Source organism: Colius striatus, chromosome 4, assembly GCF_028858725.1.
Source record: "Colius striatus isolate bColStr4 chromosome 4, bColStr4.1.hap1, whole genome shotgun sequence".
Lineage (NCBI taxonomy): Eukaryota > Metazoa > Chordata > Aves > Coliiformes > Coliidae > Colius > Colius striatus.
In genome coordinates this window covers 96,280,656-96,350,134 of record NC_084762.1, presented here as the reverse complement: position 1 = coordinate 96,350,134, position 69,479 = coordinate 96,280,656, and the positions used below count along the sequence as shown (strand labels likewise).

The 69,479-nt window shown below is 54.9% G+C and overlaps 1 protein-coding gene across 3 annotated transcripts; it reads right to left on the bottom strand.

The window, feature by feature from the left end:
* Window positions 1-24,604: 24,604 nt before the first annotated feature.
* RHPN1 (rhophilin Rho GTPase binding protein 1) lies at window positions 24,605-61,140 on the bottom strand. Of its 3 annotated transcripts, none has more exons than XM_061995241.1 (15): window positions 60,644-61,140; window positions 49,587-49,705; window positions 44,595-44,723; window positions 41,014-41,089; window positions 39,840-39,917; window positions 38,783-38,907; window positions 37,395-37,561; window positions 36,183-36,370; window positions 35,076-35,232; window positions 32,169-32,288; window positions 29,517-29,711; window positions 29,176-29,252; window positions 27,861-28,007; window positions 26,475-26,633; window positions 24,605-25,717 (listed from the first exon to the last, which is right to left on the bottom strand). In XM_061995241.1, the coding sequence occupies exons 1-15, from the start codon at window positions 60,743-60,745 to the stop codon at window positions 25,523-25,525; spliced, it is 2,034 nt and encodes a 677-aa protein (XP_061851225.1). In that variant the 5' UTR covers window positions 60,746-61,140; the 3' UTR covers window positions 24,605-25,522. The 3 variants fall into 3 exon arrangements, with proteins under 3 accessions (XP_061851225.1, XP_061851226.1, XP_061851227.1); XM_061995242.1 differs by having other exon boundaries at window positions 49,587-49,702; XM_061995243.1 differs by lacking the exon at window positions 60,644-61,140 and adding an exon at window positions 51,525-51,584 and having other exon boundaries at window positions 49,587-49,702.
* Window positions 61,141-69,479: the final 8,339 nt, after the last annotated feature.

Here is a 69,479-nt window from a genome sequence, read left to right as displayed (position 1 = left end):
TCTGTGAGGGGGGAGTTGGGACTCCAGGAGCTTAAAGACCTTTTGCAATCAAACTTATTTTGTGATGCTGTCACAGCCTTCAACACCTGCAGGGCAGATCTCTCTCCCCTTCCCCTTCCCCTTCCCCTTCATTTTGCACCTCAAACAGATGCAGCACCTTCTTTACCTTACAGTCTTTCCCTTCTCTGTCCCATCCTATATAAGCCAAGGATTCCCTGATTGCAAGCTGGTTTTGGGCAGAGGTTGGCACCTTGCCCTTGGCTGCAGAGTGCAGAATTGCTGCAGGGGAGCAGGGTGGGGGGATGTGACCAGGGAGCATCAGCCCTGGGGATGGCATCAGTGAGGACATTGCTTTTATAGTTAAAGCACAGCAGGAACAAAGAGCAACCCAGTCCAAGCTTTGATTTGAAACCCAAATCTATACCCTGGCCTTAGCCAGACCTGAGAACACCTCTTAATTTTCCTTTAAATAACAAGTTGAGTGCTTGCCAAAACAAGAGGAGGGGAAAAGAAATCCAAAGCATCTTGCTGAGGTGTTTGGGAAGCCAAAGAAGTCCCCTATTCCACAGCCATGCTCTCACACAGCCCCCTTTCATCCCCCCTCTCCTCATGCAGATCAAATCATTCCCTAGATCTAATTTTAGCCAATTTGCCATTTCATGTGTGGAAGCCTGGATGAATTAAAAACCCCACTTGGTGTCTCATGAAAGTCAAATCAAGTTGGGTCTTATTCTTTCTCTGCCTTAAAGATGGTTTTTCCCCCTTTAGGTTTTAATGCTGTCACTTAAGTGGAGCCATGAACAAAGTCCTTGGGTGCAAAGGGAGCTCCTCCTTGGCTGCTTTCATGCTGGGCTCAAGTGTGAGAAAGAAACACATGTATGTGAGCAGAAGAGGCTGAAGAGAGTGCTTTGCTTTTGTTCAACTGCCCCTACTTAAGCTGACCCACCTCTAGTGTCCACTTCATTCATTTCATCCACTTTGGAGGTGGGGAAACTGAGGCACGCTGACTTTGCCCACCTTATGCTTGCTCAGCTCATGGCCTTGCAGCTTGGCTTTGCCTTTTTGGGCTGGACCTTCATTTCCAAGCAGCCTTGCCACAGGAGAAGCACCCTCAAGTGATGAGCCGCATTGCCTGGGCATTCAGGAGGCAGAACCACTCCACGACACCAGCTCCACGTGAGGAGGTCCCTGTGGCTCCTGAAGTCATGTGTAAGCAATTGCTGACCAGTGGAGCATTGAAATGCTTTGCAGACTCAATTAAAAGCTTTGGGGGAGTTGCTGGGGTTTTGAGTTGAGGGGTTTTTTTTCCACTGGAAGCCTTTTAAATAGCAGTAAGAAAGTCTTTATTCATTTCCACTGGTGTGATTGGCAGAGCAGGGATGCTGGAAGCCTGGGGTCATTCTGTGAGCCATTAATCCTGCTGGACATCAGCTTTGGTTGCAATATTGCTTTCTCCACAGCTGGGTGAGATCTGATCATCACAGAGAGCCTGGTGAGGTCAGACCCACCGCTTTGGTCTCAGGATGGGGTAGCAAACCTTCAGGTCATCAGCACATCACCAAGTCAGGGGTGTCTTTATCTCTCCCTGCAAGGAACAGCACCAAGCTGAGGTGCCAAGGGTGCTGTGGCAGCAGTTTCTCCTTGCTGGGCATTTTCTTCTCTCCTCAAGCCCTGCTGCCTTCTCTGGGCAGGTCTTGGCTGCTGGTTAACAGCAGAGGAGAGGTGCTTTGAAGAGCTTTGAAGACAGACAGGGTGTTCTCAGCTACTGCTTCAGCTGGTCCCATGAGTTTGAGTCTTTCAAGTGGCTGCTTGAGTTTTCCTTCCAGCCTGTGAGACCCACAGTGGCCAATGTCACCTGCAGAGTGTTTCCCTTTGTGTTCAACCTCTGGTTTCCTGGGAATCAAACCCCAAAGTGCTGCAGCTCTCAGCAGGACAGGCTGGGTGGTGGCTCATGCTCCTAAGGTCCTCACAGTGGCCAAGAGCTTCTTGGGTGGGCAATCATCAATCAATCAGGCCTGGAGAGGAGGCCAAAGTCTCCTCAGATCCCTGCCCATCTGCCCTGGTGAGTGAGGTTGCTCCTTTGGCTCCCTCCTGGGATCAGTCTCCAACCACTCACCAAGAAGCAAGAGGATGCTCTGAGTTCACCTTTGCTCCCTCTCCACACCACCATATCTCCCACCCAAGCTCCTTTCTTACCCTTCTGGCAGTTTTGGGAGGTTTTTAGGCAAGGCAAAGCTTGCTCTTTCCCCTTTGCCACCCTCCACCACTGCTGTCATCCCAGGCAGCTGTCCACAGCAACACTCATCATTGCCAACACTGCCTTTGGTGGCTGGGTTTGCCAGGCTCAATCTGGTCAGAATTCACCCCAGAATACTTCACAGCCTTTGTTACAGACAAAACCAATCACTGCACCAGTGACTCATTACCAGCAAGCACATCCCTTCTCCCTGCTCCACCTCGTTCTCCCCCAGTTCAGACACTGGTTATTGCCCACCCCAAGCTTTGGAAGGTGCCTCTAATGAGCCATCTGGGCTGTGTAAGCTCTTAAGCAGCTCTGGACGTCACAGGAGCCACCTCTGTGATGGCAGAGGTGAGCAGGACAGATTTTCAGAGGGGGCTCATCTCCCAACCAAGATGCTCCAAGGCTTGGGCAGACACTGGATTAGGTGCTTATTATCCTCCCCCACTTAGAGCAACACATAATCCAGGGATGATGTTTTTGACAGGTGGAGATGAGCCAGTTCACCCATCCCTCCTGCCACTAAGGAGCTTCCAGAGGCTTCCTTACTGCTCAGGCTCCTTGGCATCCATCTGAGATGCTGCCCCAGCTCTCCCTTGGGTTTAGCTTGCTTCTGCTGAGGTCCTCACCAAAGGAAGATCCAGAAGATCACCTTCCACTGGAGTTAATAAACCCCCTTTGTCCCTCCATCACATTTGTGAGAGGGTCTCCAGTGGGACCAGAGGCTTTCCAGCAGAGACAAAGAGGAGGGAACCATCCAGGCACCCTCCTCTCCCAGCCCTGGGGTGAGTGGCTTTGGGATAACAGCAGCAAGCTCCTCACATTTCTTTTCCTCCAGTGCAGCAACTGCCTTGGCACTTCTGCATCTGTGTCCTAACGAAGCAGTGATTCATTTCACCAGGATCTCATTAAAGACACAACAAGCACATCCCAAACCAGTCCCTGCCTCCTCTACACCAGGCTTGGGCTCTCTCCTTTCCCTCCTCCCTTTATTCTCCTCCTTGCTTTCCCACTCTGCCTCCTCCCTCCCACTAAATTAATCTCCATTGCTCCAAAGGTCTCCTCTCACACACACACACAGCTGACCCAAGCTCAAATTGATTTCTTTCCCTTACCCCCTCAGCCCCTGCTGATTTCTGCCAGCAAAGCAGAGAGAGGATGGTTTGGTGGAGGTGTGTTTTTAGCCAGTGTGATTGTGATGTTTGTGTTTTTGGAGGTGCTCAACTTTGACCTTCTGGGCTCTGGGAGAAGAAAAAAGGGATTAATTTAGAGGTGAAAACTAATTATTTCAAGGCAGGAAGGTGGGGAAGGAGCCTGGAGGGTGGGAGCCCTTTTGACTGACTGCTTAAGAGGTGAAGTTATTAAAGCCAGCTTGCTGGGCTTTCATTCTTTCTTGGTTGTTGTGTGCTTGCCCCAGCTCAGCTGTGGGTTGGAGCCATTTATTTCCTCTGTTACACACAGGTTGAGGCAACAGCCCCCTGTCCTGTGGCTCTGAGATGCTTTGGTGGCTCTGGGGGTGGTAAGCTCCTCAAATTCACCCTCTTTGGTGGATGCTGGGTGATGACAACTGGGTTTTGAGCAGAGTTGCTGGGTGTGATGCTCTGAATGATAATGGTGCTGATTGCAGTGCCTTGGGTAAGAGCTCTCCTCTCCTCTCCTCTCCTCTCCTCTCCTCTCCTCTCCTCTCCTCTCCTCTCCTCTCCTCTCCTCTCCTCTCCTCTCCTCCTGAGCAAAGACAGCCCTCACAATTAAGTCATCATCCTGGGAGATGGGGATCTATTGGGTGCAAGTCTTGGAGCTACCTGGGAGACATTGCTGCCAACAGCATCTTCTGCAGTCCCAGTACTGGATGGTTCATTGCCTCATCCCACTTCACTGGGGGAGAGGGTTGTTCTTGACTTGCCAAAGGCAGCTGGAAATGCAGAGTGTCCCTACAACACTGGCCAACAAGTCCTGTGGTGTCCTTGGGTGCCAAAAGGGCTAGGGCAGGCTGGTGGGGAAAGGTTGCAGGAGGAGAATCAAGGGATGACTCTGATCCACTGCTCTCCACCTTGGGGTTGAAGCACAAGGGAGTTTTGTCTCCTGGGAAGCTGGAGAGGGGTGGAGGGAGGGATGGAGCAGCTCAGCTCAGCTTTTTGTCTTGTGGGAGGACACCAGGAGAGGCAGCATGGCTCCATGTGCCCTGCAAGCATCCTCCCATGAGCTCCTCCTCTCTTGTTGGGGTCAAGTGTAACACAGGGGGCACTGCATCCTCCTGCCCTCCTCCTCCTCCTTCTGAGCCTGCAGGAGCATCTCTCATGAAGGAACATGTGGGAGCTTTGCTGGGAAAAACAAACCACTTGCCATGGCAAGGTCTCTTCCCTCTGTGCACAGCAGCCACAGGAGGAGAAAGTCCTTTGGTGCTGAGGCGAGGGAACCCTGGCCAAGGCTGCAGCAGCTCTGCAGGACCCTGCTCACCCCCACCATGCTGTGACTGTGTGATGAGGAGTCTGCAGGGCTGCTCTTGGGCAAGCCTGGGCTGATCACACCCTAGATGAGAGCCCTGGAAGCAGAATCCCAACTCTGCAGCAAAAGCTCCTCCCTGGCAGGGACAGGACAGTCATTTTCCTTCCAAGGGTCAACTTGGTGTTGGATTTCAGCTCCAGGGCCCAGGTGTGGAAGCTGACCCCAAAACACCTCTGTGTGTGAATGCAGCCAACACACCAAGTCAGCAGCTCCAAAAGTGGCTCCTCAGCAGCTTCTGGGGGACGTCTCAAGGATGATGCTCCTGCAGAGGACACGTAGGGCTGGGACACAGGGTGATGTGGCAAGGGCTGGAGTGGAATGAAGAGGACAAGCAAGAAGTTTGGGGTGGATTCATCCCCAAATCTAGGATAGGAGCAAATGGGAACTGGGTGTCTCCTCTACAAGAGTCTTGGGGCCATCCATCCATCAGATCATTCACCTTCCTGCTGATGAGCACCTTGAGAGGTTCAGGACACCCTTTATCATGCCCCTAAGCCAGGACTATTGAGGACAGCCCTGCATGTGGATCCAGGGACTCCCAGTGCTCTTGCAAAGGTGGAGAGAGAGATGCAAACCTTCAGGAGGGAGACAGAAGGGACTCTGAGGCACCAGGAGCATCACACATGGCTCCTCCATGGTGCATGAGCAGATGAGGGAGGAAAGGGCAGTGGGTTGTTCTCTGTCTCAGCTTTACTGAGCACCAAAACTCTGGTGCTGTGATGCTGTCAAAGACAATCCAAGAGGAGAATGAGACTGGACTTGTTAAACATCAAAAGCAAGCCAAGTTCCAGCCTCCTCAAATGCAGCCAACACAGGGCTTCTGTTGGTTTTTTCACCATTGAAAAATCATGGAACAACATTTCTTGGTCTCTTTGGACACCAGAGGTGATAAGTCTCAGCTTCCCTGGCCTTCTAAAGACCTCCTCAAGAGCTCTCATGTGGTCTGGACAGGTTTTGCTCCTTGTACTCCACCAGAATCATCAGCTGCCTCTTGCAGCAGCCCCTGAGTGACTCCAAGAAGACAGAGATAAGAAAAAGGAAGATCTGAGGAGCAGCAGGGATGGGATCAGCCATTCCTTGAGCTGTGTAAAGGTCCCTGCTTGGTGCTGGAAGAAACCAGCTCCTTCTCCTACAGTTCTTTACTGTTGGCACTTCCCAAACTGGAGCTTGGTGGTGTCAGAAAAGGGTTGAAGCACCCCAAAAAGAAATGCTTTGGGGGTCCATCTGCAGGGTGAAACAGATCCAGGAGGTTATGGCACGTCCTCAGAGGCTGCTCAGGTTTCTTCTGCTTTGCTGTGCAAAACAAGCTGCTGTTGGATGGCAGAGGAAGGGAGAAGAAGAAGCTGGGGGGGATGTTTCCCAGCAGAGCTGCTGGGTGATGTGTCCAGTGGCTGAGCAACATAGGCATAGGATGGTTTTGTTTGGAAAAGCCCTTTGAGATCGAGTCCAAGCACTTCCCCTCACAGTGCCACAGCCAGCAGTGACCCACAGCCCTCAGCACCTCAGCTCCAGGGCTTTGGGATCCCTCCCTACAACTCCCTGACAGGAGGCTGCAGTGAGCTGGGGTCAGTCTCAACTGCCAAGTAGTGAATGACAGGGCAAGGGGAAAGGGGCTGCAGGTGCCCCAGGGGAGGCTGAGGCTGGAGCTGATGCAGAACTTCTTTCCCTGTGAGGGGTGTGAGCCCCTGTGCCAGGCTGCCCAGGGAGCTGGGGCAGTGCCCAGCCCTGGAGGGACCCCAGAGCCGTGGGGCTGAGCTGCTGAGGGCTGTGGCTCAGTGCTGGCTGTGGCACTGTGAGGGCTCAGGGCTGGACTCCAGCAGCTCAAAGGGCTTTTCCAAGCAGAACAAGTCTATGACTGCCCCCAGAGCATGTGAAGAGCAGTGGGATTTTAGGGTGGGAGTCCCTAGGTGACAAGGCAAGGCTCACCCCTTCCTTAGCAGCTCAGGTGGAGTGGATGGTGCCTCAGTTTGAGCTCAGTTTGAGCTCAGGTGCCTGCAGCACATGCAGGAAGGAGAAACTAAACAAGAACCAAACCAACACAGCCCACAACACCTTTACCCAGATGAAACATTTATGTACCCACTTGATCTGGGAAATGTAATCACTGCTGCTTGCCCATTGATTGCACTGAGGCATATTGACCAGCCCTGCTGCTCCTGGAGTCCTTACCTGACTCCAGTAAGCAATGTCTGGCTGAGGACAAGCCCAGAGCACACTCACCTCATGGCTCAGCCTCTTACAGTAACCCCACCTTGGTGTGCATCACTCTAGGGACAGCAAGTGACTCCTTTCCCCCCCCACTTTCCAAATGGGCTCTTTGAGAGCATGGCATTGTTTTCCTTCCAGCTTGGCTCTCCTGGGATCCAAATGGGTTAAATATGCTCTGGCAGGGGGGGTTGCACTGGGTGATCTTTGGAGGGGCCTTCCAACCCTGCACATTCTGAGATCTGTTGGCAGGAGGGGCTGGGATGAGCCTTGCTGTGCAGATACTCAGCTGGAAGCAGGTTTAAGAGCTGGGATGATGGAGAGCAGCTGTTAAGCAGCCTATGGGGTGTCAGGCACCTGAGGAGAAGGTGCCTATTGCTCTGGCTCCAAGAATTTAGGGAGCACCAGCTTTCCTGAGGGTTGCCCATGCACTCACAGCATCTGCAAGCACACCCAGGCATCCCACACAGGAGGCTGTGCATGGGATGGCTCAATCCTGGTCATCCGTGCTTTTGGGGTGAGTGGAGGGATCACACCTCATTGTGCCTCCATCTCATCCCTCCCATTGGCAGCCCTGGGGGGTTGGTGCCTGTTCTGCTGAGCTGGTTGCACTTGCAGCTGTGTGCTGGCAGGGAGGAAAACAAGCTCACATGAGCAAAAAGGTGCTCAGTCTCCTCTGAGCACAGGGGTGGCCTCACTTGGCTTTAGGATGGAAAAACCCAGAGTGAATTCAGGAGAAGCTCTTGCCCCAAAGGCAGCCATCACTTCTGCACCCAGCTCTGTGCAGGGACTCATCCAGCTGGGTTGGGATGTCTCCAGAGAAGGAGCCTCCACAGCCCATCTGGGTTGGAATGTCTCCAGAGAAGGAGCCTCCACAGCCCATCTGGGCAGCCCCTGCCAGGGCTCCCTCACCTCAACAGGGAACAAATTGCACCTTGTGTCTCTCTGAAACCTCTTCTGTTGCAGCTTGTCCCCGTTGCCCCTTGTCCTGTCATTGCCCATCCCTGAGCACAGCCTGGCTCCAGCCTCCCCACACCCACCCTTGATGGATTGGTGATGCTGGAGAACATCATCCCATCTCTTTAGGCTCAAATCCATTTGGTCAAACCCTTCATGGTTCCCACCAGAGAGCCCTGCCCTGAGCAGAGATGGGCCCCAGCAAAAGAACCCACAGGGAGGGGTCAGATGGGAGACAAACACGAGTGGGGCTGCTAATGGAAAGAGGATTCATCCCTCATCAAGGCTTCCCCTTAGAAAAGACCCTCTTCTGCTCCTGGATGCTTTGAACTGAGCTTCATCCCTGCCTCAAGCACCAGTTGCAGCCAGGGGCTCAGCTCACTGGCACTTGTTGGTCTTGCTGCAGCTCACAGAGCTGGTGTTGGACACGCTCTGCAGACACCTCTGCTCTCTGACATCCTGGATTTGCCCCCTCTGAAGCTGCTCTGCAAGCAAAGCAGCTCCATGGGGGTGCACATGGGGAAGTCTGGTGGGCTTGGAGGTCTCTGGCATCGTTGCTGCCCTGTTGAGATGTGGCTTTGCACTCTCTGCTCTGGGTATTGCACAAGCTCTTCATGTTCTCAGGGTGCAGAGGGATGAAGGTAAAGGGTTAAGAGGCTTAAGGGCTGCTCAGGCCCTCCTGCTCCCCACTGTGGTCACTGGGTGGAGAGGAAGGTTTGGGGTTAAGGACACCCCAGGGAAGGCTGTCTCACACTCAGCCCATTTCTAGAGGCTTTTTCCAAGCCTTGCTTTATTTACCTGCTCAATATCAGAGAGCAATTCCCACTGCAGCCTTAACATGACACGCTGCAAAGTGCTAACTCTGCCAAACACAGCTTCCTCTTAAAGCAGCACATGCCAGAGCTCCCTGCACCCCACCAGCCACCTCTACACTCCCCCAGAAATGCCCCATGAGGGACCCAGGGGCCAAACAAGAGCATCTGCATCTGGATTTGCACACACAGCATCTCCCTCCCCACAGGCCCTGCAGTAAAGCTCTGGTCATGGCATGTTGTAAACATGCACCAGGCACCAGTTTGCTCAGGTGTTGCCTGGATGGAGGCTCTGGTGTGCTCATCCTTGTGCACATCTGGCTCTGAATTTGGCCCTTGGAGGCTGCCCAGGCAGGGGTGGAAATAGGAGCCCACTGCAGCAATGGGGAAAGCAGGGAACAACATCTGAAAGGGGTGAGGAGAGGCATTCCAAGGCATCCCAGAGCTCTGGGTGGGGCTTTGCTTGTTCTTCAGTGGGGTCTGGGTGATAAAAGGGGTTGAAAAACCCCTGCCAGGATGGGAGGATGCTACAGGGTGGAGGGCTCTGTGCAGTCCTTACCACCAGCAATGTGCCTGTGACCCATGAGGCAGAGACAAGCCCCCAGTGACCTGCTTCTGCAGGGGGGGTTGCACTGGATGATCTCTAAAGATCCCTTCCAACCCTTCCCACCATCCCTCTGTCCCCTGAGGAGCTACTTCTCCCTGGGGATGAGGATATTGCCCATGGTTTCTGAGCAAAGGGAGGCTTTGGGGTCCCCCCTTTCCTGCCCACTAGTGACAGAGGGTGCTTTCCCTCCTCTTGCCAGAGTGATGGATGGATTTACCCTGCATGAAATTGCTGGCAGCAGCTTGGTTGCTCCATCAGCTGCTCCTTGTTCACCCCTTCTCTGGTTTCCCAGGTGAGCTTGGTGTGCACAGCCTTTCCCTGAGGCTCTGGAAGTGTGGGGAGGAGGTGCTGGGGTTCTGTGGGAACAGGGTTTCACCCCAGGAGCTCCTCAGGGCTTGTGCATGTGGTTCCAGTGCTTGCAAACCAGCCAGAGAGCATCTTTGTATCCAGCTATCAGCCTGTGTGATGGGTTTTGGAGAGAGTGATCTGAAAGGCAGCTCTGCTCTCCATCCCTCAGGCTGGGAGAGGGATGGGGAGAAAGGAGAGGGATGGGGAGAAAGGAGAGGGATGGGGAGAAAGGAGAGGGATGGGGAGAAAGGAGAGGGATGGTGGGGCTGGAGGAATGCAGTGGGGCAGGAATCATGCTGGGGAACTGCTCCCTGCCTTGAGATCACAGAATAGTTGGGGTTGGAAGGGATCTCAAAAGGTCATCCAGCCCAAACCCTGCTAAAGCAGGTTCCCCTCACTCAGGGGGCACAAGAACATATCCAGGTGGGTTTGGAAACCTCCTGGGAAGTGCCTTGAGCACCTTGGCAGCCCTGCACTGGCCTCTCTGCAGCACTTCCCTGTCTCTGCTGAGCTGGGCAGCCCAGCACTGGCCACAGGACTCCAGCTGAGCCTCAGCAGCTCTGGCAGAGCAGAGGGGCAGCACAACCTCCCTGGCCCTGCTGCCCACACTCTCCTCAATGCCCCCAGGCTGCCATTGGCTTCTTGCCCACGAGCCCACGTTGCTGCTCATGGGGAGCTGCTGCCCCCCAGCCTCTCAGGTCCCTCTCCTGGAGCTGCTCCCCAGCAGGTCAATCCCCACAGATCACCCTCTTTGGCAGAATCAGACTCCAATGGCATGGGGCAGCAGCTGTGGGTGTCAGAGCAGTGTGGACATCGACCTGGATTTAGGTGGGGAGGGTTCACAGCAGGGTTGGAACCTGCAGCACAACCAGGAGAAACAGAAGTCAGGTCCTGCTGAATCATGGATGCCCAAAGCCCTCACCAGGCCTTGAGGATGTTATAAATGCCCTCAGCAAAGGGATGTGCTGATTCACTTCCAGTTTCAGCTGGGATGAACCCTCTCCCCATCACCTCTCAGCCCAGATGTGCACTCAGGTGCTGCTTTGGCAGGTCTGGGAGCTCTTCTGCAACAGCAGGAGGGAAAAGAGAGCACAAGGGCAAGACAAACAGGAAGATTCCAGCTCCTCTGAGAGCTCACAGGGAGCATCCTGATGCCTCAGCAAGGTGAGGGGGGGTCCCCAGGGTGCTGCACCCCACGCTCTTTGCCACCATCCCCAGAGCTCTGGTTATAAAGAGCCACAGCAGCAGTGTCAGCATGGGCTGGGGCAGGGTGTAATGGATGGGCAAAGGCAGTTCACTGGGAGGGGAGAAAAGGGATACAGAAAGAGAAGCAATCAATGGGCAGGATTGAGATGACATCATATCACCATTATTATATCATCAGCCCTTGGCTGCTGGCTTCTCACTCAGGGAATGGCTCTGCTGCTGCATTCCCTGGCCTCAGCTCAGCATCCCCCTGCTCTACTGACACCAGAGCTCTCAAAAAGGAGCTCTGGGGTTTAAAAGCAAAGCTTGAGGCCATCACAAGCCCTGTGACATCCCTCTGGCCTCTGCAGGTGGCCCCAAAGGGATCTGGGGAGGAGGGGAAAGGGGGGCAAATGACACTGTTTGCCTTTTCAGCAGGGCTTAGAACCAAGGATCATAGAGCTAAGAAGTGGGGATCAGAGAATCACAGAGTGGTGGGGGTTGGAAGGGACCTGCAGAGCTCATCCAGTGCAACCCCCCTGCAGAAGCAGCTCCCACCTAGAGCAGCTCACACAGGAACGTGGCCAGCTGGGGCTTGAAGCCCTCCAAGGAAGGAGCCTCCACACCCTCCGTGGGCAGAGGAGCCTTTGCTCAAAGGTTTCCTGAGCCTGTGCTGATCTCTGCACTCTCATGTTCTCATCATTTGCCTTTGCTGTGGAGGGAAAGCACAGGAGGGCAGAGCCCAGGCTCCTTTGAACAGCCAGCTCCTCAGTGGGACGGGATCAAAACCCTTCTTTCAGACCTTTTACCTGTCCTGGTTCCAGGATGGAGCTTGAGTTTGGTGCTTTCCCAGGCTCTTTTCCATCCCCTCCTGGTGAGTTTTTGGTGGTGGCCTCTCACTGTCTATATGGGAGGCAAAAAGCCTCACTGAAGCTGCCAGCTGCACTTTTCTCTTACATCACAGAAGCAATCCCCTTACTCTCAGCATGATTTCAATTAAAACCCCCTTTCCCCCCAATAAAAACCAGGTGAGGAGAAGGTGAACACACCTCAAACTGGGGAATGAAGAGGTTGAGCTCTCTGCAGGAGCAGCTCAGCAGCATCACCTGTGTGTGGCAAAAGGCCTGATGGCCATTCAAAGCAATTGAGTATGCACTTGGCTGTCTCTGTGTTCTCCACACCGTGGGCCCTGGGCAGGGAGGGTGATTTTTGGGTCAGCAAGGATTAGCTGATTTGGTTCTATCACATAAGCAGCTGAGGAGACACCACATCCCATCCCTAAGGCTGCTCATCAGAGGAGCAGCAGCAGAGGCAGCTCAGCCAGCTGACCCCACAGGCTCCAGCTTCCCCTCCCCAAGGAAGCAACAGCAGGGGTCTGATCTTGAGCCCCAAGACAACCAGACAGAGGAAAAGCCCAAGCAAAGCCCCCATCAGCCCTGGGTAAGCCAGGTAACACTCCTCCCTGCTTTCCAGAGCCCAGAAGCACCTTCCCAACCCAACCAGACAGGGACAGGCTTTAAACCCCCCAACTCCCCCATTCCCCACCCCTGCTGATTGTTTTTGAGCTCCCCCAGGCACTGTTTCTTTCTCACACCACAGCTCAGGTGCAGCCCTGGCTTTCCCTCTGCTGCTGCTTTTGTTGCCTCCTTAGCAGCAAAAACAAAGCTGTGGCAAAGGTGTTTTGGTTCCCTGAGCTGTGGGAAGAGCCCCCTTGCCTCCTTGTTAAAGCCTGAGCTCGTTAGCTGATCCCCAGAGCTCAGCACTTTGCAGTGCTGATGCAATCTCCTTGCATCTGGCTTCCTCCCAGACTGGGCAGCATCCAGATGTGCAGGGCTCAGGGTTTAGCTGGGACCCAGCTGTGCCAGACTCTGGGTAGCCACAGCAGAAAGCAGCATCCAGATGTGAAAGACTCGGTGCCCAGCTGTGCCAGGCTTCTTGTGTCTGGGTGAGACTCAGCCCTGGGCTGTGCATAGCTCAGGGTCAGGCCAGAGTCTTACCCAGCTGTGCTGGGCTCCTCATCCCTGTGTGGGACACATCACCAGCCTGGAGCAGCTCAGCTGTGTGACATCCAGCTGTGCAGAGCACCAGGGCACAGGCTGCATCTGGCAGGATTCAGCATCCAGCTGGGCAAGGCTCAGACCATGGGATACTGAATCATTTTGGTTGGAAAAGACCTTTGAGATCATGGAGTCCCAGCCCTGAGCCCTCACAGTGCCACAGCCACCACTGAGCCACAGCCCTCAGCACCTCAGCCCCACGGCTTTGGGATCCCTCCAGGGCTGGGCACTGCCCCAGCTCCCTGGGCAGCCTGGCACAGGGGCTGACACCCCTCTCAGGGAAACAGTTCTGCCTCAGCTCCAGCCTCAACCTCCCCTGGGGCACCCTGAGCCCCTTTCCTCTTGTCCTGTCACTTGTTTCTTGAGAGATCAACCCCCAGCTCACTCCATCCTCCTGTGAGGGAGCTGCAGAGAGCTCCTGTCTCCCCTCAGCCTCCTCTTCTCCAGTCCATGCTGAAGTCTGGGCTGGAGCTACATTGCACATCCTCAGCAGGGTTCAGGGAGAGGCAGAAAGGATCCAGAGCCAGCAGCTGCCAGCAAGGACTCACTCCAGGGAAAAGGCAGGGAGAGTTTAGGCAGAATGGAACTGTTTCATCCCTGACATATCACCAGGATGACACATTTCACACACAGAGTCCCAGCATGGGGGGGTGTGCAGGGACCCCCAGAGCTGCTGCAGCCCCAGCCCCTGCTCCAGCAGCTGCCCCTGGCTCAGGGGACACAGCAACGTGTCCAGCTGGGGTTGGAAACCTCCTGAGCAGGAGCCTCCACACCCTCCCTGGGCAGCCTGGGCCAGGGCTCCCTCCCCTCAGCACCAAAGGACTTGCTCCTTGGGCCAGGGTCACTGCCTGGGTGCCAGTTTGTGTCTGTTACCCCTTGTCCTGCCACTGGCCACCACACACCAAACACTGGCCCCAGCCTCTGGCCACCCACCCTTTAGGGACTTGACTTCCTCAGGGAGCCTTTTCTCCCAAAGCTTTCCAAAGATCATCCCTGTATCTGTTATGGGGCTGTTGCAGTTTGGTTTCCTCTCATAAAGTCGAGGGCTTTGTGCTCCTGGGTGCCCTGGCATCAGCACACATCAGCCCACTCACTGTGCAGCATCCCCCTGTCTCCTGCCCACCCCTCGCAGCACCATCAGGGTTAATGAGGGATGCCAGGGGGTGCAGATGGCACCTTTGAGCCTTTGCCAACATGCTGCCTGCCTGCTGGCAGCCCAGCCCATGGTCCTCAGGCAATGCCACACTCTCCCTGGGGCTCTGGAGGCTGCAGCTCCCCGAGGGGCTCAGCACCACAAGGTTCTGGCCTCGGCGATTCGACTGGGTGGCTGATGGGAAAGGGGAGGGCCAGGGATGGGAAAGTGTCCCTTCAAGGGACAAAGCCTGCCAACCTTGTCACCCCCAATTAGTGGGTAATTACCTCCATGACGTACATCTTCATTAATCCAATTAATAGAGCTGGTGGCGTGACCTCGGCAGATCTGCTGACTCAGCGCGATGCTGCCCAGCAGGGGCTGTGGGGGAAAGGGCTGGAGGAAGGAGTGAATTCCTCCTCTTCTTCACCACTAATTGGAGCAGCTGGTTGCTGGCAGGGTTGGAGCAGCCAGGGAATGTCTCCCAACTGCCTCCTCTTTCATTCCTCCTTTCCCCATCCATCACCCATCTGCCTTGTGGTATGTCTGTCACCTTTGTGTGTTCAGCCTTCCCTCAGGTGCTTCTCTGGGGAGAAATAACCTTCTCTCAGGCCATCTGAGATAAGATTCAGGTACAACCTCTCAGGTATAACCCTCTCTTCAGCCCCAAACAGTGGTGATCCAGGCCATGGGGATGTCTCCCAGCCTGGAGTGTTGGGCTCATCCCTGGTGAGGTCTTCAAAGGGCCACCAAAGGTCTTGATATACAATAACAGAAGAGGTTCCAAGGAGGAATCTCTTCCCTGTTGAGGTGAGGGAGACCCATCTCAAGAGGGCAGCAATGATCCCAGAGACCTCTAAGCCCCCCAGACTTCCCCATGTGCACCCCATGGAGCTGCTTTGCTTCCAGAGCAGCTTCAGAGGGGGCAAATCCAGGATGTCAGAGAGCAGAGATGTCTGCAGAGCGTGTCCAACACGAGCTCTGTGAGCTGCAGCAAGACCAACAAGTGCCAGTGAGCTGAGCCCCTGGCTGCAACTGGTGCTTGAGGCAGGGATGAAGCTCAGTTCAAAGCATCCAGGAGCAGAAGAGGGTCTTTTCTAAGGGGAAGCCTTGATGAGGGATGAATCCTCTTTCCATTAGCAGCCCCACTCGTGGTTGTCTCCCATCTGACCCCTCCCTGTGGGTTCTTTTGCTTGGGCCCATCTCTGCTCAGGGCAGGGCTCTCTGGTGGGAACCATGAAGGGTTTGACCAAATGGATTTGAGCCTAAAGAGATGGGATGATGTTCTCCAGCATCACCAATCCATCAAGGGTGGGTGTGAGGAGGCTGGAGCCAGGCTGTGCTCAGGGATGGGTAATGACAGGACAAGGGGCAACGGGGACAAGCTGCAACAGAAGAGGTTCCAAAGAGACACAAGGTGCAATTTGTTCCCTGTTGAGGTGAGGGAGCACTGGCAGGGGCTGCCCAGATGGGCTGTGGAGGCTCCTTCTCTGGAGACATCCCAACCCAGCTGGATGAGTCCCTGTGTGCCCTGCTCTAGGTGCTGCTGCTCTGGCAGGGGGGTTGCACTGGATGAGCTTCCCAGCTCCCTTCCAGCCCTTGAGAGCCTGTGGCTCTGTGATCTCCATGGATGGAGAAAAGCTCAGTGCTGGGTGACAGGGTAGAGGGAGAAGATGGATGGAAGGATGGATCAATGGGAAGGATAGAAGGGGAGAGATATATGGACAGGTAGCCTGATGGGTGGATAGATGGGCTGGTAGATAGATGGATGGAGAGGTAGATGGAGGATAGAGAGATGGACAGATGGATGGAGGTACAGGCTGACTGATGGGTGGGTAGATGGATGGATGGATAGATGGGCATCAGGATAGGCAGCCAGCCTGATGGAGGTGAATGAATAGATGGATGGATGGATATTGACATGGCTGAAGCGAAGGGATTGATGCTGCAGATGTCTCTGTGTATGTGCATGGAAACAGCTGGACAAACACAGCTCAGATGAGAGAGCAGGCAGTCAGATCCACCCCCTAGGCCATTCCTTTGGTGAAGCCACCACGGAGCAAGGGCAGCCAATGCTTCCCAGACCAGGTGAAGGTGAAGCCTACACCTGCTGATGGGCTTCTGCATCGTACCCCCTCCTCCCTGGCTAAAGACAGTCCCAGGGGGCTCCTGCTCTCCCTTAGCTGGGGTGAGATTGGCTGCTGGACACTGTAGGAGTGGGGGGAAGGTGGAGAGAGCTGTGTTCTTTGTTCATGGCTCTCCTGTGGAGCGACCTCTCCTCTGCCTCTCCCCACAGACCGAGCCTCAATTAAATTCGGAACTACATTTTTTAATAGGACTTTCACCTCAGCTCCCTCCCGGGCTATTAAAGCCATTATGGCAGAGTTAAGTAAAGAACCAGCAGCCAGGCAATAAGCTTGAGAGCCTCTGGTGCTGTCATCACATGTTTATGGCCCAGGCAATGTTTGCTTTATTAAAGATTCAGGAGCCATTTGCGAAGGGCTCGAGCTCCAGCCTTCCCAGCACAGGCTGGGCTCGGGCTGAGGGGGAAAAGGAGGAGGGTTGCTGGCCACATGGGAGGAAAAAGAGGATGAGCTTGTTGGGAGAGCCCAGGGGGATGGCTGGAGTCACTCCATGGCAGTGAGGAAGAGCAGGGAGATGCAGCCTGCTTGGCTGGGTGTTTATTGCCCCTGGGTGCTGGGGATTTGTTTGTCCCTGGTCTCTGGGAGCTGGGCAGGGCTCAGAGCTCCTGGAGGGTGGTGAAGATTGCTGGCTTGGCTCAAAGGAAGGGTAAATCCTTGCTTGGCCATGGTAGGCCAGTTGCCTTCAGCCATGCAGAGTGAGGCCACAGCAGCTGGGTTTGCTCCAAGCCATGAGGGAGACTCACTGAGTATCAGGACCCCAAAAGCCCCCTTTGCCCACAGCATGAGCCCCATTGCCCCATGGCATGACCCTCCTGCCCTGTAGCATGGCCACCTTGCTCCACAGCATGACCTTCCATGTCTACTTTGCTCCATAACATCATCTTCCTTCATGACAGCATGATCTCCTTACCTCATAGTGTCCACCTTGCCCCATAACATGACCTTCCATGTCCACCTTGCTCCATAACATGATCTTACATGTCCACTTTGCTCTATAATACAACCTTCTTTCATCACAGCATGACCTTGCTCCATAGCACATCCCTCTTGCTCCATAACAGGACCTTCCATGTCCATCTTCCTCTATAACAGGACCTTTCTTCATCAAATGACCTCCTTACCTCATAGCTTGTCCACTTTGCTCTGGAACATGCCCTTCCATGTCCACCTTGCTCCATAACACGACCTTCTTTCATCACACCATGACCTCTTTGCCCTGTAGCACATCTGTCTTGCTCTATAACATGACCTTGCACGTCCACCTTGCTCTGGAACATGTCCTCCCATGTCCACCTTGCTGTATAACACAACCTTCTTTCATCACAGCATGACCTTGCTCCATAGCACATCCCTCTTGCTCCATAACATGACTTTCCATGTCCATCTTCCTCCATAACAGGACTTTCCTTCATCACAGCCTGACCTCCTTGCCCCATAGCATATCCACCTTGCTCTGGAACATGACCTTCCATATCCACCTTGCTCCATAACACGACCTTCTTTCATCACACCATGACTTCTTCGCCCTGTAGCACATCTATCTTGCTCTATAGCATGACCTTGCATGTCCACCTTGCTCTGGAACATGACCTTCCATGTCCACTTTGCTCTGGAACATGTCCTTCCAATGTCCATCTTGCTCTATAACACAACCTTCTTTCATCACAGCATGACCTTGCTCCATAACATGACTTTCCATGTCCATCTTCCTCCATAACAGCACTTTCCTTCATCACAGCCTGACCTCCTTGCCCCATAGTACATCCACCTTGCTTTGGAACATGACTTTCCATGTCCACCTTGCTCTATAACGTGACCTTCAAGGTCAAGACCTTGTAGCACATCTATCTTGCTCTATAGCATGACCTTGCATGTCCAGTTCGCTCTGGAACATGCCCTTCCATGTCCACCTTGCTCTATAACATGACCTTCTTTCATCACACCATGACTTCCTTGCCCTGTAGCACATCCATCTTGCTCTATAACATGACCTTGCATGTCCACCTTGCTCTGGAACATGTCTTTCCATGTCCACCTTGCTCTGGAACATGCCCTTCCAATGTCCATCTTGCTCTGGAACATGTCTTTCCATGTCCACCTTGCTCTGGAACATGCCCTTCCATGTCCACCTTGCTCTGGAACATGCCATTCCATGTCCACCTTGCTCTGGAACATGCCCTTCCAATGTCCACTTTGCTCTATAACATGACCTTCAAGGTCAAGACCTTGTAGCACATCTATCTTGCTCTATAGCATGACCTTGCATGTCCACTTTGCTCTGGAACATGTCCTTCCATGTCCACCTTGCTCCATAACACAACCTCCTTTCATCACAGCAAGACTTCTTTGCCCCTCAGCACACCCACCTTGCTCCATAACACCTTTCCTTCCTGACAGCATGATCTCCTTGCCCACAGCTTGGCTCTCTAGCCCCCTCCTTGCTTGGTTGTGGACCCAGACTGTTGTCCCACTGCAGCCCATGAAAGCCCCACGTCTCTGGTCCAGCCTCTCCTTTGCCAGGGGAGTTTGTGCCATGGTGGGGTTGTGCCCATGTCCTGCTGCTGTTGCCAAGGGATGGTCAGAGGCAGCTCCTTGTACGGGGATACAAACCCTGAAGTGGGGCAGCTTCATACATTGTCCAGGCTAAAAACTTGCAGGTTGAAAGAAGGAAAGGGGAGTTGCTGTGTGAAAGCTACTGGTGACCCAAAATGCCTTCAGCACAAGTTCTGGGGCTGAATCCAGCAGTAAACAGCATCCTCCCTCATCCTCTTTTGGACTACAGAGCACACAGCCTCCAGAAACACGTCTCACAGGGAATAAAGGGCACAAGGGATCAAAGGAGCATCCCTGAGTCCCAGGGTGGTGGAAGGGACCTCCAGAGCTCCTCCAGCCCAACCCCCTGCTAAAGCAGGTTCCCCTGGATCAGGGGCATGGGAACACATCCAGGCAGGTTTGGAAACCTCTTCTGAGAAGCTCCACAACCTCTCTGGTCAGCTCCATGTACGGGTTGAAGGCTCCTCAAGGATCACAAAGGGATGGGAGGCATCTCCAGCCACTTCTCCTGTCCCTGGGAGGAAGAAGCTGAGGATGGTGGGTCCTGGGGCCAGGCTGGAGCCTGGCAGGTCCCTGCTCGTGTCAGTTTTGCCTTCCCTCCTCTCCCAGCAGCACTTTGCCCACGGGGCAAACACAACCACCACCCATGGCAGCCTGTGCTGGGGTGGTTTGGGGTGAGGAAGGGTTGGCAGGGCTATGGGGAGCTGTGGCATTCAGCACGGACCGACTGTGCCCTCTAGTGCGATGCTGAGAGATGACACCTGCACCAGCTCATCGTGCTGCTCCCTCCCTGCAGCCCCCAGACCCGAAACACACCCTTGACCCACCTGGTTCTGCTGCTCCGGGGGCTTCAGACCCCTCCAGATGAGTCCCACAGCCCTTAGGACTTGCAAGCATAGAATAGAAGCGTTTTGGTTGGAAAAGGGCTCTGAGATCACTGAGTCCAAGCCCTGACACCACAGAGCCACAGCCAGCACTGAGCCACAGCCCTCAGCAGCTCAGCCCCACAGCTCTGGGACCCCTCCAGGGCTGGGCACTCCCCCAGCTCCCTGGGCAGCCTGGCACAGGGGCTGACACCCCTCTCAGGGAAACAGTTCTGCCTCAGCTCCAGCCTCAACCTCCCCTGGGGTACCCTGAGCCCCTTTCCCCTTGTTCTGTGCAGGGACAAACCCTCAGCTCACTGCACCCTCCTGTGAGGGAGCTGCAGAGAGCTCCTGTGTGCCCTCAGCCCCTTCCCCAGCCCCACCTGAGCATCTCCAAGCTGCTGTGGAGCCAAAGCCATGAGCTTTGCAAATCTCATCCAAGAAAAGCCTTTTAGGATCAGCCCAGGGATACAAATCATCCCTCACTGCAGCCCCAGTGGAGCCCAGGGCTTGGCTCACAGGCTTCTCCCTGTGCTCCTGGATGAACTTCATCCCTTCCCTTAGGGGCTGGATGGAGTTTGCTGCCAGCTCAGGGTGCTGTGCCCCAGAGGATGCTGCACTGCAATGCCTTGGCTTTGGTCTTTACCCACTTCTCCCTGAAGGATTTTGCAGGGTCGGTGGTTTAAAATGCCTTTGGGACTCACTGGTGTCCAAAGGGTCTCAGCAACAGCTCTACTCACCCTTTGGGTGGGAAGGTGGTGGAGGGGTGTCAGCTGCAGATGCAGGGTGCCAGCTCGAGGAGTGGGTGTGTTGGACAGGGACCTGCTGCCCTCCAGTGGGCTTGGGCTGGAAAGGAGGGTGCCAATGGGCACCCCATTGCTCTCCCAGCACTTTAGGGATTGGCAGAGCTAAGGTGGGATATGGGGCTGAGGATGACACCTTCATGGGATGGAGTGAGTGATGGACAAGGGGACCAAGTGGGCACAGCATGGCTTCCATTCATCAGGAGCAGAGGAAACTTGCCTCATCCTTCTGAGATCCCAGAGTTCCAGCATGGTGGGGTGTGCAGGGACCCCCAGAGCTGCCCCAGCCCCAGCCCCTGCTCCAGCAGCTGCCCCTGGCTCAGGGGGCACAGCAACGTGTCCAGCTGGGGTTGGGAACCTCCTGAGCAGGAGCCTCCACACCCTCCCTGGGCAGCCTGGGCCAGGGCTCCCTCCCCTCAGCACCAAAGGACTTGCTCCTTGGGTTTAAATGGAACTGGTTGTGTCCCAGCTTTTGTCCATCACCCCTTGTCCTGGCATGGCACAACAAAGTGTCACCTCAACCTCCTGACACTCACCCTTCAAATACTTGTGTGAGATCCCCCTGAGCTCAGGCTTCTCTTCCCCAGGCTGAGCAGCCCCAGGGCTGCAGCCTTTGCTCCTCACACACACGTTGCAGCCCCTCAGCACCTTGGCAGCCCTGCACTGGCCTCTCTGCAGCACTGCCCTGGCTCTCCTCAGCTGGGCAGCCCAGCACTGACACAGGGCTCCAGCTGAGAGCAGAGGGGCAGCACAACCTCCCTTGAGCTGACCCCACTGAGCCCTTGGCCCAGGACTGTTTGAAGGCAGCACCAGGTGCTGCTGAAGGCTCTGATCCCACTGAGGAACTGCAAACCCAGCAGTGAGAACACTCTGTGAGGCATGAGGAGTCCCTGACACCACAGCTACCTTCTCCTCTTCCATCAAGAGAACTCAATAGAGAGGAGAACCAATCCCCTCTTCTAACCATGCTGCAAGGGCTGAGCTATGGGTCAGATCTTCAGTGTGAAGCTCTGAGAGGAGGCAAATTCAACCTCAAAGGCAGAGAATGGGGCTGAACCCCTGAGGGTTTGCTGATGGGGGTTTGCAGGATGCTGGGCACCACTGGTTTCTGTCCCATGGGCCCTTGATATCAACAAGGGAGCAAAACAAACTCCCTTTGCACCTCTTTTCTGGCCACAAGATGCTCACTAAGAGCTGTCCCCAGCCCAGGATGCCAAGATTGAGGAGCATGGCACATGGCCTCAGCTTCTGAACTCCCCTGGAGCTTCCCCCTACAGGGACAGAGGTTGGAGAGGCCTCAAGTACTTGGTTACCATAAAGTCATTGGTTCTTGTGCTTTCTACCCTTGTCTCCCTTGTATCTTACAGGATCCCTTCATCCCCTGGTCCAGATGGAGAAGACAAGCATGGAGAGATCCAGTGAGGACACAGGGAGCAGCAGGCTCTTGCTGATGGAGCTGACAATCACATCTGAGCTTGCTGGATGTGGAGGAGGCTGAGGAGAGACAGGATCCCTCTGGGCAACTCCCTGATGAGAGGCTCTGGTGAGGTGGGGGTTGTTCTCTTCTCCAAGTGACAGGCCAAGAGGAAAGGGGCTCAGGCTGCCCCTGGGAGACAAGGAGACTCCTCACCATCCCTTGTAGATATTAACCCCATTTGGAAAGCATTGCCCCTGGCTCCTTCCCATCCAAAGGGGTTTAAACCCACCTCTGTGTCTCTGAATTACCCTGTCCCTTCATCTCCTGTGGGGTTCACTGGGCTGCACTGTCCCTGAGCAATGGCCATGGCCCATCCTCCCAGCCATGGGGGGCTTGGCTGTCCTCCCAAGAGGGCAGAGAGGTGGGGTGCAGTGCAACAGAAGGGAATGCAGCATCCCCATGAGCATGGCTGCTCCTGTGTCAAGGATTTGCTGTTTCCCAGCTACCAGTGAGCTCCTCAGCACGAGTGATCCCTTCCCTTCCCTTCCCTTCCCTTCCCTTCCCTTCCCTTCCCTTCCCTTCCCTTCCCTTCCCTTCCCTTCCCTTCCCTTCCCTTCCCTTCCCTTCCCTTCCCTTCCCTTCCCTTCCCTTCCCTTCCCTTCCCTTCCCTTCCCACTTGCTCTTCCAAGAACAAGTTGTGTGAAGCAAAGAGGACTTTATGGAACTGTTTCCCTTTCTCTTTCCAGGGGAAGAGCCCCTGTGGGATCCATCCTGAGCCCCACTCCTCACCTCCTTTGTTACTGCCTAGAACCATACAATGGCAGAGGTTGGAATGGACCTTCAGAGCTCCTCCAGCCCCAGCCCCTGCTCAAGCAGGTCCCCTTCAATCAGGGGGCACAGGAACATGTCCCAGGTGAGGATGGAAACCTCCACAGAAGCCTCCACAATCTAAGAGCATGAAAGAAACTCCACTTGCATGGAACAACTCGAGGTAAAGCCACCAGCACCCACTGGCCAACCCTGGGGATGGAGATGATGGCTCAACCAAGGGCTGATCTCAATGCTTAGGAGCTCAGTTTGCCTTGGATGGTGCTGTACAAGAGCCAAAAGATCACTCCCAAACAGATTTAGGTTGCAATGAACCCCCAGACCAACCTTTGCAAGCTCAGTGCTGGGCTCATTCCCCAGCACCCATCACAGAGATGTGTCACTGAGCAGCTTCCAGTCACTGCTTTTTTAATCCATGCAAGTACAAACTGCAACCAAACCCAAACCCAACAACAGCACAGAGAAAAACCAACCCAGCATCATCAGGGAAAGGATCCCACTGGTACAGGACACAGCCCCTGTGGCAAGGGCAGTGGAGGAGGTGGGGGATGCAGGGGCATGTCTCTTCCCTTCTGAAGGAATTCACCTCCAGTGGTGGTGGCAACACCTTTAGGATGCTGAGGGGTGAGGGAGAAGATGTTGCTGGGATGTTTTAATGGCAAAGGGGCCTTTCCTGGGAAGAATTTACCCTCTTTTCCTTAGCAACTTCCTCTGTGCCAAGCAGCTGATGGGATTATGTAGGAAAACAGACTGTGGCAGATGGCAACCAGACCCTTAATCCCACCCTGATGATGTCTTGGTCTACAGAGAAGCTTCTTGGTCAGTAACACACAGCTTGAAACCCTCCTTTCATTCTCCTTCACTAAAACCAGGGGGCTGATGCACCAGAGACTGAGCTGCCTGTCAGGGAGAGCTGGGCAGGCTGAGAGTTGGGCACAGAGGAACCTGCTGAGGGGCAGGGAAAGTCCTGCCCTGGGGAGGAACCAGCCCAGCACCAGCACAGGCTGGGGGGCACCTGCTGGGGAGCAGCTCCAGGAGAGGGACCTGGCAGTGCTGGGGGGCAGCAGCTCCCCATGAGCAGCATCGTGGGCAAGAAGCCAATGGCAGCCTGGGGGCATTGAGGAGAGTGTGGGCAGCAGGGCCAGGGAGGTTGTACTGTCCCTCTGCTCTGCCAGAGCTGCTGAGGCTCAGCTGGAGTCCTGTGGCCAGTGCTGGGCTGCCCAGCTCAGGAGAGACAGGGCAGTGCTGCAGAGAGGCCAGTGCAGGGCTGCCAAGGTGCTGAGGGGCTGCAACATGTGTGTGAGGAGCAAAGGCTGCAGCCCTGGGGCTGCTCAGCCTGGGGAAGAGAAGCCTGAGCTCAGGGGCACCTCAGCAACACTTGTAAGTACCTAAAAGGTGGGTGTCAGGAGGATGAGGTGACTTTTTGTGTCCTCACCAGTGCATCTTCCTTGTGAGGAAAGGCTGTGGGACCTGGGGCTGTTTAGTCTGGAGAACAGAAGCCTGAGCTCAGTGGGATCTCACTGACACAAGTATTGGAAGGGTGGGTGTCAGGAGGTTGAGGTGACACTTTGTTGTGTTGTCACCAGTGCCAGGACAAGGGGTGATGGACAAAAGCTGGACCCCAACCAGTTCCACATAGACCCAAGGAGCAAGTGCTTTGGTGCTGAGGGGAGGGAGCCCTGGCCCAGGCTGCCCAGGGAGGGTGTGGAGGCTCCTGCTCAGGAGGTTTCCAACCCCAGCTGGACACGTTGCTGTGCCCCTGAGCCAGGGGAAGCTGCTGGAGCAGGGGCTGGGGCTGGGGCAGCTCTGCAGCTCCCTCCCAAACCCCATCATGCTGGGATTCTGTCTTCAGAGCCTTGTGGTGTTTCCAGGACAGTTTCCAAGTGGCAGGTCTCCATCAGCCCAGCCCTGCTCCCAGTGCTGCCAGCATGGTGCTGGGGGATCAGCATCATGTGCAAGATCCAACACCAGCAGAAATGTAGTACTTTAATAATCTGGAGGATTTTAATCTCATACCAAGAAAAGAACCACAAAACCAAAGCCCTGGAGGCTCTTAGCTATTAATCTACTCACATATTTAGGGCAATCCACCTCTACTGATTAAAGGAACACCAAGGACTGCACGTCCAGCCTTTCCCTTTGCTTCTGAAGAAGCAGGCTGTGCAGCTGGGCTGTGTTTGCTGGCATCACCTGGCTGGCTGTTAAAAACCAAACAACAACCCCAAAAGTACTAAAAAAACCAACAAATGAGTCCAAGTCATCCAAAGTTCAACCCATGTCACTGGGACATCCCTCAGAGGGAGCGTGGCAGGGACACACGGCACAGTGCTCCACGATGGGGTCAGCATGATGCCCAAAATCCCCCCCTTCCTCATTAAAGAGGGGTGGAAGGTGACCTCCAGCTGGAGCTGCTGAATGATTCAGCTCCTGGGGAGTGGTGGCAGCACTGGCCACTTTGTACCTTGCAGAAGAAGCCTTGGGGACACTACAGGTTTCAGCTTTTGCTTGAACGGCTGGGGTTTGGTTTGGCAGCTCCTCGCCTGGAGTAGAAGACACAAACCAGTCCCTCCTTTATCCTGAAGCTCCCCCCAACCCTTAAAGAGCAAAGAAACAGAAAGGTGAAAGACTAAAGCAAGTGTTTGCCCACGTTGTGTAGCTGAGGGTGGTGTAACACAGGGGCTGGGGGATGGAGGAGGTCGGCACCGTGCGTCCTGCAGCCCTTCGGAGAGGATCCGGCCAGGGCTGTGTTCCCAGGGTGAGGAGGGTCCAGTGCAGCCTGGACTGGCCACCAGTGCTTGCCCTCAGGGAGTCCCAGGTAGCCAACCCCAGAGCTGGTGGGACACGACCTTGTTCTGCCAGCAGTCGCCTCAGTACATGGCCTCGTTGTCTCCCACGGCGGTGAAGGGGATGCCGTAGCTGCTCTTCTTGCTCCTCTTGCTCTTCTTGCTCCAGACCAGCAGGGTGCTGGCACCTTTGCCGTTCATCAGGCTCTTCCTGCTGTTCTCCTTGTTGCTCTTCAGCATCCCACTGCCTGTGGACATGGCTGATGCCTTCTTGTCTGCCTGGGAGGGAAGTGGGAGAGGGGTGTGAAGGCAGAGAGCTCAGCCCGAGGCTCCAGCCTGGCAGGGAGGCACTGGGGAACCTCTGTGGTGGGATTGAGTGGGCAGGTTTTGGGGAGCAGAGAGGCTACAGGGGGGAGGTTCTTTTAAAACAAGCTGCTGGAAGCTTTCCCTGTATGTAACAGGGTCAGGGCCAGTCAGCTCTGGGATGGACCCAGCACTGAGCAGCTCGTTCCTGAGGGACTGTTTGCCCCACGGGTGAGACTCATATTGGGGCAGGGGGTGAAGAGCTGCAGCCCAGGGGAAGGATCCACGCTGGGGCAGTTCCTGGAGGAATATCTCCCATGGGAGAGACCCACAGTGCAGCAGGGAAGGGTGAGGAGGCCTCTCCCTGAGAGGAAGCAGCAGCAAAGTCCATCTGTGATGAACTGACCCCATCCCCTCTGCTGCTGGGGGGGAGGAGGGAGAGCCCTGGGGAGAAGGAGGGGGTTTAAGATTCAGTTTGTACCTCTCATTTCCCACTTTTGACTGTTTGTTCACAAACCAAACCTTTTCTCCCCCCAGCTGAGTGTGTTTTGCCCATGATGGTCATTGCTGAGTGACCTCTCCTTATCTCCACTCATGAGCCCTGTTGTATTTCTCTGTCCAGTTGAGGAAGGGGAGTGATGGAACAATTTAGAAGGCTTCTGGCACCCAGCCAGGGTTAAACCATCACACCTCTCTCTGCAGCCTCCCAGCCAAGGCTTGGGATGTGACTTACAGCTCGGGGTCCTTCGCAGCCCTGCAGGGTTATCACCCCAATCTCCACACCCTCCTGCCCTGTGCTCTTCAGCAGCTGCACAACCTCGGCGTGCTTGGACCACTTGCAGTCCTTCCCATTCACTGAGATGATGTAATCTCCCTCCTTCAGGCCAGCTTCCTGCAGGGGGAGAGAGGAGATGCTCGTGGATGTCACTGCACAGGGTCTGCTCAGTATCCAGCCCACTCATAGGTCACAATCCTGCAGAGGTACAGGCCACAGGGAGGGTCGGGGTCCCACCCTCCACCTCCAGCTTTCATAGAGCCACAGCATGGTGGGGGTTGGAAGGGACCTTCAGAGCTCATCCAGTGCAACCCCCCTGCAGAAGCAGCTCCCACCTAGAGCAGCTCACACAGGAACGTGGCCAGCTGGGGCTTGAAGCCCTCCAAGGAAGGAGCCTCCACACCCTCCCTGGGCAGCCTGGGCCAGGGCTCCCTCACTCAAACACTCCAATAGTTTTCCCTTATGTTTCTTACATGACTCCAACTTCTCTGTGACCTCTCTGGACAGTGTGTGTTCACTCCTTTATGTCACTTACCACGTTCATCCCAAACCATCCTTCTCCCATCCTTCTGGTTATCTCCAGTGCTTTTAGAGAAATCAGCCACAGCTTCTGCCAGGTCACCCTCTTCTAACTAACCAAGCCAAAGTCTTCTTGCTTACTCCTTGAAGCTGTGTTGTTTATTCCCCTAGCCCTGTCTCATCCTTCTGTCCCACTTCTTGACCAATTCAAGGAACCCCTCACTGTGGTTACATCTCACAGTCACATCCCCCTCTTCCCACAGTCACATCAAGTCAGTGACTAACCTCAGCTTCCCCTTCTTCTCTTCTTTCTCTTCCAGGTTAGTACAATCCTGTTTAAGTCCAAATGTGCATCATCTTGACCTGCTTCTGCAGGGGGGTTGGACTAGATGATCTCTAAAGGTCCCTTCCAACCCTTACCATCCTATGACCTCGTGCTCTGCTTAACTACATCAGAAAGCCCCAAGAGTGAGTTTGCACTGAGATCCCTCATGTTTCAGTCTTGCCACATCATTCCATCCACTGCCATGGCCCAAAGTGGGGGAGAAGAGAGCTGGGTGCTTGTCAGAGGGGCAAAACCTGAGCTAAGCTCCCTATCTTTTTGACTCTGTTAAAAACAAAGCCCAAAACCAAGTAAAGAAACCTGAATCCTTTTAGGACACCCAGCTGCAGGCCTCAGGCTGAGACTGGCAGCCATGAGCCTCCACCTCAGCACACTAACTCAGTGATTAACTGAGTGTTAAGACCTCAAACCCCTCAAAACAAGCCCTGAAGAGCTGAGCTTCACCCTCCCCAGGGGGAAGAGCAGGAGCCTGGGGTACTCACAGCAGCACAGCCCCCAGGGATGACACCAGCGATGAGGACGGGGGAGTCTCCTCTCAGAGTGAACCCAAAGCCATTCTCTCCTCTCCTCAGGTGCACTCTCCTTGCTGGGTACCACTTGTTTTTGGCTGAGAACACTGACAGAGGGCCCTAAAGGAGGGGGAAACAGAAACAGAGGGTTCATCTTTTGGTGCAAGAGGCCTGGGGATGTGCAGCCATGCTGATGGGGAGGAGGCAGAGCAAGAAAGCCTTTAGTGTTTCTTTAAGGATGTGAGGTTTTGCCCCTCTGTCTCACCCTCCCTCATGCCCCCCAGAAAGGAGATTTATGCATTATCCAGCTGAAAAACCCATGTCAGATGTTGGCTCTATGAGCAGCAGCAGTCTCATGGGGGTTGGGAAGGACCTCAGGAGGTGTGTGGTCCTATCCCTCAGCCCAGAGCATAGGTCTGGACAACCTCCTTGGAGCTGGTGTGCTCCTGGCATGGAGGTGGCTCAGCACAGACAGGGAGCTGCCATCAGTTTAGACACTATAATCCTGGTGGCAGAAGAAACAGAAAGCAGAGCTGGCTCCTGAATTCCTCCCTTCAGGAAAAGCAAACCATCAGCCAAGAAGGGCTGGAGGGGGGTTGAGGTGTGTCACTGCTGCCTGACTCTGAGGGAGGGAGGCAGTGGGACAGGTATCTCCTCAGGGTCAGATCCTTTCCCCTCAGCTTTCCTAATTTCCTCTCTGTTTCCTACTTTTCTGTTCCCACAGGAGCAAGACACACACACCCCCCCAAAAGCAGAGATGCCTAACCTCTCCCTAGAGGCCCTTTGGGGTGCCTGTAGGATGGGGACAGAACAGTCAGGTCCCACAGAAGCCCCAAAGCTCAGCCCTGCTCCCAAAGACTCTGTAAGCCTCAAGGAGAAAGACTTGGTGGGGTTCTCCTGGTGCCTCCCAGCTGGTACCATCCTACCCCTGTAAAAGCTTCCTCTAAAGGGTCTCTGCAGGTCCTCCTTGGGTAAAGCTCACCCAAAATGCCTGTGCCTCATCCCCTGTGCACCAGAGGAGCTTCTTGACCCATTTAAGGTCTCTCAGAGGCAGATCTGCACCCTCCCAGCCCTCCTCCTGCACAGGTCCCTGCCTGCAAGGAGCCAGCTCAGCCTCCTTGGAAAGCTGCCAGGGAGAGGGAGAAGAGGCTACAGGGAGGGAGGAAACCAGGCAAGCAGAGCATGCAAGGGAAGAGGAAGGAAACCAGGCAGGCAGAGCATGCAAAGGAAGAGGAGGAGGAGATGGAGAAGGAGGAGATGTCTGCTCCATCCTTGCAGCTGTACGTACCAGCCTGTGGAAGAGGTCGGTCACCTTCACCTGGGAGAAGTTGGGGGGTTTTATCTCTGCTTTCTGCTGTGTTTTGGCTGGTGGTGGGGAGAGAAAAGCACATAAGCTGAGGTCAGGCTGCTGCCTTTACATCATGCCCCCTGAGAGGGGATGGTGTGAGCCAGAAGAGCCAGGATCTGCTCAGACGTGCAACCCAGAGCCTTTCCCCCGCCTGTGATGTTCCTCCCACCACAGCTCTGCTCTGCCCCCAGAACTCCCCTTGGGACTTTGCCTACCCTGTTGCAACCTTGCACCAAGCCCTTCCCCAGCTGCAGCTCCAAGCAAAAGCAAGCCCCACTCACGGTGAATGTCTGGAGCCTCTCCAGTCTCAAAGAAATCCTCCTCGTGGTCGATCTCGGAGTACTTGCCGAGGGAGCGTTTGTGGGCGAAGGACAGGACCTCCTGCAGGATGTCCATCTTCCTCAGGATCTTGCACAAGCCATGGATCCTCATGGCCTCTTCGTGCTTCATGATGGCTTTCTTCAGGTGAGCTTTGCCTGCAGCAAAAGGGAGCAGAGAGGTGAGGAGGAGGAGCAGCCCCTCAACGCGCCGCTGTTCCCTCTGTGCTGTCTCCCTCGGCTGCCCACGGCTGTGTGACTCAGGGACAGCCCAGCTGGCTGGGAAATGGGGTAGGTCCCAGCTGACAGCTTGAACCCCTGAGATGGGACCTTGAAGGGTGACCTACTTCACTCCCCTTCCTCCCACTCTCCACCCTCCCACCCTCCCCCTGCGGCTGATGTTCCCGAACAACCTCCTCGGTGAAGGAGCTGCTGCCACATTCCAACCCCACCCCCCCATTCCTCCCCTTCAAAGTCTCTCCTCACACTCAACCTCAATCTCCTGGCTGCTAATTAACTCCTCTCCATCACCTTGTGTCCCACGGGGCTGGGGGGACAGGGAGGACGCCGCAGCCCCGTCCTGGCCACAGCTCCGCGTCTTCCCGAAGCTCCAACACGTGTCCCCGTTTGCCAGGCTAAGCAAAGCCTCCTCCCTGCCTTTGCTGCTCCTGCTTGCCATCCTCTTCAGCATCTGCTCTTGTTTGGCTGCTCTCAACTTGCCTTCAGCCCCTTTCCACCCTCGGGATAAAGGAGAGGCCGAAAGCTGGCCAGAAGAGGCCAGATCCCGGTGGCCCACGGGTATCAAAGCAAACATCATCCTTGCGAGAGGCTGCAGCCCAGGGAAAAGCTTCCAACGGCAAGCTACCCGAAAAAAAAGCTCTCTAGATATGCACACGCACACACACGCATCACAGAAACACGTGTGCCTGTTGCATTTCCACTCCCAGGACACACGGTGGCAACAGAAGGCTTGGAGTTGGCTCTAAAAACCTCTTGAAGGCAGCAGCCAGCGTGGCCTGAAGAGCTCAGCTTTGTCCCAGCCCTTTCCCACCTCCAGCTGAGGAAATGCTGGTGGGGAAACAAGAGGGAATGATTCCCTCCAAGTCGTGGTACAGTGCTTTGATGGTGTTTTAGCCAAGCTGCAGGTGTTTTACTGACCAGCTCCTTGAGAGCAGAGCTTGAGCGTGGGAATCTGTGCAAGCTGTTGGCTCCACTCTGTTGAAGGGGATGGAATCCCCCATGTCTCATAAAAAAGAACCAGGAGACAAGGGAAGGGGGAGGGAAATATCTCTGGAGGGTGATGGTTTTCATGCTGCAAGTTCCTTCCTGTAAACCAAAGCCACAGCTGAAGGTGGCACCTGCACCCTCCTCCTTTCACCAGCAGATGCTGAGCAGAGTCCCTTCACCCCAAGAAGAGCAGGCAAAGCTGGGCTGAACTGGGAAACCAGCTGACAGCAGCTGAGGGTGTTGGGGTGCTGTTCCCATCATGCTCTGGCTTTGGGGTTCATTTAAAGAGTCTCCAGAAGGGCTTTTCATTTAAGCAGCCAGAAGGGTTTTGGTGGCTCCATCTCCTTTGTCACGTGTGCAATGAGGGGGGAAGCAAAAGGAGGGTGCTGAGGTTGCTTGGGGAGGGGCTGCCAAAACATGACTTCAGCTGAACAAGCAACACTCTGAAGCTGAAAATCTGCCTGGGAGGAAGCTCTTGTCTCACAAGCCTTCCCATGCAGCTAAAAAAGCCACCCCCTGGCATCTGCTGTGTCTTCTTCTCATTAACATAAGTCAGCAGCAAGCTCAAACCAAGGAGCTTCTGGGATCTCTGTGTCCCTACAGACTTCTCCCTGCTGTGTGGGGTGATGTTACCTGGCTCAGTGTTACCTGCCTCAGCTGGAAAGGTTGGTGAAGCACAGTGAGCTGGTCCTCACAGCCCTAAGGAGCCATGATGCTTTCATGCCTCTCCAGGAGAGGCTCTTTTCAAGGAAAGCCCCAGAAAGGTGTCTTTGCATGGAGAGGAACCCCCAAAAGCTCATCACACACCATGGAGACCAGGCCTATGTGAGTAGGGTCATGATGGGGCTGACTGACCCCTTGTTTTGTCACAAGAACTGAAGGCTTTCACAGCATGGTGGGGGTGGGAAGGGAGCTGCAGAGCTGCTGCAGCCCCAGCCCCTGCTCCAGCAGCTTCCCCTGGCTCAGGGGGCACAGCAACGTGTCCAGCTGGGGTTGGGAACCTTGAGCAGGAGCCTCCACACCCTCCCTGGGCAGCCTGGGCCAGGGCTCCCTCCCCTCCCCACCAAAGGACTTGCTCCTTGGGTCTATGTGGAACTTTTGTCCATCCCTCCTTGTCCTGCCACTGCTGAGACACAAAGAGTGTCACCTCATCCTCCTGACACCCACCCTTTAGGGACTGATCAATGAGGTGCCCCTGAGCTCAGGCTTCTCTTCCCCAGGCTGAGCAGCCCCAGGGCTGCAGCCTTTGCTCCTCACACACACGTTGCAGCCCCTCAGCACCTTGGCAGCCCTGCACTGGCCTCTCTGCAGCACTGCCCTGTCTCTCCTGAGCTGGGCAGCCCAGCACTGGACTCCACTGGTGGCTTTGTTCCCAAGGGATGCACTTACCCAGCTTCCTCCTCTCCTCAGGGTCCTGCAGCAGGACACGGAGCGATGGGCCCTCTGGCATTGTGGTGTGGAACTGGATGAAAGCCTTCCCCTGCTCTGGCAGCTCAGCATCTGACGGTGCTGGGTGAATAGATCAAGTGGGAATGGGCTTAAGAGAGAAGTCAGGGTGCTGGTCAGCCACCTGGACCCCCATGGTGCTGGGGACAAGGGGACCAGAGAGCCACATCCACGCTCTTGTTCCTCTGGTACCTCCAGCAGCAGCTGCCTGCAGCCACCACTGAGACATGGCTGATGGAGAGGGATGGGTTGGCACCTTCAGGGCAGGATTTTGTCCTGTGCACAGCACAAGTATGTTGCTCTTTTGCCTCCTTTCTTCCTTTGCTTCAGCCTGCATTGCAGGACTGCAAGTCAAGAGCCCTGGGTTTTCCCCACCTGGAGGTTAAGTGGCTCAGACAACAACTAAAGCACAAAGGCAGGGCACATCAAAGTGTCACTGGGGAGCTGAGCCCTTCTTGCTGTGCCTGGGACCCTGGCATGGGCAGAGAGCTCCCAGTGCAACCAAGGGGTTCTCTCAGTGGAGGAACTGAGGTGGATACAGCTTTCATGGGCACTTCAAGCACCACACTGGCATCTGGATGTGTGACTTTTACACCTTTACTTGCAGCTAAAGCTGTTCCCAGCGCCCCTTGGCTCACAGGGAGCTCAGTGTTGCATGGCAGTGCCCTTCTCTGGGCACAGAGTGTGATGAGAAGCAAGCCCAGAGAGTTCCAGGGAGCTCTCTGAGGATTTGCTGCTCCAAATGGAAGATCCCAAAGCCTGATGACTTTGGCTGGGGACTGGCAGCTCCAGGGTTGGCTGTCCCTGTGCCAGGCCTCTCCCTGCCAGCATCCCCAGGAGGTTTAACCTGCAGTTTATTGCCAGCTGGTTATGGGAGCAAAGAGGTTTGTTGTTGTGAACAAGGAAGGTGAGGGAGAGGCAGTTGGGTGGGCACAGAGATCTCAGCAGTGTGCTGAGATAACCAACCCCAAACACCCAAATTAGGCTTCTCCTGCAAGTTTGTGTTTCCCTCAGCACCTAATGTTACCAGCACAGGCAAACAGCCTTCAATGTTAGGGGAAAGGTTTGCCCAGTCCCTTAGGACACCCTGTCAAGCCACTTCCATCATCACCCTCTGGCATTTCTGTCTTCAAGCTGCTCCATGCCCACAGCACCTCACAGAATCCCAGAGTGGTGGGGGCTGGAAGGGCCCTGCAGAGCTGCTGCAGCCCCAGCCCCTGCTCCAGCAGCTGCCCCTGGCTCAGGGGGCACAGGAACGTGTCCAGCTGGGGTTGGAAACCTCCTGAGCAGGAGCCTCCACACCCTCCCTGGGCAGCCTGGGCCAGGGCTCCCTCCCCTCAGCACCAAAGGAGTATTCGCTTACATGAAGTGCTCCAGCACACACTTGAGACAACAGAAAGCAGTGCAGCCCCATCTTCCTGACAAACACTTGTGTTAATGAGATCCCTCCTCAGCTTTCTCCAGGCTCAACAGCCCCAGGTCCCACAGCCTTTCCTCCTCAGAATGCATCTCCCTCCCCTGTGTGCCCCAGCAGCTCCTCTTGCTCAAATGCTGCTCCTGCAACGCCCACATGGCACAAGGCCGGCTGCTGCCTGCGGGGGGAGGACACTGGGCACAGGCTGGCAGCCATCCAAGGCACCAGCACAGAGCTGCTTGTTTGGCAACCCATCCTCCCCAAGAAATCTGCCAGCCCCATCCTCAGCCACCCCAGCAAACAGCACAGGGGGTCACTGAGCTTGTGAGGGCGCAGATGGAGATCACAGGGCACATCCCACGTTCACATCCCAGCTGGTTTCACAGAGCCACGTCAGCACAGCTCTGGAACAAGCTCACCCACCCTGCTGCCAGCACCTCAGCACCCTGCTCAGGGCACTTGGCCATAAGGATAACAATTGGAGTAGCTCAGATTGGTTTGTCTAGGGATGGATGCTGGGTTGGAGTGTGGGGAGGGTGTTTGGATTGATTGAAGCCCCCAAATGGTTCAACACATGGAGTGAGGTGCCTCTGAGGGATGCCAGGCTGAGGGTACCACAAAGGGTGGGTGTGGGGAGGCTGGAGCCAGGCTGTGCTCAGGGATGGGCAATGACAGGACAAGGGGCAACGGGCACAAGCTGCAACAGAAGAGGCTCCAAAGCAACACAAGGAAGGATTTGTTCCCTGCTGAGGTGAGGGAGCACTGGCAGGGGCTGCCCAGATGGGCTGTGGAGGCTCCTTCTCTGGAGACATCCCAACCCAGCTGGATGAGTCCCTGTGTGCCCTGCTCTAGGTGCTGCTGCTCTGGCAGGGGGGTTGCACTGGGTGAGCTTTCCAGGTCCCTTCCAACCCTTGAGACTCTGTGACTCTGTGTGGTCAGCAGGCAGCTGAATCCCCCACTCACCCACCCAGATTCAAAGGAGACAGCATCAGGGGATGTTTAGACTGGAGCTGAGGCAGAACTGTTTCCCTGAGAGGGGTGTCAGCCCTGTGCCAGGCTGCCCAGGGAGCTGGGGGAGTGCCCAGCCCTGGAGGGATCCCAAAGCCCTGGGGCTGAGGTGCTGAGGGCTCAGTGGTGGCTGTGGCACTGTGAGCTGACTACCTTGGACTCCATGATCTTAAAGGTTTTTCCCAACCTTTTTCCTTCTCTTGGAAGGACTTTGCAAATCTGGGGGATCTGCCCTGTGCATGGAAACTGAGCCAACAAGCCAGATCACCAGCTCAGGGCATTCCCAAAACCTTGATGTTTCCTACCCATCTACCCCTGTGCATCACTCCCTTCAGCTCCTTTCTGCCCAACCCTTCCAAATCAACCACTCCACCCCTGGAGACAGCCCTTGGCTGAGCAGGCAGCTGCCTCTGAGCTGTAACACTCACGGGGGCAGTCGCAGAGGGCAACAGCAGCAAAGTAGTGGGAGAGGGCTTGGAAATGCTCCGACTTGACGTGGACCATGGTGGTCCAAGAGAAGGGAACGTAATCCTTCACATGGGGCTGCCTCATGGTCTGGTGCACCAGAGAGTAGACTTCTTCAACCTGTGGGGCATCAAGAGACAAGCTGCTAAGCCATGGGGTGAGAGGTTGGGACATCCAGGAGTGATCACTCTCTGCAACTCCCTGGCTTGTAGTGAGGTGGGGGTTAAGCTCCTCACTCTAGTTAATGAATGACAGGGCAAGAGGAAAGGGGCTCAAATTGCTCCATGGGAGGTTGAGGTTGAAGCTGAGGCAGAACTGTTTCCCTGAGAGGGTTGTGAGCCCCTGAGTGTTGAGCCTGGAGAAGAGGAGGCTGAGGGCAGACAGGAGCACTCTCTGCAGCTCCCTCACAGGAGGATGTGGTGAGGTGGGGGTTGGTCTCTTGTCCCCAGCAAAGAATGTGAGGACAATGAGCTCAAGTTGCCCCAGGGGAGGTTGAGGCTGGAGCTGAGGCAGAACTGTTTCCCTGAGAGGGTGTGAGCCCCTGTGCCAGGCTGCCCAGGGAGCTGGGGCAGTGCCCAGCCCTGGAGGGCTCCCAAAGCCTTAGGGCTGTGGCTCAGTGGTGGCTGTGGCTCTGTGAGGGGAGGGCTGAGACTTGATGACCTCCAAGCTCTTTTCCAACCCACATGATTCTGTGTATCTATAAAGAGTCAGAGCTGGTTGCATAAAGCTCTAGGGCTGGGAGTTTGTAGCATGCTGGATGTCAAGCACGGCCACCTCCAGCAGCTGCAATGTCTGTGGGAGCACTTGTGTGTGCACTCTGATATGAATGAGATACAACATCTTTAGGATGATGAGGTCTTCAAGACCCACCTGGACACGTTGCTGTGTGACCTGATGTAGGTGGGAGCTGCTTCTGCAGGGGGGTTATGGTGGCACTGGGAGGTGAGGGGTTGGACATAATGAGCTTAACCCAAATGATTCTGTGGTTCTATGACTGCTCCTGCAGGGTCCTGCTGGCCACAGGAACCTCTCCAGTGGTGACAACCCCACCAAGTCCCTGAGGTGCTCACCCTTGCTGCCTCCTGGGCGAGCTGCAGCCTGGCGAGGAAGTCGTGCTGGGCACGCAGCAAGGTCGTCTTCTCAAAGACACACTCCTGCACCTGGGCAACCATCAGCTGCACCAGCATGTGCAGGGAGGCAGCACTCATATCCAGGCTGGGGGCATTGGAGAAGTTCTCCTTCAAGTAATTAAAGGCACCTGAAAGAGGGAAAAGGTGAATGTGAGTCAGCAGCGTGCCCAGGGTGGCAAGAAGGCCAGTGGCAGCCTGGCTGGGCTCAGCAGTGGGGTTGCAGCAGCCCCAGGGCAGGGATTGTCCCCCTGTGCTGGGCCCTGGGGAGGCTGCAGCTCCAGGGCTGTGCTCAGTGCTGGGCCCCTCACTCCCTGCCACAGGGACACTGAGGGGCTGCAGCTCCAGGGCTGTGCTCAGTGCTGGGCCCCTCACTCCCTGCCACAGGGACACTGAGGGGCTGCAGCTCCAGGGCTGTGCTCAGTGCTGGGCCCCTCACTCCCTGCCACAGGGACACTGAGGGGCTGCAGCTCCAGGGCTGTGCTCAGTGCTGGGCCCCTCACTCCCTGCCACAGGGACACTGAGGGGCTGCAGTGGGGCCAGAGCTGGGGAAAGGGCTGGAGCACAAGTGCTGTGAGGAGCAGCTGAGGGAATGGGGGTGTTGAGCCTGGAGAAGGGGAGCCTGAAGGCACACAGGAGCTCTCTGCAGCTCCCTCACAGGAGGCTGGAGTGAGGTGGGGTCTCTTCTCCCCAGTAACAATTGGTAGGACAAGAGGGAAGGGGCTCAAGTTGCACCAGGGAGGTTTAAATTGGATACTGAGAAGAGCTTTTCTCTGATAGGGGTGTCAGCCCCTGTGCCAGGCTGCCCAGGGAGCTGGGGGAGTGCCCAGCCCTGGAGGGATCCCCAAGCCATGGGGCTGAGCTGCTGAGGGCTGTGGGTCATTGCTGGCTGTGGCACTGTGAGGAGAGGGGTTGGACTCCATGATCTTAAAGGTTTTTTCCCCAACCTAAACCATTTTACGCTTGGAGCATCTTCCTTGTGAGGAAAGGCTGCAGGACCTGGGGCTGTTTAGTCTGGAGAGGAGGAGACTGCAGGGAGATATGCTTAACATTTCCAAGTATCTGGATGGTGGGTGCCAGGAGCTTGGGACATCCCTTTTTTCTATGCACTTCCCTGCAATGCTGGGGAGCCAGGGGAGGGGGAAAGCCACATACCAGCTGCCTTCTGAAAGGCATCAATGGCCTGGTTGAGGCCTGGCAGGGAGGCACGGTCCTGCCGAGCCCCGATCTGGGTGTGCAGCGCTCCCAGGTTGAACAGGACGCTGCCCTTCTCGAAGGCCAGTGCCCGCTGGTGGGATGGCACCCCCGTCAGAGAGTCATACCTGGGCAAAGAGAAGAGGCAGGGTGGGCTTGCAGGCTGCATTCTCAATCCCTGTGGGATACACACCTTCCCCTGCCTCCCCTGGCCAACCCACCCAGGGTAAGAGCAAACCCAGGGCAAGGGGGAAACCCAGCTCAGCCACTCGTGCTGCTCCGGATGGGATGAGATGGGATGGGATGGGATGGGATGGGGATGGGACGGGATGGGATGGAGATGGGATGGGTTGGAGATGGGATGGGGTAGAATGGGGATGGGATGGGATGGGATGGGACGGGATGGGATGGAGATGGGATGGGTTGGAGATGGGATGGGGTAGAATGGGGATGGGATGGGATGGAGATGGGATGGGATGGGATGGGATAGAATGGGGTAGAATGGGGATGGGATGGGATGGGATGGGATGGGATGGGATGGGATGGGATGGGATGGGATGGGATGGGATGGAGATGGAGATGGGATGGAGATGGAATGCAATGGAGATGGGATGGAGATGGAGATGAGATGGGATGGAGATGGGGATGAGATGGAGATGGGATGGAATGGGGATGGGACGGGATGGAGATGGGATGGAGATGGAATGCAATGGAGATGGGATGGAGATGGGATGGGATGGGATGGGATGGGATGGAGATGGAGATGGAGATGGAGATGGGATGGAGATGGGATGGAGATGGGATGGAATGGGGATGGGACGGGATGGAATGGGGATGAGATGGGATGGAGATGGGATGGAGATGGAATGCAATGGAGATGGGATGGAGATAGGATGGGATGGGATGGGATGGGATGGGATGGGATGGGATGGGATGGGATGGGATGGAGATGGGATGGGATGGAGATGGAGATGGAGATGGAGATGGGATGGGATGGGATGGGATGGGATGGGATGGGATGGGATGGGATGGAGATGGGATGGGATGGAGATGGAGATGGAGATGGAGATGGGATGGGATGGGATGGGATGGGATGGGATGGGATGGGATGGAGATGGGATGGGATGGAGATGGAGATGGAGATGGAGATGGGATGGGATGGGATGGGATGGGATGGGATGGGATGGGATGGGGATGGGATGGGATGGAGATGGAGATGGAGATGGAGATGGAGATGGGATGGGATGGGATGGGATGGGATGGGATGGGATGGAGATGGGATGGGATGGAGATGGGATGGAGACGGGATAGAGATGGGATGGAGATGGGATGAGGAAAGCTGCACCAACCAGTGGAAGAAGACACCCAAGCTTTTGGTGGGTGGGAAGAACCGGCTGTCCAGGAAGTGGAGCTGGTTGTAATACTCCATCAAGAGCTCGAGCCCGGCTTCGTTGCGGCTTGGGGTGCGCATCGCCTGCAGGGGATGGCAGAGGAGACACATGCATGGGGTGGAGAAACAGGAGGGGAAATGATAGATGCTGGTCAGCCCAGTGGGGAGAAACTCCCCTGGAGTTATCACATCAATAGGATCAGATCAGTAGTGGGTGTTGTGCAGCTCTCTTGGCACAGCTTCGAGCCGTGGAATAGGTTGGAGACCAGTTCAGTGTGTGGGCACCCAAATGTTGAGCCAGCAGCTTGGGAGCCAAGCTGGGGATGATGCTCATCTAAACCCAGCTGGGATTGTTACTTTTTTTAAGAGAAACCCATGCAAAGTCTGATGAAATACATACTAAGGAAGTAAGAGAATTGTTTTGTTCTCTTAATAAAAAAGCCCTTGAGCCTTTGACCTGACACAGGGAGGAGAGTTACGAGAAGAGCTCTTCTGTGCTTCATTTTAACCACAGGGCTTTTCCCATCTTTGGGCTCTGCAGAGCTCCTCTCCCACAGCCTGAAGAGTAGGCTCAGGCCCTTTCTGCTCCCCTGCATCAAAGCTTTGCAGCCAGGCAAGACTCCAAGTTCCTCACAAGAGCTGTTTCATAGGAGAGGAGAAAATTGCCCTTGCTAGGATTGCTTTACATTTCCCCTGCTCCAAGCAGCTTCTGGAGAGAGAGAGAGCAGTCATTTAGCACTTGCCAGGGGTGAACTAATGCCCATAAAGCAGTAAAGGATGCCATTATAACTTTTATTGCTGTTCAGTTCTAGGTTAGCAGGGCAATAAAGGGCAGGGAAAGAAACCAAAGTGTAATATTTGGTACGAGCTGAAGCTGAGGTGCTCCAGTGTGAGAATCCCCTGAGACAAGAGGATAAGAGAAGAGGGTGAGGGGATCCCCAGAGCCAAACGTGGCACCTCCAAAGGGCTTTTTTGGACAAGCCAAAGCAAGACTGTGCAGTCTGTGGGGCACTGACCTGCCTCAGCTCCATCAGCTCTTTGATTTCCTTTTCAAACGAGACACCTTCCTCTCCATAGTGCTCACTGATGAAATCCTGCACAGGGAAACAAGGGAGAAGCAAAGCCCTGAGTCACCCTCACAACATATTTCCATGATTTCAAGGCTGACTGTGGGTGATTCTGTATCAGCAGTTTGCCAGCTCTCCCCTCAAGGGATGCTGCACCAGGGCAAACCATCGCCTCCCCTGCACAGCTCTTGCTCTCCAGCATCTCCAGATCCTCATGGCCCCACTTGCCCATGGTTTAAGTCCAGCTTCTCTTGGGGAGGAGCCAAAAGCTGCCAGGCAGAGAGGGACCTGGGAGTGTTGGTTGAGCATGAGCCAGCAGCGTGCACAGGTAGCCAAGAAGGCCAAGGGCATCCTGGCCTGGCTCAGGAACAGTGTTGTCAGCAGGAGCAGGGAGCTGCTCATTGCCTTGCACTGGGCTGTGCTGAGGCTGCACCTCCAATACTCAGCTCAGGTTTGGGCCCCTCTCTACAAGAAGGACATGGAGGTGCTGGAGAGGATCCAGAGGCTGGGCTCCCAAGCTAGGAAAGGATTTGGTCTCAGCTGAGGAAGGGCTGAGGGATCTGGGGCTGCTGAGCCTGGAGAAAAGAAGGCTCAGGGGAGACCTTCTCACTCCACAACTACCTGAAAGGAAGCTGCAGCCAGGTGGGGGTCGGTCTGTGCTCCCCAGTAACAAGCAACAGAACATGAAACAGCCTCAAGTTGTGCCAGGGGAGGTTGAGGTTGGATGTGAGGAGGGATTGCTTTGCTGCCAGGGCTGTCAGGCATCGGAACAGCTGCTCAGGGAGCTGCTGGAGTCACCAGCCCTGGAGGGGTTTCAGAGCTGGGTGGGTGCTGCACTGAGGGCAATGGGCTGGTGGCTGATGGGGCTGGGACAGAGGCTGCACCCCACGGGCTTAAAGGTCTCTCCCAGCTGAAACCATTCCATGGTTCTGTGATTCTGTGACTTCCCTCCATAAATCTAATGTCAACTGTTCCAGAAGAGAAAATGCTTTGCAGCTGCTGCAGCATCCCCTCTGCAGCACCCAACCAACCATTCCTGGGTGCTGAAACATCCCCCAACTTGCACAGACACTCCTCTCCCTCATCTTGCACCCCACTGAGTGGGAGAAACCCCAATGCTCACCTTCAGTGGCACCAGCAAATCCAGCTCCTTCGTCTCCTTCAGGCCCAAAGGGATCATGGGGACGCTGATGGACTCGCTGGAAGAAGGCAACAACTCATCTGGTGGTTGGTTTAAAAGGCTTGGAGAGACCTCAAGCTGCCCAGGGAGGTGGAATCATCATCTCTGGAGCTACTGCAAAGCTGTGGAGCTGAGGTGCTGAGGCCCATGGCTTAGTGGTGGGCTTGGCAGGGTGAAGTTGGGAGCTTAAAGGTTCCAACCAAAGCAATTCTGAGCCTATGATTTTATATCTTGTGTGTTGGGGACTAAAACTAGACAAGGACCTGACCCTGCAGCTGGATCCTCTTCCCTAAGGTGGCATCAGCAATGGGAGTGTGAGAGGTGCACAGAAAACAACCCATAATCCTTCAGCTTTGGCTCTTCTCTCCATAACAACAGCAACCAAACAGGCTCCAGTCACCAAGCTGCTCTAATTACCAGCCCTTAGGATGGTGTGATGGGAGCACAGGTCACAGACTCACCCACTCCTGGCCACTGATAAGGGCTGCAGTGCTCATGCTGACATGTTCTATCTCTACTGAAACCAGTTGTCTAATAATAGCACTTATCACAGAGCTGTAAAACCCTGCAGATGATGATGATGATGATGATGATTCTGGGAACACCCAGCTGGGGAATGGTTTGTGTTCCAAACCATTGGGGCTCATTATCCAGCTCTTGTATGGAGATGGGGAACAGAAACTCTCCATGTACAGCTCACATCAGCTCCACAGATGCTTCCCCTGTCCTATTCCCTTGAGGCTGTCCCCAGCCCTGGCACCCAGCCATGCCCCTGCATCAGACACTTGGCTTCCCAGGGCACTGCTTGAGAGCTTGGCAGAGAGGGAGATGGGTCAGCCAGGATCAGAACCCTCACCAAAACTGGTTTGCACAACAGCCCCCTTCTCTTTTACCTCCAGAAAGTGCTGATAGCTCATTAAAACATCACTCCTTAGCCCAGGGAGGGAAAGAGGCAAAGTTGCAAAAACCTGGGGAGGGAGGTAGCACCCACATCTTCATCTGTTCACCCTGGATAAACAGCTTCAAGAGCTTTAATTAGTGCAGAAAAGCCATTCTTGCTCCCTCCCTAAGGAGATTGCCATTGGAATCCCATGCCCAGAGGAAACAAAGGGGCTTTTGTTTGGCCTGGGCAGGGCTCTGGGGTTGCTGCTGCTGTTGTTTCCTTTTTGAAACCAGGGCAAAGGAGCAGTGGGTTGGCAAAGTTGAGTATCCCTGAGAGGGAATCTCCTGAGTATCCCCCCTGCCAGGGAAGAACTTGGGGAGGATGCTTTGTTTTCACAGAAGGACCAATGTCCAAGGGCGGTGGAGGTCTGGGCTCTCCTGGTTTTCTCTCCAGAAGAGATACAGTGATCCCAGGCTGCCCAGGGAGGGTGTGGAGGCTCCTCCTTGGAGGGCTTCAGGACCCACCTGGACTCATTCCTGTGTGATCTGCTGTAGGTAGGAGCTGCTTCTGCAGGGGGGTTGCACTGGATGAGCTCTAAAGATCCCTTCCAACCCCCACCATGCTGGGACTCTGTGATTCTAACACAGTCCTGCCCCCAGATCAACCTGGTCCTGCATTTAATATCATTGCAACGACCTGCAGGATGGACTTACTGATGCTCTCCTGGTCTTTGCATCTGTCTCCAGCAGCACAACAATCCTCCCCTGAGAAGCCTCATCACATGGTTTGGGTTGGAAGGGACCTTTTGAAGGGCATCTACTCCAACCTCTCTGCCATGGGCAGGGACATTTCTCACCAGATCATGTTGCTCAGGGCCTTGTCCAATGGAATGTTGCCTGGGATGAGGCATCTACCACCTCTCTGGGCAACCTGGGGCAGTGATTCACCACCCTTATGGTGAAGAACTTCCCAATATCTCACCTGAATCTCCTCTCTTTTAGTTTTAAACCATTCTCCCTTGTCCTGTCACTCCAAACCCTACTAAAACCTCTGCCCTCATCTTTCTTACAAGCTCCTTTTATATAAGGAAAGGCTGCAAAAATGTCCCCCTGGAGTCTTTTCTCCTGACTGAACAACCCCAACTCTCTCATGCTTTCCTCATACCAGACCTCTGATCCTCTGAACCCACTCCAACAACTCCATGTCTTTCCTGTGCTGAGGATCCCAGAGTTGGACACAGTGTTCTGGGGGGGTCTCATAGGAGAAAAGGGGGAGAATCCCCTCCCTCACCCTGCTGCCCAGGACAGTGCACAGTGCAGGCTCACATCCAGCTTTCCATCCACCAGTTCCCTCTGTTGTGCCTCAGAGATCCCAGCTTTTCTCATCCACCCATCTCAGGAAGGGAAGGAGCAGCAGTGGCTCCTTCTGCCACAGAAGCAGCTCTGTTCTGCCTCAGAGACTGCAGCTTTTCTCAGCCATCCAAAGGCTGCTGCAGAGCTGCCTCAGCACGTTGGTTTGCTGCTGCTGAGCGTGTCAGGATTACCAGGCTGCTGAGTCAAGCCTGAGGTGGGCTGGGGAAGACTTTCAAAGAGTGTTTCAATTAGCAAAAAGGTCTAACCTCAGGAAGAGAGAAGAAAAATAACCTAATGCCCTCGAATGGAAAAGAAATCAGTGAGGAATCTGCTTTGGAAACAGGCTGGGCACTTGAGCAGCTACAGCTTTCTTCTGCTCAATGTCCTGTTGCACCTACTGGGAATAAACTCATGTTCTGGTGGGATGTGCAGGAAAGGGGGATGATGCCAATGAATGTGGTTGTATCTGACCTGTTCCTTGTGCTTTAGGACATCAGTGTCCAGGGGATGAGCCATCCATCCCCAAACATGTGAGTATTCACTTGTTGAGGTGAGGGAGCACTGGCAGGGGCTGCCCAGATGGGCTGTGGAGGCTCCTTCTCTGGACACATCCCAACCCAGCTGGATGAGTCCCTGTGTGCCCTGCTCTAGGTGCTGCTGCTCTGGCAGGGGGGTTGCACTGGATGAGCCTTCCAGGTCCCTGCCAACCCTTGAGATCCTGTGGCAGCCTGGCACAGGGGCTGACAGCTGGAACAAAAGAGGTTCCAAAGAGACACAAGGAAGAGTTTGTTCCCTGTTGAGGTGAGGGAGCACTGGCAGGGGCTGCCCAGATGGGCTGTGGAGGCTCCTTCTCTGGACACATCCCAACCCAGCTGGATGAGTCCCTGTGTGCCCTGCTCTGGGTGGTGCTGCTCTGGCAGGGGGGTGGCACTACATGAGCTTTCCAAGTCTCTTTCCAGCCCTTGAGATTGTGTGAGTGTGAATCTGTGAGTAGGAAAAGTTGTGGAGTTTGCTCTCCTTCCAGCTCTATAAATGATGTTCCCAGGATGAAAAGGGTTTTCCAGCAAATCTGGCCCACACCTAAGTCCTCTCCTTTCCTCCAGCCACCACCTTGTGCTCCCTATCAGAGCCAAACCCTGCTCAGAGCAGGCAGGCAAAGCATTGAGTGCAAGGTGAGAGGCTGCTGTGCTCCCAGAAAATGCAAGGACAATGATAAAGAAAGTGAAATCCCAATGCAACAAGCTGCTCTTGCCACCCTGCAGGTGGCTGCCTGCCTGGCGTGGCTGTACCTGTCATTCTGGTACACATCTACACTGCTGTTCAGCTCCTCCAGTTCCTCCTTCAGCAGCTGCAGGTTGGAGTTCACGTAGCTCAGCTCCAAGGCGACTGTCTCTTTGACCTTGTGGTTACTGGTGGCCCTGCAAGACAATGCTGTGTGGATCAAACTTCCCCAAGGCCTTTACTTACCAATGCTTGGTTGCATTCATCAATGGAGATGAAGTCATTCAGTGGTGCAACACCACGTGCAGCCATCCAAACCTTCCCACAGAACCATGTTTCTTGCTCTACACATGATCATAGAACAGCTTTGAAGTCCATTCAGTCCAAGCCCATACCATGAGCAGGGACATCTCCCACTACATCAGGTTGCTCAGAGCCACATCAGACCTGGAATGTTGGCAGGGATCGTGTATCCACCACCTCACTGGGCAACCTGGGCCAGTTGTCTCACCACTCTCAGCATGAGAAATGTCTTTTATCTCATTTGAGTCTCCTCTTTTAGCTTAAAACCATTTCCCCTTCTCCTACCACCCCAGGCCCTGCTAAAAAGTCACAGATCCCAGCATGGTGTGGGTGGGAAGGGCCCTGCAGAGCTGCCCCAGCCCCAGCCCCTGCTCTAGCAGCTGCCCCTGGCTCAGGGGGCACAGCAACGTGTCCAGCTGGGGTTGGAAACCTCCTGAGAAGGAGCCTCCACACCCTCCCTGGGCAGCCTGGGCCAGGGCTCCCTCCCCTCAGCACCAAAGCACTTGCTTCTTGGGTTTAAATGGAACTGGTTGTGTTCCAGTTTATGTCCATCACCCCTTGTGCTACCACTGGTGACAACACAACAGAGTGTCACCTCAACCTCCTGACACCCACCCTTCAAATACTTGTGTCAATGAGCTCCCCCTGAGCTCAGGCTTCTCTTCTCCAGGCTGAACAGCTCCAGGGCTGCAGCCTTTGCTCCTCACACACGTGTTCCAGCCCCTCAGCACCTTGGCAGCCCTGCACTGGCCTCTCTGCAGCACTTCCCTGTCTCTGCTGAGCTGGGCAGCCCAGCACTGGCCACAGGACTCCAGCTGAGCCTCAGCAGGGCAGAGTAAAGACAGAGAAGTCTGTCCCCATCTTTCCTCTAGGCTCCCTTTAAGTACTGAAAGGGCACAAGAAGGTCTCCCTGGAACCTTCTGTTCTCCAGACTGCACATTCCCAACCCTCAGCCTTTCAGGACTGGGGAAGCCTGAGCATCCAGCCCACTGTGCCATGGAGGCTGAGGCCAGGCAAAACTCATCACAGCACTGCACCTTGCTCAGATGAACCTGCCCCACAACAACCATCCCCTTGCCTATCCACGCTCCAGTGCAGCTTCAGGTTTGGCCATGAGCACTCAAGCTGCTGACCCACACCAAATGAAAGGGTTTTATGTTGGAAAACTCAATTTTTGGGTGCAAAGCACCCTTCCCAGCTTGCTGTGCTGGCCCAGACTGAGACCCTGCCCTCCCTTCCCTGCTTGAGCATGTCAGGACATGTAAACACCAAGGATTGATTCCAACTGCCTGCTCCCAGCAAGACAAGCTCCCAGGCTGAATATAACCTTCTTATCTGCTCTGAAGGAAAGCAGGGAGAGAGATAACCCAGAGCTGAGAGCATGCAGACACCAGCTGAGAGAGGACTTTGGCTGCTCATGCTCCGTCACACCAGGCTCCAGGAAGAACAACACGTGCACAGGCTCTGCTGGGCCAGGACACTGCTCTCCCCCAGCTATTGCACAGGGTGCTGCCTTTGACTCGTGCTGGGGTGGTTTTCTGTGGACAGCATCCTTCAGGATGCCCTGGTTGAGGGTAGAGGAAGGAGCTATGTTGGTTTTGTTTCAAGATGCTTTAATGCCTCTTCCCCTGACTCCCCTTTGCTGGGATTCCCCAACACCAACATGTTCTTTTTGCTTCAAACAAGGCAAAAACCACAGCAGGCCCAAAGATGCCTGGAACTGCTTCCACTTGAACATCCTCCTGCATTCAGCAGCACAGCAACCACTCTCTTTTGTGCATAAAGCACTATTTAGGCTCTATTTCAGTCCTCCATGCAAAACAACATCTCCAGGACAGAGGGGAATCATTCCTGGCCCTACAATCACCTTCCAATATGAATTCAAGAGGGTTTCCCCTTCTTGCTCCCAGCTGGAAACAACATTCTTAATGTATTTGCTGTATTCCAGTAGATTCTGGCTGATGCACCAGAGACTGAGCTGCCAGGCAGGGAGAGCTGGCCAGGCTGAGAGTTGGGCACAGAGGAACCTGCTGAGGTTCAACAAGGACAAGGGCAGAGTCCTGCAGCTGGGAAGGAACAACCCCCTGCAGCAGCACAGGCTGGGGATTGACCTGCTGGAGAGCAGCTCTGCACAGACACACCTGGCAGTGCTGGGGGAGAATCAACTGCCCATGAGCAGCAACGTGGGCTGGTGGGCAAGAAGCCAATGGCAGCCTGGGGGCATTGAGGAGAGTGTGGGCAGCAGGGCCAGGGAGGTTGTGCTGCCCCTCTGCTCTGCCAGAGCTGCTGAGGCTCAGCTGGAGTCCTGTGGCCAGTGCTGGGCTGCCCAGCTCAGCAGAGACAGGGAAGTGCTGCAGAGAGGCCAGTGCAGGGCTGCCAAGGTGCTGAGGGCACTGGAGCATCTTCCTTGTGAGGAAAGGCTGTGGCACCTGGGGCTGTTCAGTCTGGAGAAGAGGAGCCTGAGCTCAGGGGGAGCTCATGAATAGTGACAAATATCTCCCTGGTGGGTGTCAGGAGGTTGGGGCAGCACTTTGTTCTGTGGGATCCAGCAACAGGACAAGGGGTGATGGGCTGAAGCTGGAACACAACCAGTTCCATTGGAACATCAGGAGAAAGTGTTGGAGTGTTTGAGTGAGGGAGCCCTGGCCCAGGCTGCCCAGGGAGGGTGTGGAGGCTCCTTCCTTGGAGGGCTTCAAGTCCCAGCTGGCCACGTTCCTGTGTGAGCTGCTCTAGGTGGGAGCTGCTTCTGCAGGGGGGTTGCACTGGATGAGCTCTGAAGGTCCTTTCCAACCCCACCATGCTGTGATTCTATGATATTCAATCTATTATTCCCACATTTCCCACGATTTCCTTTGCCACCCATTGCATCTCCTTTGCACCTACATGTACTGCCTTTCTGCCCAGTGCTTCCAGCCCTGCTCTGCACCAGCCAGCACACACATCACCCTTGAAAGCCCAGGGCTCCTCACTGGGTTAAGGTTCCAAGTGCCACCTGCAGTGATGAGCAACACAGCACCTCTCCCAGAGGTTCATTTAGGGGAGCACACCCTCTGTGTTTCTGGGAGCAAAGCTGCCTTGATGCTGTGCAGGGCAAGTGCTGATCTCAGTGTGAGCACTAAGAGCCCTCAGGTCTCCATCAGCCTCCTCCATGGAGTTATCAGCTGTTTGCTTAGCTAACACCAAACTGAGATTGCTCTCTCCTTTTCCTTCCTTCTGTTTCTTTGCAAGGAACTCCTTTACTGCTGATACCTTTATCTCCCCCCATTGCTTTGCTCAGCCCCATTATTTGAACAAGAAAGGAACAGCTTTCTGCTGCCTCTGCTCATTTATTTACCCAGCAAACAAACCCTCTTAACACCAGGCTGCAAACACCACTGTGAAAGGGGTTTCTTTTCCTCCACACACCCCATTCATGGCAAGCTCTTCAGGAAAGGACACTGATATGCTGAATGGAACAGCTCAGGAGATTAGTTAGGAGCATTCAAGTTGATTTGGTGGGGTTTGGTTTCTTTTCCTTCACAAAGAAATGAGCTCCAAGCTCTGCTCCACCTTGGGCAAACCCAGCAGCTTTCCTTCTGTTTGCATTTAAAGCAAGACCCTCTCATTATCAAGCAACACCTTTAGATTTACAACACAATCCCTCCCTTCTCTTTAGCTTTTAATATCAAGCACAAGCTTGGGGTGGGGGGTTTCCTACCCACATTATTACTCAGCTGCAGAGTGGACTCATGGGAGGGCTTGGAAAAGCAGCTTCTACCAAAGTGCTGAGCCAGCAGAAGCCCCCCATCAATGTTTTCCCTAGGCCAAGTAATTAAGATGTGTTTTGCATCACATTCAGGGGTTTTTTTTCTCCCCTGCTCACTCCCCCTGCTCTGATTGCCACTGTTTGCACCAAACCAGTGGCTGGGCACTGTTGTTGCTGCTGAGCCAGCACATTTCTCCTGCTTTAACACTAAAGGGGAGGCATGTGGGTGGGATTTCATGGCCCTTTTAATTGCAATTAGATGAGGTATGGCAGCTTAGTTGGGTAGGAGGGAGCTGCAACATCACCTCCTGCAGGAAGCCTCACTGCTCTCACCCACCAGTCAAATACCACTGGTTTGGTGGAGGAACTGTCTCTCCTCTTCCAGCAGCAACAGGCATGTGCCACTGATGTTAAATTGCTCAAGTCCAGCAATGGAAAGTCAATCTTAGTTGATTAGAGGGGGGAAAAAAAGTAACCAGATTGGCAAAACACACCCAAAAAAGCCATTTTAGGGCAGTCTGATGAGATTTTCTTGTACACCCAGATCTACCCAATCACCTACAGGAACATGAGATCCATACAAGAGCTACAAAGAGAGGTCTTCAGGCCAAAAGAAGGTCAAATAGCTGCAAAAACCATCATGGGATTGCATCATGAACATATTTGCAAGTGCCAACTTCTGCACAACCCCAGAAATGGATCTTCCACCAGGAGCCACCAGACTTGTGCCCATCTGAGTTGTGCTGGGGATGTTTGGAGCTAAGGCTGGATTTGAGGTAGTTGTTGGGGTTATCAGGTAGTTCTGCAGCTCAAGCTCAATCCCAGCAGCCCATTTCTTGCATCTGCTCACACCCTGCTTTGCACCAGGCACCCAGGACATGAAAACCCCACAGAGAGCACAGCCATGGCAGTGCCAGCAGCAGCTGCCTCCTAGGCATCAACACCGTATTCTCCACCCCCCCAGACAGATCCCTGACCCACAGAGATGCTTCTCCAGGGCCATAAGGCTCACCTGAAAAGGTTTTCTGCCCCTGCTCTCATCCTCATCTCCTTGTTGATCTGCTGGTTGATCCGTGCCCGGCGATGCTGCAGTTTGCTGCGCTGGGTCTGGGCAAAGGGGTCACAGCCCTGCTGAGAGAGACAGAGGGGCAGGGTCTTACCACAAAGAGCTTCCCATCATCCTGGGGTGAAAAAGGGGACTTTCAGAGCCTGGCATGGCACTTGAGTTTAAAGTTTTATGGTCTAATGCCACCTGCTGCTTATGGGGGTGTGTATTCAGGTGGGTGTGTAGATGTGCTGGAGGGCTGGAAGGGGCTGCAGAGGGCCCTGGGCAGGCTGGAGCCATGGGCTGAGGGCAAGGGGCTGAGGTTGCACAAGGGCAAGTGCTGGGTCCTGCCCTTGGGCCACCCCAAGGCCAGGCAGCTCCAGGCTGGGGCAGAGGGGCTGGAAACTGCTGCAGGGAAAGGGCCTGGGGGGGTTGGTGCCAGGGGCTGAACAGGAGGCAGCAGCGTGCCCAGGGGGGCAAGAAGGCCAGTGGCAGCCTGGCTGGGCTCAGCAGTGGGGTGGCAGCAGCCCCAGGGCAGGGATTGTCCCCTGTGCTGGGCCCTGGGGAGGCTGCAGCTCCAGGGCTGTGCTCAGTGCTGGGCCCCTCACTCCCTGCCACAGGGACACTGAGGGGCTGCAGCTCCAGGGCTGTGCTCAGTGCTGGGCCCCTCACTCCCTGCCACAGGGACACTGAGGGGCTGCAGCTCCAGGGCTGTGCTCAGTGCTGGGCCCCTCACTCCCTGCCACAGGGACACTGAGGGGCTGCAGCTCCAGGGCTGTGTCAGTGCTGGGCCCCTCACTCCCTGCCACAGGGACACTGAGGGGCTGCAGCTCCAGAGCTGGGGAAGGGGCTGCAGCACAAGTGCTGTGAGGAGCAGCTGAGGGAATGGGGGTGTTGAGCCTGGAGAAGAGGAGCCTGAGGGCACACAGGAGCTCTCTGCAGGAGAGCTGTGGCCATGGAGGTGGTCAGTCTCTGCTTCCAAGTGACAGGACAAGAGGAAAGGGGCTCAGGGTGCCCAGGGGAGGTTGAGGTTGGAGCTGAGGCAGAACTGTTTCCCTCAGAGGGGTGTGAGCCCCTGTGCCAGGCTGCCCAGGGAGCTGGGGCAGTGCCCAGCCCTGGAGGGATCCCAGAGCCGTGGGGCTGAGCTGCTGAGGCTCACTGGTGGCTGTGGCTCTCTGAGCTGCTTTGACCCCATGAACTTCAAGCTCTTTTCCAACCAAACCCACTCTGATTTCCAAATTACCCACAAAGGGAGCTGTGAGCAGGAACTGAACATCCCCCTGCCAGGGTCTTACCATCCAGACACCAGACAAGAGGCAGGGGGTTGTGGATAAGCTCGGGATAAGCCTCAAGCTCAGGAACAGATGTGCCCCTGTGTCTGGAAGTGCTCCCATGTGCTGTCAGCTGGAGGGGATGGAGTGCAGGCAGCAAATCAAGAGCTCAGAGGGGATGCAGAAAGGAGTTGCACAAAGCAGTGAATTAATTCCATCCCTGCCTCCTTCCTTGGCTTTGGCTCAGCCTTTTTGCAGACAGGGAAACGTGTTTCATCTCCAACTTCAGGAAATAACAGCAATATCCCCCTGTCTCAAGGGAGGAAAGGCTTGTCATGGGATGCCCTCAGGTTGCCAGAAGGGTTTCCAAATGCAGGGCTGTGCCCAAGCAGAGGTGACTCCCATTCAGGTTCAAGACCCTTGGGTAAAACAAAGCAGAGAATCCTGTTTGGGTCAGGCCAAGGCTCAGTTTAACAGTGTGGAGACCTCCAAGCTTTTCACACAGCAGTGCAAAGCACAAGCAGGTGCCACTCATTAAGATCCAGTGTAGCACTAAAGGGAATTCCTCAAAGCCATTCTTTCACTCTCTTGCTCCCCCTAGGAAACCTCTGCTTGCTGTGCACATCAGTCTCACCCTGTTCCCCACTGCTGTCCCTCCACAAGAGGTTCAGCCACCCAAGACACTCCATGCAGCTCCACCAATGTCTGTCCTCATCCTGCTCCAAACACCTTCCCAGGTGACTTCTTCCAGGTGGGAAGAAATGGGCTTCAGCAGGTCTCACTTCATCCTCCAAGATGCCATCTGGAGAGTCAAACCCAACAAGCCAGAGCAACACTTAGTTGTGTCTCCTCATGAAACACTGCAGGTCCCAGTGTTACCCTGGGAAACCTTACTGGGGAAGGGGGAAAGCAAAGGATTGAAGCCAGCTTTGATCAGCACAGAGGGAAGGCTTTGTGTTTTCATGGGCTTTACAGGTAATCACAGAGCCTCAAGGGTTGGAAGGGAGCTGGGAAGCTCATCCAGTGCCACCCCCCTGCCAGAGCAGCAGCACCTAGAGCAGGGCACACAGGGACTCATCCAGCTGGGTTGGGATGTCTCCAGAGAAGGAGCCTCCACAGCCCATCTGGGCAGCCCCTGCCAGTGCTCCCTCACCTCAACAGGGAACAAATTCCTCCTTGTGCTTCTCTGGAACCTCTCAGCTTTACAGACAATCAATGTCTCATGTTTGAGGCCCACTAAGTGGCTGCCTCCTTTGGAAAGGGCCTGGGATGAACGTTGCCATTTTCATTTAAGGGCAAGATTTGAGCTGCTAATTGCTGCATTGGACACTGAGGAATCAGAGTCACTCCATCTGCTCCCTAAACCTGCAAGCTGAGTGCTTTACAGTAATCCAGCTGCAATTACTGAAGGAGCAAGCTGGAAGCATGAGACCCTGATTTACCCTGGCCATTAAATGGGGTGGTTAGGAAAACACCCCAACAGCTGTGTAAATGATAGAATCAAGTCCAAGGCTTCCCCTCATCCTGCCACAGCCACCACTGAGCCACAAGCTCCAGGGCTTTGGGATCCCTCCAGGGCTGGGCACTGCCCCAGCTCCCTGGGCAGCCTGGCACAGGGGCTGACACCCCTCTCAGGGAAACAGTTCTGCCTCAGAGCACCCAAGAGGCTCTCAAAGGAAAGGAGGCAACACCAAAACCCTTGTCTAGAAAGCAGCTGCTCCTGCAGCTATACCCTGAGGTGCTGCACAAAGGTGTAAAGGGAAGGAGTTAAAAGGGAAGCTTGTTCCAATTGCAACAGTCCCTTGGGTTGCAAGATGAGAGCTGTGTGTGCCTGTCAGCTGGAAACACAGAAGCCAAAGACATGCAAGTGAGCAGGATCCAGGCTCTTCTCTCTCTGCCTCCAGAGCCATGACAAAAGTCCACCTAGACCTCAACAGCCCTGGGAGCAACTGTTGGAGGTGCAAAGCATTTCTCCAGCTCTTCCTAAAGGAGCTTCCATCACCTTTGAGACTTCTCCATGCAAAGGTTTGCTTCAAGGTGGTCAGAGGGTTTTAAGACTCCCTGAATACACAGGCAAGGAGAAAAAAGGAGCTGCAGGTGAGAGATGATGGAAAAGGAACAAGGGAGAAGACTACCCAAAAGTACTGTGAATATCTCCTTGTCTGGAGGCATGGGTAGAAGGAACTGAGATGCACAGTGGCATGAGAAGACACAAGCAAGAAAAGCCATCTTTAAATCAGAAGTAAGGGAGGTAGAGAGTCAAGAGGAGAGCAGGCTCATTCTCCAATAGCCTGTGATCAAAGGAACCCTAAAACCATAAGCAGCAACGTGGGCTCGTGGGCAAGAAGCCAATGGCCGCCTGGGGGCATTGAGGAGAGTGTGGGCAGCAGGGCCAGGGAGGTTGTGCTGCCCCTCTGCTCTGCCAGAGCTGCTGAGGCTCAGCTGGAGTCCTGTGGCCAGTGCTGGGTTGCCCAGCTCAGGAGAGCCAGGGAAGTGCTGCAGAGAGGCCAGTGCAGGGCTGCCAAGGTGCTGAGGGGCTGGAACATGTGTGTGAGGAGCAAAGGCTGCAGCCCTGGGGCTGCTCAGCCTGGAGGAGAGAAGCCTGAGCTCAGGGGCACCTCAGCAACACTCACAAGTCCCTAAAGGGTGGGTGTCAGGAGGTTGGGGTCACACTTTGTTGTCCAGTGACAAAAGGGGTGATGGACAAAAGCTGCAACACAACCAGTTCCACATAGACCCAAGGAGCAAGTGCTTTGGTGCTGAGGGGAGGGAGCCCTGGCCCAGGCTGCCCAGGGAGGGTGTGGAGGCTCCTGCTCAGGAGGTTTCCAACCCCAGCTGGACACGTTGCTGTGCCCCCTGAGCCAGGGGAAGCTGGTGGAGCAGGGGCTGGGGCTGGGGCAGCTCTGGAGTTCCCTTCCAACCCCACCATTCTGGGATCCCAACATTTTGCCTGGGCCACACTCTCCTGTTGCCATCCAAAAGCCAAACAGCACAGCACAGAGCTTCTAAAGTAAGTGATGACAGGTTTAAGCCTCCTAAGGGAGGGATAGGAAAAGAAACCACCCAAACCCACTCTTAGGTTTCCAAAATGCATTTTCCTTGCTTCATTCTCCTTTGTACAAGCTGCTGAGGTTGAGCCTTTAAGGTCAAAGATGTATTATCTCAACCAGCCTCTTTGGGGTGCACCTTGGGGCACCAAGAGTAAAACTGGGTGCTGAAGAATTGGCCAGGTTGAGCTTCATGAAACACCTCAGCCTTTCTAGTTTAAACCTCTTACAAGAGGAGAAGTGAGCACATAACTCTTGCAGAAAGAGGCCACCAGTTGTGTAGGAGCCAGGGCAGAGCACAGCTTGTGTGTCCACAGAGGACAGTGGGTGTTAGGAAAGCCAGGAACATGAATGAGGTGTGTGTGGGTCATGGAGTTGTGTCCAGCTCTGAAGTTTATGGCCTCTGGCAAAGCAGGATCAGGGACTGTATTACTGCAGCAAGGCCATTAGATGCTCAGAAGACATCTGCCAAATGACACAGCATGAAATCCTCAGCATGGAAACACAACAGTGTTACAGAAAGCACTGGACCAAGGTAAAGGAAGAAAAGGAAAGAGGCCACAAGACCCATTCCAGAGGGGACCAGGACAAACAGATCCCCTGGGAGGCATCTCAAGGCTTCTGCCAACTCAAATCCATCTTTGCAGGGAACTTATCCAATGAGGTAATGGTGGTGTTAACTCTCCAACACCTCTTCCAGTTCAAGAGCACCCATGTGGGGTGTTAAACAGGGCCATGATGTGGTTTGGTTTCCTGCTGGAAGCAAGTCCTTAGGGGATGTTTGTTGAGAGATGATCACCAAGTGTACTTTGCCCTTCACATCTGCAGTCAACACAAGGAGGTGAAGGCTGGGTGTGTGTTGGGTGATGAGACACACCTTAGAGTGTTATCTGTGACCTGCCCCTCTGCCAAAATCAGGGCACTAACAACAGCCAAACCTCATTATCTGTAGGAAGAGGCAAGAGGCCAGCAAGTCCAGAGGGCAAAGCCATGCACAAAGGGACTAATTCCTACCCACTTCATTGCTGCCAGAACAGGAGCTCAAGAGCAAAAGCAAAACTGAAGTGTGTGAAGTGATCAAAAGGCAACTGAGCTGTAACTGTGGCACCTGTAACAAAGGGAAACATGACCTGGGGATGTGCTGTTGGAGTCATAAACCAGAGAGAAGGGCAGATGCAGATGTCAGGTTGCTTAAGGGGCTGCTGCATCCCTGTCTGGAGGAACAGGCACAGGTCAGGAGTGTGCTGGTAAAATCCAGGCATGGATCTCCTCAGAGAAACAAGGATGGGGTCTGTAGCTGGAAGTTAGTGTCTCAGTGGATGATGCAGAGCCTGACTGGCTCGCTGGAGCAGCTTCACAGCTCACCTGCTGCAGCACAGACCAAGCCCTGCCAGCTCCAAGACCAGCTTTAGGCACAAAACACTCACCACCAGGACTCCAGACAACCAGAGCAGCTGGAGAGTGCCCACAGAGTAGCAGGAGCAGCTGAAGATGAACTTGTCTGTAGACTGGAGACACTCATAATAGGGCAGTGGTGAGAAGGGCTCTCACCTGGTGCTCACCTAGGCTCTGCAGCCAGTCCCACCACCAAGCAGACAACCTTCATGTCTCCAAGGACTGGGGAGTTGAGGGAGAGAGGTGCAAGGGCAGGAGCCAGAGACCCTTGGTGCCAGTCAGTCGATGGATGAGGGAGGAGCTGCTGCTCCAGAGGAAGATCAATCAGGAACCTTCACCTGGAATTCACTCTGGTTCCAAAAAAGGAACAACCTGGTCTGATGGAAACCAAATCATCTGCCCTAAGACTTGGCATTAAGATCATTTCCACAAGGGAGGACCTGGGAGTTCTGGTGAGCAGCAAACTAAACATGAGGAGCAATGTGCCCTCATGGCCAAAGCCAATGACAACCTGGTCAAAGGAGGCTCTCCTCTCCTCTGCCCTGCTGAGGCTCAGCTGGAGTCCTGTGGCCAGTGCTGGGCTGCCCAGCTGAGGAGAGACAGGGCAGTGCTGCAGAGAGGCCAGTGCAGGGCTGCCAAGGTGCTGAGGGGATGCAACGTGTGTGAGGAGCAAAGGCTGCAGCCCTGGGGCTGCTCAGCTGGAGAAGAGAAGCCTGAGAGGAACCTTATCACTGTATCACAGAGTCTCAGGGGTTGGAAGGGACCTGGAAAGCTCATCCAGTGCAACCCCCCTGCCAGAGCAGCAGCACCTAGAGCAGGGCACACAGGGACTCATCCAGCTGGGTTGGGATGTCTCCAGAGAAGGAGCCTCCACAGCCCATCTGGGCAGCCCCTGCCAGTGCTCCCTCACCTCAACAAGGAAGAAATTCCTCCTTGTGTCTCTTTGGAACCTCTTCTGTTGCAGCTTGTCCCCGTTGCCCCTTGTCCTGTCATTGCCCATCCCTGAGCACAGCCTGGCTCCAGCCTCCTCACACCCACCCTTGATGGGTTTGTGACATGACTGAGCTCACCCCTCAGTCTCTTCTCCAAGCTGCAGAGCCCCAGCTCCCTCAGCCTTTCAGCACAAGGCAGATGCTCCACTCCAGCATCTCTGTGACCCTGTGCTGAACCCTCTCAATGCTGCTCAGTCCCTACAGGGTGGGTGGCCAGAGGCTGGGGCCAGTGTTTGGTGTGTGATGGCCAGTGGCAGGACAAGGGGCACCAGGCACAGGCTGAACACAGGCAGTGCCCCTGGCCCAGGAGGAGCAAGTCCTTTGGTGCTGAGGGGAGGGAGCCCTGGCCCAGGCTGCCCAGGGAGGGTGTGGAGGCTCCTGCTCAGGAGGTTTCCAACCCCAGCTGGACACGTTGCTGTGCCCCCTGAGCCAGGGGCAGCTGCTGGAGCAGGGGCTGGGGCTGCAGCAGCTCTGCAGGGCCCTGCACACTCCCAGCATTGTGGGATCATGCACTGCCCATGGGCACCAGCAAACCTTCACAGCAGTTCTGATACCTCACATCAGTGTTGTTGCTCAGGGTATAAACACACCCCTCAGAGGACATGGCAGGAGCTCTGCTTGAGCTTGGCTTGCTGTGTCTCACCTCCATGTCACCCTGTACCCCAGCAGCTCCCTCCAGGAGCTCCTTCTAACACAGACAGACCTGGCAGTCAGAATAAAACAGAGCTAAAGAAGGCTACAAAAACAAGGCTGAGATCTCAGTTTGATACCCAATAGCCACGAGGGCCACGCTCCAGACCTTTGCCCATCGTGAGTCATTGTGTGTCATCTGCAAACTGTTCCCTCATCTACAGGGGAATTCCTTTAGGTAGGACAAGAATTCATGGGCAGAGCCAAATCCATGCCAGTGTTGGATGTGGTTTGTTGCTAACCCTAAAGGTTCCTGGTCTTCAGAGCTGCCTGTTAAGTGGGTCCTGAGTGGTGAGCTCCTACAGAGCTCTACATCAAACCAGTGAGCAACCAACCTTTCCAGCAGTACCAGTTGCTGCTCATGAGGCAAAGATAATGGGCACAGGAAGGAGCACGAGGTGCTAAAGCACAAGGGCAGCACAGGGCTTGCACCCAGGAAGCCATTCAGCATCCATGCTGGGGTTGAAGAAGCACCAACCACCAAGTGTAACTCAGGCAGAGGTGGGCAAGCCCAAGCTGTGTTGGCTCACCATTAAGTCACCCTCCAGGACACCAACACTGGCTCTGTAGCAAAAGCTCCAGCAAAACACCTGCAGAAAGCCAAGGAACAGCCAAGGACAACAGTTCCTACAGCTCTAAGAAGTGCTGACACACAAGCTACCTCTGTCATTAACAGAAGTACCCTTGATCCATGACCCCAACACTCTGCCCTGGAGGTACCTCAGCTTTTATCCAGGGGATGCTTAGAACATCTCCCACTCAAGGAAAACAAACAGGCAGCTCCTCCTTTTAACCCACTCTCAGGAGCAAGAATACTTCCTAACAGAGCTTTGCCTCCAAAAAGGGATGTTTCCAAGCACACAGATGATCCAAGCAGCTGGAAAACTTGCTGGAGAGACAGTAAGTGGAGCACTGAGCCCTCAGCAGCAGTTTGATTTCCAGCAGCACCGTGGTTTACAAGCTATTTGGCCAGATTTAGAGCTGTCAGTTGGCATTATGATTCCTCTTTGCAACTTGTGAGCCTGAATCAGGCCAGCACAGGCCAAGTGGCCAAGTGACCCTGCTCTAGCTGCATTAGCCTGTGGGATAGAGAGCAAAACAAAAGCCAGAGGAGGACTCAACACACAAAAGCAGGCTTGGAAAAACACTCCTTTTTCAAAGCTTATTGATCATTTCCTTCTCCTCCCAGCCAAAGGCATCTCAGAAAGCAACGTGGGTTGTTACCCAAGGTGTGCAATAGGTCACAAGTGGGGTTTGTTTGCTCCCTGCACATCTCCTTATGCCTAAAAGTCACCACCATGAAATGAAGCTCATGGAGCACTCCAGCTGCAAGCTGTTGGGTTTTCATTCCCCAGTGGAGTGCCTCATGCACCCAGCAAAGGGGAAGGAAAGAAGCAAATGAAACTGTGGGGGATTTTGGGCTGTTTGGGGGTTGTTTTGAAAGAGCCAAAAAAAACCTGCAGCCAAAACTTGAATTAGAGGAGAATGAAAGTGCTGCAGGGAGCTGGGGGAGGCACAGGGCATGATGAGAGCTGGGGCAGGGAGCCAGCAGGAAACAGATGTGTTAAATCTTCAGCCCCAACCAGTACATGAACCCTGGTTAAAAAAACAACACATGAGTAAGAGAAACCAGCATCCCAGCAGCATTTGGGGTCCCCTGCAAGTGAGCAGAAGTGCAGTGGCCACATGCACAGCCCCAGTGCTGTCAGGAGGACAACAAAACCTAGCAGAGGCTGCATTGAGGGCTCCTATTCAATTAGAAAACGTGGGATCATTAATAGGAAGCTTAATTAAACACCAAACAGCTGATTAAACAACTAATCATGTTGTGCCAGATGCTGCCTATCCCTTGCCAAAGCTTTGCAATCTTTTCCTGTGTTGTTCTTTGGGTTCCCACCTGACACATCCAAAAAGGGCAAAAGGTGTCTCCCAAAAGGTGTCTCCCAGGGTGTGCAGGATGAAAGCAGCAAACAGAACCCCTTCCCCTCCTGCTAATCTTCCCTTACCTTGCTATTTAGGCAAGGCCTTGAGTAAACTCCAAGCTGGTTTAAGGTTGCAACCTCTTTAGCTGCACTCAAGAGACTGCCAGGCTCGAGTGACTCGAGATCAAATCCATCCTTGTTCAGGCAAGGCTGCAATCTCAGCCTTGGCTCAGGACAGAGAACCAAACACCCCAGGAGCCTGCCTTTGAGTTTTGCTGCTGAAGAACAAGTCCTGAAAGTGACAGACTTGCAAGGAGAGCTCAGTTTACAGAGGCAGCAGGTCTCTAAAGCTGGCTCCCAGGGCTCAGACTGAACCACACGCTCAGCTCCCAAAACTAAACCTTCACCCATCTTTTTCCTTCCTTCTGCAAGAAAGGGGTGCTCTCTAAAGCTTCCCACAGCCCAGGGATATGCCCTGACACCCAAGGGATGGCAGTGGGAGCAGAGGAGGGTTACTCATTAAACAAGGTGACGCTGCTGGTTATCGGCCTCATCTCGCTCCTGTGGCACCGACTTCCCTGCTGGGCAGCTCCTGGAGGAACAGGCATGCACAGCCCAACTAACACCCTGCCTGGGGTACCTGTGGCAGAGCTTGGCTGCATCATACAGGCAGGAAGGAGAAGAAGCCAAAGTACTTGTTTCAAAGGAGTCAATATGAAGAATCCCAGAATCGTTTCGCTTGGAAAAGACCTTTAAGAGGAGTCCAACCCCTCCTCTTCTCACCCTGCCCAGCCCACCACTAACTCATGGCCCTCAGCAGCTCAGCCCCACGGCTCTGGGAGCCCTCCAGGGCTGGGGACTCCCCCAGCTCCTTGGGCAACCTGGCACAGGGGCTGCCAAGCCTCTCATGGAAACAGTTCTGCCTTATCTCCAATCTCAACCTCCCCTAACTTGAACCTATTTCCTCTTGTTACTGGCACAAGAGGCTGATCCCCACCTCACCACAACCTCCCTTAAAGGGAGTTGGAGAGAGTGCTCCTGTCTGCCCTCAGCCTCCTTTTCTGCAGGCTGAATACCCCCAGCTGCTCTTCATAAGACTTGCTCTCCAGACCTTGCAGATGAAGCAAGGGAGATGGGATAAAGAGTGAAGAGATGAGCTACAAGAAGAGTTGTGAGGACACATTCCTATAACACATCAAGCCCTTCCCAGCTCTGTCATACCCTGGCACCCCCCCAGCACAGTTTGATGGCCAGGATGGACTTGCACCTCCAGCATCCCTAAGGACCACCAACCACAGGGACCATCCAGGGATACCCATCCCCACAGTTTGATGGCCAGGATGGACTTACACCTCCAGCATCCCTAAGGACCACCAACCACAAGGACCATCCAGGGATACCCCCCCCAGCACAGTTTGATGGCCAGGATGGACTTACACCTCCAGCATCCCTAAGGACCACCAACCACAAGGACCATCCAGGGATACCCATCCCCACAGTTTGATGGCCAGGATGGACTTACACCTCCAGCATCCCTAAGGACCACCAACCACAAGGACCATCCAGGGATACCCCCCCCAGCAGTTTGATGGCCAGGATGGACTTACACCTCCAGCATCCCTAAGGACCACCAACCACAAGGACCATCCAGGGATACCCATCCCCACAGCTGTGTGTTTCATGCCCACCCACACCCCAGTGCCTCACCTTTCGGGTGCTGCTGCTCTTCAAGGCTTGCAGGAGGACGAGGCCACGGTCCCTGTCCCCTTCCCCACCGCCGTCTGGGCTCTCCTCCTCGGGTGGCATCATCTCCACAGACACAGCATCCACGGCTTGAGAGGGGTTTGACCTCAGCGGGTGGTTTTGGGGCTCGCTGTCACTTCTTTGGGCCACCCTGGTTCTCCTGGCTTAGTCCCAAACCCTCGTTGGAGGGGGTAGTGTGGGAAGGGAGAGGGCTCAGCCCCCAGCCCTGCCCTGAGTGGGGGGTGGTTGCTCTCTTGCAGAGCCTCACACACACGTAACTCGATGCAAAGCCACAGCAGCTTCCCCTCGCTTAGGGGGCCGAACCCCAGAGCCCCCCTTTGCAGAGCTGCTGCACACGAGCGGCCAAGTGCGCGCGTCCCTCCCCCTCACACAGACACCCCAGCCAGGGGGGGGCGAATCCCACCGCCCTACAGACTCCTTACCGAGGCAAATCCCACCGCCTGAGGCCAACGAGGCTCCCCAGCCCCCCCGCCCCGGTACCCCCCGGCACGGCCCCGCCGCCGGGCGCTGCCGGCTCCGCCGTGGCCAGGGGCAGAGGGCGGGGGAGAGGGGAGGGGCGGGGCGGAGCGCGGCTGCGGCCAATGGGAGAAGGGAACGGCGCGGATGGACGGCGGCGCTGTCCAATGGGAGGGCGGGGAAGGGAAACGGGTGTGGGGGGGGCGGAGGGGATGTTGCCCGTGGTAACGGTGGGAATTAGAACGCCGGTGACGTCACGAGAGGGGCGGGGCCTCGAGGGCCGCCTGGCTCCGCCCACCGCGCGCGCCCGTCCCGCTTCCCCCCCCCCTCATCCCCTCATCATCCCCATCCCCCCCAAACCACATCTGGGTGACCCCCCCTTCCAACCAAGTGCCAACCCCCCACCACGTCTGGACACGTCCCCCCTCCCCAATTCGGCCCCTACAATCCCTACTCCCCCCCCATCATATCCTTGTCTCCCCCCTGTCCCCCCCAAACACATCTGGGTGACCCCCCCTTCCAACCAAGTGCCACCCCCCCACCTTCCTCATCACATCTGGACACATCCCCCCTCCCCAATTTGGCCCTTACAATCCCTACTCCCCCCCCCATCCATATCTGTGTGTCTCCCCTCTGCCCCCCCCAACCCACATCTGGGTGACCCCCCCTTCCAACCAAGTGCCAACCCCCCACCACATCTGGACACGTCCCCCCTCCCCAATTTGGCCCTTACAATCCCTACCCCCCCCACCATATCTGTGTGTCTCCCCTCTGCCCCCCCCAACCCACATCTGGGTGACCCCCCCTTCCAACCAAGTGCCAACCCCCCACCACATCTGGACACGTCCCCCCTCGCCAATTCAGCCCTTACAATCCCTACTCCCCCCCACCATATCTGTGTGTCTCCCCTCTGTCCCCCCCAAACCACATATGGGTGACCCCCCCTTCCAACCAAGTGCCAACCCCCCACCACATCTGGACACATCCCCCCTCCCCAATTTGGCCCTTACAATCCCTACTCTCCCCCCCCCAATATCTGTGTGTCTCCCCCCTGTCCCCCCCAACCCACATCTGGATGACCCCCCCCTTCCAACCAATTGCCCCCCCCAGCCCTTCCCAGTCACATCTGGGTGCCTCTCCCTTCCCATTCATCCCCTCCCCCCCCCCTTCCCCACACCACATCTGGGTGCATGGCTGCTCTGCCCCCACCTCCCCACCAAGTAACATCTAGATGAGCCCAAGTGCAACCAGATGCCCTCTCCCACCCCTTCCAGGTGACATCTGGGTGCCTACCCCCCACCATTCAGCTCCCACAATTCAGACATCACTGCTGCACAACATCTGGGCTGCTGTGACAATGGGGGTGAGTGCAATAAGGCAGCACCCATCATGCTCCCCCCCACACACAAACTCTCATAGAATTGTTATGGTTGGAAAAGACCTTTAAGGTCATTGAGAACAACCAGAGACCTCACAGTGCCATCACTAAACCACATCCCTCAGCACCTCAGCTCTGTGTCATTTGAGTATCTCCAGGGATGGGGACTCCACCACCTCCCTGGGCAGCCTGTCCCAGTGCTTAACAACCCTCCTCCCAGTGAAAAAGTTCTTCCTAATGGCCAATCTAGGACAATCTAGAACTCCTCCAGCTCCAGCTGCTGTTTGTCCCAATGCTGTGCTCCAGGCACTCTCCTCTTTGGTGTCCCCTTGGCCAGGTCATCCACCTCCCTCTCCCCAAATAAAAAGCCAAACCACACCTGGATGGTGACACTGCAGCTCTCCCAGCTGCCAGAGCAGCTCTGCAAGCCCTGGGACTGCCATGCCCTCACCTTGCTGTAGCCACTGGACACTGCTCCTGTCACAAAACACAATGCAATACAAAATACAGACCAAAACTAAATGAAGGAATGAAATAAACCCCACTTTCTTCCTTTTTTCCAGCCTGATACATGCAAATTCCACCCCAGTTCCCCCTCCCTGAGCCACATTAAGCCAAGGAAGGGTTTTATCTCAGTCACACTCAGAAAATAAGAGCTACAGCAACAGGAGCTGGAAAGATCCAATTCCCCAGATGCACAAGGGATCCTAAAGATGCTGAGCTGTGTTGTCACCAGCATGCATCCCCAAGGAAAAGTCTCTTAGTCTCTACCAGGGCCTTGCTTCGTTTCCATAATGAAGTTAATGAGGCAGAGTTGGTGCATGATGAAGCCTCTTCACATCCACAGAGCACAGGGAGCCCTGTGGACATTCATCTGTTTAACCAGGAGGAGAGAAGATTAGCCTGCTGTATTTTTAAGCTGGTATCTAGGATGAGTTTCTCTCACAGCTACCTGAATCTATGAAACCATTTCCACCTTTCCCAGCCATTTATTCCTTGCTGGGGCATCAAGGATTGCACTTGATGTAGGGGGAGGGGGGTGGTAGGAAGGATTTTTCTCTCCCTCCTGGATCTCCCAATCCCAAAGGAGCCATTGGTCTAGTCAAGGTGGGATTCCTGTTGAATCTGGAAGGGCAGCAGTGCTTTAACTGATGCATACCACAGTGCTTTGCAAAGTAAAGTGCTTTGACTCATGTGTCCACAAGCACCTGCTCTCCAGTGTGTGAGCAAGGAAGGGGTATGTAGCCTCCTGCTGATGAGGGAGATGCCTTCAGCCTGCCTGCTCATGGGGTATTGTCCACAAGGAGGCCCTGAGCAGCTCACCATGGTGCCCATGAACCATGCAGGGACCTCGTTTGCAGTCAGCTTTTCATCTTTGGGGTGCATCCCCTTTGTGAGCCACGTCCCCCCACTGCAGAACCTTGGATGGAGCCATCCTGCTCCCACCTCCTCTGTTGCAAAGAGCATCTGCAAAGGGAATATGCAGCACAAGGTGTAATGCCCATCTTGATTACTAAGAGGCTGAACTTGCTGTGCTTTGGCAGGATGCTTAAGCAAACTGTGGGCACTTTTGGGTCAGGACAGGTTTGAGCTCACCCACCACACAAACTCCATCATTTCCCATTAGGGACATTCCAATTAGCATGGAAAGCTTGGGAGAAACCTTCAGCAAGCATCAGGGCTGCAGAAATCTATGTGGAAAGCAGGGAATGAAACACATGCTGGTCCCTGGCTTGGCAGGAGGAGGCCAGGAATGAACAAGCCTCAGCACGAGGTCGTCCTCTCCTGCTCCCTGCCCCTGGGGCTGGCTCCCATCCCTTGACAACTTTTACTCATCCAGCAAGAAAGGTGGCTTGGATGCTTTTTCCTGGAGTGTCACAAGAGGGATCAAAGAGGCTTTCCCAGGGCCAGCCCTGCCTCTGGGCTTTTCTGCTCCCGGCCCTGAACCAGGCAGCATCTTCCCAGGGGAACGAGCGGCCCCGCTCCTCAGCCTGGAGCTGAGCACACACACACAGAACCAGGGCACTGGGGAAAGAGCCTGGACATCATGGAGTCCCAGCCCTCCCCTCACAGGGCCACAGGCACCACTGAGCCTCAGCACATCAGCTCCAGGGCTTTGGGGTCCCTCCAGGGCTGGGCACTGCCCCAGCTCCCTGGGCACCCTGAGCCCCTTTCCTCTTGGGTTGTCACTTCTGATTCTGGAGCAGAGACCCCTCTCTTGCTACAGCCTCCTGTGAGGGAGCTGCAGACAGCTCCTGTGTGCCCTCAGGCTCCTCTTCTCCAGGCTCAACACCCCCATTCCCTCAGCTGCTCCTCACAGCATCAACTCAGGGGCCCTTTCCCTGCAGCAGCTTTGCAGCCCCTCTGCCCCAGCCTGGAGCTGCCTGGCCTTGGGGTGCCACTGAGCCCCTCAGTGTCAACCTGGTGACATCATCTCCCCTCCAGCCCTCTGCAAGCTCTTGTGAGCCTCATCAGAGGACAGATCAAGGTTAAAGTGACCAAGGGGGAAAATGGGAGGTAAAACATGGTGTGATGGGCACAGAGCCTCCTCTAAGAGGTGGAGATCTTGGACAACAACCATCAAGGAGTTCATAAAACCCTTCTCATGTGCCCAGTGATGACCCTCATGGATGATCCCATCACTGCTGAGCCCAGCCAGGCTGCCACTGGCCTTCTTGCCCCCCTGGGCACGCTGCTGGCTCCTGTTCAGCCCCTGGCACCAACCCCCCCAGGCCCTTTCCCTGCAGCAGTTTCCAGCCCCTCTGCCCCAGCCTGGAGCTGCCTGGCCTTGGGGTGGCCCAAGGGCAGGACCCAGCACTTGCCCTTGTGCAACCTCAGCCCCTTGCCCTCAGCCCATGGCTCCAGGGCCCTCTGCAGCCCCTTCCAGCCCTCAGCACATCCATGTTCCCACCCAACCAGGTGTCATCAGCAAACTGACTGAGGCTGCCCTCAATCCCCTCACCCAGACCATTGATACAGATGTTAAACAGAACAAGCCCCACCACTAACACATGGGGCCAAAGCCTTTCTTTGTCCCCCAAACCCAGCATTCTTGGGAAAAGCTCCTGTTCCCCCACACTGTGTAAACCCCCCCTGGCCCCCTCTGCAGCAGCCCCTTCCCAGCAGTGCTGCTTGCACCAGCCTGAGCATGGCTGGGACCAGGCTCAGCTGTGGTGAGATGTTGGGTGGCAACGTGGGCAGATGAAAGCAACAGATTCACCTGTGTGAAGAGAGCTGGAGAGGAGCTGGGGTGGGCAAGTGCTTCAGGATGGGGGCTGTGGGCTGCAGCATGCAGTGCCCTGGGGCTTCTGAGCCCTGCACCCAGCCTCTGGGCTCAAAGACCTGTCCAAATGCAGCTGTGGGGCTCTGATGGGGAAGAGGCAGGTGAGAAAGGCTGGATTTGGGGATGAATGCAATCACTTAATGGCAGGGAGGGCAGCTTGGGGAAGGGAGACTCTCCTACACTGTTTTATAGCAGGGTGTTAGTTCTCACCCTTCTCTTGTGCCACACAAAGCATTTTGCCCCCACACTGGTCTCCCTGCCAAGGAGATGCTGGCTAAAGGTTCCCTTCTAATTCAGACTAAACCTTCATTTCCCAGGGTGCAGCTTGGGCTGGGAGTCTCCAATCAGCCCTGAGGGAGCCTTTAAATAAGCTGCCTGCAGGGGATTAGCCCTTTTAGAGAGGCAGCTGGGTAAAGGGGGAAGGTCTTCTGTGGTTTGGGTAGCTCAGAGGGAGCTTGTCCCCCTGTGCTGACTGAGCTGGGGTCCCAGCAGCAGCTGCACGTGCTCACAGCTCAGCAAAGGCTGGTGCCATATGGAGGATTGCACTGTGCATTCTGCTCCCTGAGAGGTTTGCAGGTTGTCTCCTGCTGCTTTTGCAGCTTGGGTTTTAGCCTTGAAGAGTCTCCTCTTTTTCTGGGGCCTTGAGTTTCCAGAGGGAGCTTTTAGGTGGGCTCTGGCTGCTCCAGCCAGGGGAGGGAGGGGAGATGTGGTGGCTGAGGGGTTGCAGCCCAGCTGCTTGCTTTGCTCTGAGGGAATTCAATGTCTCCACTTTGTTCTTGTTTCTTTGTTGTGCCTTGTTATTTTTCCCCAGTTGAGTTTTGTTTCTGGGTGTAATTATACCCTGAATAATACTTGCTGCATCCTCTGGGCTGTTCTGGAGGTGCAAATCCAGCCCAGCACATAACCCCTATCTCCTACCTGGAGCTAGGAGTTCTTATACCATGAGAGGGGACACTTTTAGCAGTAGTCTTGTTCTTCCCACCTCTACCAGCAGCTCAGGGCCTACTGAGCTCAAAGCTACTTTGTGGGTAGCTGCAGGTTTGAGGGTTGAGCATGTGTGCTGGGATTTCCTCTGAGAGCAAGAGCTGGGGTGCATGTACCATCTGTGTCTCGTTGCAGTGGCCATCCTTAGGGATGCTGCCTTAACCCCAGCTCACACCTCGAAGAGCTGATGGGTGACAGAGCCATGGGAGTCTCAAAGGCTACTGGGGCAAAGAACAGCAGCAGCAGGTGGGTATCATTGGGCATGGCAAGGGAATTGTGGGGCTCTGCAGCATTAGGTCACCACCCTTGCTGCAGCTGGCTCTGTTGGGCAGCTCAGCCCTCAAATGGGCAGCAGGGAGATCCCTCCAAGTTTCTCTTTAGCAGTGCTTTTTTGGGGGTGCTGCTGGACAGGATTAGGCAGTGTGGCATCACACTGTGCCTTATTTCCATCACTAAGGGCTTCTGCTGCAGGTTTTGCTTGCTTGGCCTTGGTGGGATGAATTCCTTCTTGTCTTTAGGAAGAGAAAGAATGAGTCAGGGAAAGGGCAGGAGATATCAAAGGCACCCAGGAGAAAGGCTGTAAAGAAGGAGCCAGAAGAAATACCATGCATGGTGCAGGTACCAGCCACCCTGGGCATTGAGGTAACCCTTGTGACTTCTCACCAGTGTTCTGTGGGCATCAAACCCACTCCATCAGCTTCCCCCTGTCTCACACTGCTCTGTCCTGATGTGCAGCCCCCTGCAGTAAAAGGCAAGAAGAAGAAATTGCCAGAGGTCAAGGAGAAGCCACTGCAGGAAAACATCATCAGCAGGTAACTCCTTGGCTGGGTGTAGGGCTGATGGTGGGATGGCATCAGTGAGGCTTTACCCTCTTCCCACGTTGGGGTTCCAGACCTGGCTTCACCCCAGGTCACACACAGGAGTGCTGGGTCTGACTCTGCTCTTTTTTTTGGCCAAGAAGCTCTCTAAAGCAAGAGGCTGCAGAAGGGAAAGCTCTTGGCTGGAGCCTGCAGGATGAGATCCAAGCTGAGGAGGGAGCTGCACCCGGGTCGGTACGTGGTGCCCAAAGGACTGAGGAGGACTCATGGTTTGCTCTCAAGGGAGCTGGGAGGATGGTGGCCCACAACTCATGGCAATGTGCAAGCCCCTAAAAGGCATCCTTTTGAGACTCTTAGAGAGTATATTGCCTCAAGCTCAGCTGTATTGGGGTTGAATCAATCACCCTTTGCTGTTGGAGCAAAAGCATGAACTGGCATTGAAGGGGAGCCCCAGGACATGGCTGTTTGTCCCATCCCAAGCACGAGCTTGGCTTTGTTCTCATGCTGAAAGCATCCCTTTTCTGAGGTGCTTGCTCTTCACTGCTGTTCTTGGGAGACAGCACAGATCCTGGCTGCTTTCCCCACCCCTACATTTTGCTTTGCACACATTGCATTTGTGCATAAACCCCACAGAGATGCCTTCCCCCCTCCCCCATGATGAGTCTCCATCCCTCTTGCAAGCAGTGTCTGAAATGTGAGCAAACTCTGTGATGAGAGCTTTGAAACCCACCCTCCCCAAGGCTGCCTGTGCTCAGTGCCCTGCTCTTGCTGCTGCAAGCACCAGGCATTTGCATGCAGGAGCTGAGGTTCTTGGAACATGGTGTGTGTCTGCTCTTGAACTTGCCAACCTGATCCCTGACAGTGCCTGGAAAGATTGTGAATACTCCAGCAGGTGTATTCCCAGGGAATGAAAGTGTACATTGCCATAACCAACCTATAATTAACTCAGGGCTGTTTATTCCCCCTCCTCTCCCTCCTTTAATGAGTTAACCCAGCAGCTTCTCAGCAGCAGCTTTCAAGAAAACTCCCTGTGTGGTTTTGGCCTCCCTTGAAAGCTTTTGAAAGAGAAACCTGGGGAGGTCAGAATACAGGAGGAGAAGCTGGATGCTTGGCAAGCACTGGGTGAAGCTGGGCTGGGTTTCAGGCCTCTGTGTGGTTAGATGGAGCCTTGCACAGCCAGGAGGAGAAGAGCCTGGCTCCAGCTTGGAAAAGAAGCATGCAGACACTGTGATGATCTGTGTGGTGACCACTCTTCAGGCTCTGAGTCCCCTCTGAGCTCATTTTCTTCTAAATCCTACCCTCATCATCCCCCCTGCTTTGCTTTTTCTTCCCTTTCCCACCCTCTCCTCTCTCTTGTTGTATTTCCCACCCTGTGGCTTTGCCCTTCACCTCTCCCTCTCCCCTTTGCCATCTGCTCCAAGGCTGATTGAATCTCCCAAGGCTCAAGCTGGTGTGGATGAACACAAGCTGTCATTTGATGCCTCTTTGTTTTGGATCCCCTCCCATCTGCTGTTCTGGGTCAGTGTCCCCCAGTAGCAGCAACACACCTGGATGAGTGTGGTGGCTGGGGAAGGGCTGGTGATGTTCGTGCCTTTGCCTTTCCAGTAGGAGTAAGGGATTTCCTAACCCCATCAAACCTCAAAGCTGTGCCTGTGGTTGGAGAAGCCTGCTGCTTTGGGCTCCTGCTTTCTAGGTGGATGAGGAAGGGCAAGGGGATGTGAATGGGGATGTGGGTGCCCTGGCCTGGCTGGTTGCCAGCTGAGGGGTTGATTTGGGGGTGATGCTGCTGTTGGGGTACCCATGCCAGCTAAGCCACATCAACACTGAGCATATCTTTCAGGAGAAGACTGAATCAGCCTT

Excerpts from the sequence above, each read along its gene's own strand:
- RHPN1 (XM_061995241.1), bottom strand. The coding sequence starts at position 60,745 with ATGATGCCACCCGAGGAGGAGAGCCCAGACGGCGGTGGGGAAGGGGAC. Across the intron at positions 49,706-60,643 it reads AGAGCAGCAGCACCCGAAAG|CAGGGCTGTGACCCCTTTGC; the intron begins GTGAGGCACTGG and ends TGTCTCTCTCAG. Across the intron at positions 32,289-35,075 it reads TGCCCTCTGCGACTGCCCCC|CACCGTCAGATGCTGAGCTG; the intron begins GTGAGTGTTACA and ends CTATTCACCCAG.